Genomic DNA, 70,719 nt, shown 5'->3' with positions numbered 1-70,719 from the left:
CTACGTTGTTGCATGCTACGACTGTGTCAGCATGTACATGCATATATTTCGTATACGTAAAATTCTTTATATGTATATATATACATATACATATATCGTATTATACATATGCCGTTAACACATGCGTAACATGTGCGTAGCAGCTCATATGTGTGGTGTTGTAAATGTTATTTTGGATGTATGGGAAAGACAAGAAAGTAAACAGTAAATTTGAAAAATAGAATTTATTCATTCGTGTAATCGTATAAATACATCAAAGACATTACAAACAAATTCAGTGTCGTGTTTTATTGAAGAATATATCAGATGCTTTACGTTGGTATGCAGATTCGGCGCACGCTTCGTTAAGAGCAATAAATTACGGACAACGTTCGAATGTTGTGATTTCAGCAATTTGCACGGTAATTCTCGCTAATGGTCGATAAAAACGACAGGAAGGGAAATGACAGTTTCGCGCACCCGTGTAGTTTTCTATTGCGTTTCCGATGATAAAAAATACAGTACCGTACGTGTCCATCCATCACGGTGTTGCTTATATTCTCTTTTGTTTTGTTTCCGTTGTCGCGCGCATAACGACAAGAGAGAGAGAGAGAGAGAGAGAGAGAGAGAGAGAGAGAGAGAGAGAGAGAGAGTTCTTCGGTAAGAACAATCGGTAAAGTACATTTGATAAAACAGTTGATTAATTAGGTTGCCAATGTATTAACTAATTTTACACTCGACGAAAGAGGACCGATGAAAAAGGAAAGAAAGGGGGATGGTCGACCGTAGCCGTAAACAAACGATCCCGTCGCGTACGGTCATCATAGTTTTCGAATCAATAGAGAAGGAAAATAAAAGTAGAACTATCCTGTTTGCGTAGAGGTACGTGCGTTCAAAGAATTATCGGTGGTTTCGTGAATTTGTCGGTGTACATGATAGCCTGCAGACCGCTCTTCGTCGTTGCTGCGACACGTTCAACTTTTTTTCCGCTTACAGGTGTCTCTAAAACGGCCTGTTTTTTCTCCTATATTTGTTCCCAGCGTACACAAACTCGTCGAGATCAACGGATCGAAAAAAGCAATCCCCTATATTCGCAACTCGCTCGCTTTCTCTCTCTCTCTCTCTCTCTCTCTCTCTCTCTCTCTCTCTCCTTCTCTGTTAAACAGCACGAGATAACCGACGTATGATCGCGCATTTATTTCATACGCCAAATGTTGACCCATCGCGCTTCCACGAAGCCTCCGGTAACGTCAATCGGAATATATTAAAGTGATATTTGCACGGGAATAATTAATTCCGAAGCGAAATTTCAGCGTTGCGGATTTGAGAGTAGCGAACGAGTGAACGCTATGCTGTCTATGTCCCGTCGCAAACAGATATCAATCACGTAACGTTTTAAATATTTACTCAAGTATGATTAATAACGTTATGATTGCGAGTACGCGATTATAGGCAGAATATGGGAAAGGTCGGATGTCGGTTCGAAATCGTTCAGAAAATCGCACGTAAAAAAAGTTATCATTCCTAAGCGAGCCTGACTACCGGTCGATATAACGAGAGCGAATGGAAAAGTCATGCGCCATCGTGAAACGTGATCTCCCGCGCGTGATTTCATCGGGGTAGTCCGATCCTTCTCAGCGTGGAACTTTGAAGCCGTATCGAGTGTCACTTTCGAGTACGAACGGGAAAATATTTGACTCCGTTTTCCATCGACAATTAGAAGAGCCAAAAGTAAAAGGCGAAAGAGCTAGAGAAAAGAGAAATGCGTGGGCGCGCTCGTATGCCTATACCTGTGTGTGCATGTGTGCCTGTGTCTATATACATATATATATATATACATACTATATATGTATATGTATATATATATATATACTACATACGTACATATATATACATATATATATATATATATGTATGTATATATGTATAATATACAGACACATGTGTGTATGCAGTATGAGGCAGGTACAAAGCACCGAATGTATGGTATTTAAAGTTGGGAAATGGCGATACCGTTGAGAGACGAATATCCTTGTCCGTGGAAGCGGCATGATAAATGACGCACGAGGAACGTTCGTGAGACTCCTGTAGCGGAGATTCGCCACCATTCGTTTGCTTTTAAGTTGACAAGGTAAATGGACCGCGCCGTTGAACGCGATACGAACGACATCGCCTTCTTTTCTTTCCCTTCTCTTACTCTTCTTTTTCTTTCCTCCTCTATTTTCTTTTTCCTTACCTATTCGACAAAATAGATAATAAAAATCATTTTCCGAAAAATACCAATTTTCGAATCGAATCGAAAAGCACTAATTTTTGAAAATCGAATGAATATCAATCAGAACGGCATGAACATAGTGTCTCAATGTGAACAAATATGATGTAATTTGTTGGTTATCCGTTATTTGTTACTGTCGCAGCTTATCCCGCCGTCTACAGCCAATTTCCCCAAGCTATCCCTCAGCCGATGACCGCCGCTGTGGCACCTACGCAAAGGGAAGGTAAGTACAAACACGTTAAAGTCTTAATTGTTGATTGTAACACAAAATATCAGTAGTTATCCAAATTTGTAGTTGATACCAAGTCCTTAAAATACACTCTCACGCACACACGCACATGCACACGCACACGCACACGCACACGCACACGCACACAGACACAGAAACAGACATACCACAGGCGCGCGCAAAAAGAAACGCGGGCGATGTAGATGAGTCCAGGCACGAAAAATTCCACTTTGTCGATCGTCTGAAAGAAACGTAGAAAAAGTCGAGCGAGCAAGTGGAAAAGAAGAGAAATTATATTCTTTGCTGCGTGGGGAAGGTCGATTAAAAAGCGCTTCCTTTTTCTTTTTTTCTTCATCTTTCCAAAGTTTCTCCTCTCTTTTAATTCGACGCTCACCGTCCTACCTCGGAGATGCGAGAAACCTTTGATGAAATTTTTCGCGGCAGAATTCTACCTTACAGGTTTTCATCGGCACGTACGTTTCACGGGTTTCTTTCTCATTAAGCGCGCGGCCGTAAGTAAAACCGTATCTCCTTGCTTCTCGAAAGTTTCCCGAAATGTTTCCCATATCTCTCTTATATTAATTGTCTTGACCTGAAACAAAGTAAGTCGGTTAGGGTTGATAGAAGTGAAATCAGATCTCTCGACTATTTTTTCTTGAAGTTTTTAAGAAGAAGGAATCCTTAACGTTGTCGTGCACACAATATACATCCCCCCTTTCATCTCGTGTAACGAGCGGAAAGGTTCGTTGAAATCGTTGACTACAACCGAATACTGGTTTTCCAATTAAAAGTACAACGGAATCGATCGAGGTAGTGCTTAACGAGACGTCAGTCGAACGAAAAGGCCTGAAAAAGACGGTCCTTGTTCTTTGTGGAAAAACAGGGCCGAAAGGAAGTCGGGAAGCGATGTTGAAACAAGGACAGGGAGGGAGGGTTGAAGCAAGGAAGGAAGGAAGGAGGGAAGGAAGGAAAGAAAAAAAGAAAAGAGGAGGGAGAGAAGTAAAAGAAGGAGAGGTAGAAAAGAGGGTGGTAGTAGGTGGATGGAGAAGCCCCACGCCTAATTGCAATTAACAACTCGCCATTATTAGAATATACGATGCCTTACAATGAGATAATGCAAATAAAACGAAAGTTTTAATTACTTTGCCGCTACGCCCGTAGGCGATTCGTTGTTACATCGTAGGATAATGGAAAGTTTACTGCGACAGCCACCCCCGACTTTCGCCAGGCCACCCCTTTCCAGATTATCCTCCTGCCCTCGGCTTCTCTTTTTTGGCCTTTCTCTCCTTTTTTTCTTTTTTTTCTTCGGCCTCCATCCATCTTTTTCACACTCACGAGATCGTTCCACGTAAACGTTAATGCACTTTGACGTGTGGAATATGACGTTCGATCATCAAATTCAGGGCTGCCTTTCCGAAAGAGGAGTTTTCCCATTTCGGCAGGTATAAGTTCACACGATGAAAATTTGATGTGTCTTGGTAGAGGAAATAAAAAAAAGAAAGAAAAAAGAAAAATAGAAAAAAGAAAAAAAAAAAATTGGACGCGCGAGTCAAGAAGGTGTTTCGGTGTTTCAGGAAAATTGCAGCTGCACACCAGTTTGTCTCGGTTCGTTTTTTTTGCATGACACAGTCATCACTTCATCGGGTAATCTTTCCTTTTAATATCATTAAAAATTCTTAATAATTATTATTGTCAATGTTCCACGTCTCTCTTTATTTATCTATCTATATATCTATCTATCTATTTCGTTCACAATATTCTGTCACACAGGTACATTGCAATATATTCTAAACGTTGCATCGCGAAACTTTCTATGTATGTACATACATTCGTTCTATCCTTATTCAAGAATTTCAGTGTACTCTTCGTTGCACTGGACATGTCAGTGGTTGTTTTCGGTGTTGCTCTGCAAAACAGTGCTGGTTGCTTGCTTCCATCTCATGTTTCACATTAGCTATAGACGTGGATTCCAAAATTTCGGTTATCCTTGTTATTAATATAACAAATACTTTGTTTTAAGAAAGTACATATGTAGATGATTTTAGAAAGAAACAACTTTTTACTATTTCATCTATTCTATTTGTTTTATCAAGGCAAGAGGGGGTAAAAGAGAAGTTGTTGGGCCATTCTCATTAAATTTGTGGACAGATTCCGCGCTAAGACCAATTAGTGAGAATCGAGAAGCAATTTCAGGATCACCGATCAGGCACCACGGCGACAGAGCTGAATTTATGACTCGTTCTTCGTGATTCCATTTTCCTTTCTTTCCCTCCCTTCCTCCGTCCCCCCGCCTCTCTCACTCTCCCTCTCTCTCTCTCACTCTCTTCGTTGGCGGCGGCGGCGGCAGCAACTGGAAACCTGTCGACACCCACGCTAATTTGGGTTTCGCGTGACAACTTCGATCGAGTTATTGCCGGGACAAAGCTCCGACGCAAAGGGGAAGCATTTGTCACTCTTTATGTAAACCGCGAGACGCGTTAAGGTTATTCCTCGGATAACGCAAACTTTCCTTTTTGACGCGAAATTAATTTCGAAGCCTTTAACGCCACCTCGATCATTCTTCTCATCTCGCTTCCCCACTTATTTTATATTTCGTCGTCGTGGACAAAGGAAGAGTAAAGTATCGCCTCTGGATCTTTCATAATTCCATTTGTAAATCTTCGCTTTCTCGATTCCTTTGTCTGTAAGATAAACGTCGGAAAAAAATTATTCAAGAACTCGACGACTAATTCATTTGATTACAAGTATGCAATTATATCAGGCAACACCTGGGAAATGTCTGCACTTTAACATAGGCTAATCCGTTTAATTAGATGGAATTTAATGAGAAAGACTGTTTTGCGAACAAAGAAAGGGGGGGGAGGGGAGCGGGAGCGGGAGAGAGAGAGAAAGAGAGAGAGAGGAAAATAGGTAAATGAAGGGAAGTATTGAAACTCTTTAAATGACAAAAAGTATAGCATTGTATTTGCATTTCGATCTTTAAAGAGAGGGTTATCATAAAAAAGATAGAGGTGTCAGGATTGTTCCTGGAACTGCTACCAGTGGACAATTATACTTGCTCGTGATTCGACATAGCTTTGGATTATTCCCAAAGTCTCGAAAGGAGAATAAAGGAAAAGGAGAGAAAGAGAGGAAGATCTCAAAGGTGGTGGATCCTGCCAAAGTAACAAGCGGCTCGCGATGAGTAGCGCCCTAAAAGTTGAGTGGCAGCCATCTCATTACTTAAATGCGTCCGTTAGTCGGGTAGCTCTCTGGGCAAGAGAGCAGAAGTTTCTACGGTCATAATCGCCGCTAATTGACGTCGGAGTTATAAAGTTCAGTGAAATTAGCTAAATCCTTATTTGGACTTCCTCCCGACCCTTCTCTCTCTCTCCCCCCCCCCCCTTGGCACTCGTTGGAAAGCGTTCTTCGTCGAGCATGCGCACGTATTAATCCTTCTGTCGATGTCTTCTTTGTCGCTTTTCAACGTGATGTTAACTCAAAGAAAAGTCTGACTTCTGGACATAGAGAAAATGCATTAGATTAAAATGGTAGAAATTCATTAAACGGAACAATATGATTCTGTAAATTGCAAGGGCGATGATTAGGGAAGCAAGGGCTGCGTAATATCGATTTCTCCATGCAGCGTTTGCGCGATCACGCTTTAAAAATAACGACGATAGATCATCGTGTCTGGCAATAATGAAGAAAAAAAGAGAAAACAAAAAACGAAGGAAAAGGCAGAAATGAGGAAAAGAAGAAAACAAAGAAAATACGTATATATATACATTTATATATATATATGTATACATATATGTATATATATATGTATATATATATATATATATATATATATATGTGTATATATATACGTACGTATGTATGTACGTATGTACGTATGTATGTATGTATGTATGTATGTATGTATGTATGTATATATATAAAAGCATCATTCGTAATCACTGTCAGGATCACCGTCGTACAAACATACTCCTTCATCATAATAACGTTCACGTTCATACATCGTATCTCACCTCCAATATTCACCAGTCCAATTCCCTTGTTTCGTCCGTCATTGTGTTGTGTGAATTCCCTGTGTTGTGTGTTTGTATAATTGAAAGTATAAATACTCAACGTTACTTTGAAAGTGCGCGCGAGAGAAAGAGAAAAAATCATCAGGATCGTAAGGAACGGCACTTGCGAGAAACCTCTCGCGTCTCTTTCTCTTTTATTTCATTATTATATATGCATATCACTTTGTTTCGACTTTGTCTCTCTCATTACATTTCAAAATCTTATTTGTCTCTCACCGATCGATTGTTCCATATAATGATCTATGTATTTGCTCATAAAATAGTTTGACACGATGTGAGAGACTTTAAATCCGATTATCACGAAACTTCATCTTCATTTTCATTGAAACTCGCACTCGCAAGTTCTCGCTTTTCACTATCGCCGAATCATAACAACTTTTCTACCGAAGAAGGAAACTCATCCAAAGACTAACATTCTAACTTGAGTATTATACTTCAAGTTTAGATGTTTAGATGTGCTCTGATTTATATGGTAGGATGCTCTATCTCAGGACCCGAGGGCTGCAACCTGTTCATCTACCACCTGCCACAGGAGTTCGGTGACACCGAGCTCATGCAGATGTTCATGCCCTTCGGCAACGTCATCTCCTCGAAGGTCTTCATCGACCGGGCCACTAACCAGAGCAAATGCTTCGGTAAGTGCGTCATTTCCACGAAAGACAGTGAAAACGTGGCCTTGTTGACTGAAAGGAAGAGACAGAAAGAAGACCGTAAGTAAAAATGGGTTCTACTACGTCAAGGTAGGACTAATTTTGTCGACGCGCTTGTTAAAGAATTTTCGGCCGTCTACATACGTAGAGAAAGAAAAGCCGTCGTTGCTTTCGGATTTTGGCTAAAATCGAACTAAAATAGAGAACTCGTTACGCACGCGTGAACACACACGTGTAGCGCATACACACGGAGGGAGGGACCATCAATTATGAAAGCAGTACCAATAGCCGTTCGGCTGAATAAAATCGGTCTCGAAGCCTTTTGCGACAGCAGAGAAGACCGAATCAAAAAAAAAAAAAAAAAAAAAAAGAGAAAAAAAAAGAGAAAAAAAAAGGGACTGAAAAACGCCACCAGTGGCGTTCCTTTGATGATGAATCGTATCCGATACGGATTCGCAGGTGTACATAGACGCGGATAATTGGACGATCTCGTTCGATCGTATCATCTTCGGTCCATTCAGTCGCACGCAGAGAGACAGGAAAAAGCGATTCAGACTTTTGCGCTCGTGTTAGTGTTTCCCCCCCCCCCCATCCCCTTTTTTACAAATTTCAAAATTACAGAGACTCGTTAGAAAGAACTTGGATGAATTTCGTAGCGAAGCTACGAAAAAGGCCACGTCCCGCATCGCTTCCAAGTTCTTTCTTTTTTTTCTTTTCTTCTTTCTTCTAAAATATTTTTCGGCTCTAATTATCACTCGCGCACGTGTCTCTTCTATAATAAAGGAGAGAAACGTAGATATATATTTAATCGAATCAAATCTTTTCAAATCGATGTTGATTGTCGTCCCGATTAAATAATACTTGAAATTCGCGCGTCTACGCGATACAAACGAAATGAATCATAATAAAACGAAGCGCGATCTAAATTCATTTAACGAATTCAGTTAACGGATTCGTTAACGAACATTCATCGTATCGTCAATTAATCGATCGATTCTTTTCAGGTTTCGTGTCGTTCGACAATCAAGCGAGCGCGCAAGCAGCGATCCACGCGATGAACGGATTTCAGATAGGAATGAAACGGTTAAAGGTACAACTTAAGAGGCCCAAGGATTCTAGCAAGCCATACTAACCCACGTCCTAGCGTAGAAAAACTGGACGGATTGCGCCCTACGTCATAACTTACAGAGTAAGCCTTCTTTCCTCATTTATTTCTCTATGTTATAATTTCCAATGGCCTTAGATACGAACTTCACTGTTTCTAATCGTCAAAAAGAGAGACACAGATATTCCTCCGTTCGTTTACAGATGTCGTACGAGAACGCGAGCCCTTTGGAAGCTCGACGATCAGGAGTGACGAGTTTGAATCACCGCTACAGCGCTCCTCTCCATCGTAATAACCTAGTATACTAGCTAGTTAATTTCATAGAGGATAGTATCTAGAGATCGAGATAGAGACGCAGCTTCGTCGCTCGCTAAAAAGTTAAGCCTCGACGAAGACGAAGGAGATCCAATGGAGATCGACTCGGATGTTTTCTTTTTTCTTTTTGTTTTCTTTTCTTCTTTTTTTTTTCTTCTTTTTCTCTTTTTGTTCTTTTCTCTGCGCTAAATCCAAATTCGAGAGAAGACTAAAGGGGCAAAAAAATATTATACCCTTCGACAAATGCAACGACGCCGTGGCGCGAGGAAGTTGGAGCGCATCTCTCCTCGCTGACGTTTGACGTTTGACGTTTGACGTTTGACGTTTGACGTTTGACGTTTGGAAGAAAGGATCTTTGGTCGAACACGATCATTCTACTCGTCATCCCGTTTCTTCCTAGCATTTCTGTCGGATATTTTTTTCAATCCCATCATTATACCCTCCCCCCCCCCCCCCGTCCATTCGATCTAAACTCTCCCAACCCTTTTCTATCGTTTCGCAAAAGATTCAACAGTTCCAATATCCGCCGTTGTCGAAACTCTTCAGGGCATTTTAAAGAATGAGAAAATAATTTTCAAAAGACGAGAGAAGAAGGAGGAAGAAGAAGAAAGAAGAAAACGAAAAAACAAGAAAAAACCAAAGAAGCTCGACGAACTTGGGCTCAGCGTCAAGATCCGAATCCCTGCGAGCTCATCCGAGTGTCTCTCTCTTATATATAATATTAATATATGTATATATATATACACATATATACATATATATATATATATATATATATATATGTATGTATATATACACACGTCTATAAGAATTTTAACGCGTATCGTCGCGCGCTGTAGGTTTTATATACACTGCAACTAGAGAGAGAACGTCAGTGCCGTGCGTCAAGAGAAGAAATAGGCAACTTTCTAGGCTTCCTAGACTCACGGTCCTTCGTTGTCCCTGTATAGCACGTATTGATTACGATTGTCCTTATTAACTTATTATCATTATCGCGTTGTCATTATTCTTATCAAGTCGCGAGCGAGTTTCCGGCCGAAAGTATATACATATATATATACATATTATTATTATTTTTACTTTTATTTTTATAACTATTATTATTATTATTACTATTATTCTTATTATTACTACTACTACTACTACTACTACTACTACTATTATTATTATTATTATCATTATATATATATATATATATACACATACACAATCCACACACGTACACAAAAACACACACAGAAAAGTTTCTACAGATTTTCACAGGCGTTTATCTCAAGGGTTGTTCCTTTTACAGCGTCGAGATAAGGAAAAAGTAAAATCATTTTTCGTTCGACCGACCGCATACTGCATCGCCCGAGAAATGTCAACTAGGCTGTGATTATACCGAACATACAAAAAAAAAAAAGAAACCAAAGAAAAAGAAAAACACGGAAGGGAAAAAACGAGCAACGGAATCGGCGTTTTCTTTGTACAGAGGAAAATTTTCACAAGATCGTATCGTACTCGAGAGAAGGGCATGGACTATCATCATCCTTTGTTGATTCAAAAACTAATCCTTTCTTTTTAATTTTCCTGGCTCACGCTACTACTATTATTATTACTATGACTACTAATGCTACTACTATTACTATTGGTATTACTGCTAGTACTACTACTACTACTACTACTACTACTACTACTACTACTACTACTACTACTACTACTACTACTACTACTACTACTACTACTACTACTACTACACTACTACTACTATTATTATACTAGTCAACACTTCTAGTCGCTCGCACCTACGAGTGGAGAAACGATCACGAGTTGAGATTTTGAAGTATTATGGATTACCAGCACGCTTTGCCATTCTTCTTCGTCGTTATATCTATCGATGATGACACATAGTACAATCACAAAAAGAGATGGGAAGGAAGAGAGAATGGTGGAGCGTACAAAACTTTTATCCTGCCAGAATCCGAGCTACTCCTCGGTCCTTCGAAGACACGTCAATTCACGCGCTGGGAACACGAGAAAAACGTATATCTATCGTAGCTCGTTATATTGTCTGTTGCGATCTTTAGAATTGAAGAGCTTCATATATATAGCAAAGCTAAGCTAGCCCATTTTTTCTTCTATCGTCGTTCTAAAAGAAGTAAAAGACCAAAGATAAGAGAGCGATGTGTAAAAAGATTAGGACATTTTGCGAGCGATGCCCGGTCGGATCCTGCGATCGATCGATTAGCGGGAAATAGAAAAAGGTGCGGGAGTTAAACCAAATACTTAGGCTAATTTTTTAGACGATAGGATGCATAAGATGATCAAGCGGAGCGATAAAATGGAGAGGAGACGTTTGATCTAGCGGAAATAATCAACCAAAGTACCAACTATTACTTATATCTATATATCTATATATACATATATACGTATATGGATATAGATATATAAATATTCATTATTTGAGAAGAGGAAGTATATAAATATATAATTATAAATAATATAAATATATGAGAGAAAGATATAATATATATATACTATATATATATATATATATATATATATATATATATATTGATTGAAAGAAAACTAGAGACTTAGTAAATTATTATTATTATTATAGTTTTAGCCAATGAGAACGTAACAGATCCGCATTGTAAGGCAGATAAGAGCGAGCGACCGAGAGAGAGAGAGAGAGAGAGAGAGAGTGAAAGTGAAAAAATACAACAAATTATTAGCTTCGCGGATTATGAAAGGGTGACGGTACGTTTAGTGCGACATAAAAATAAAATGAACTAGTCACGTGCGCCGTTTAGAGCGCTGCTATGTAATATATATAATATAAATTATACGCACATATAACGTATATTATATATATTATAGTAATATTATATACATATATACATACATAAATACATACACATATGCATACATACATATATGTATATATATATATATATATATATATATATATATATATAGATGTATATATATAGTATTTATCTTTCAATTTGTATTTTACTTTTTAGAGGGGTTTGGACGGACGACCCTTCTCCTCGCTTTTACAGTCCGTTCACGAATTCATTGCTCACACTATATTCGTGGCACACGTACAGAGCATAAAATGGAAGATAAAGGATAGAGTGATTAAAACGTAGCTACATATATACATACAAGGCTCATACATAACAGACACGAAGTGAAATACAACGTGATGAGACGCGTGTGTACGATTTTAAAGAGCGCGTTATGAATTTCCCTTCTTCAACGAGAGTTCGGGGGCTACATATATAGTTATCGACGGATAACGGTATAAAACGACATAAAAATAGTAAGAATAATAATAATAGTAATAATTATGACGATGATAATATAATATATATATTAATACTAATAATATATAATAATAATAAAAAGAATAATAATAATAATAATAATAATAATAATAATAATAATAATAATAATAATAATAATAATAATAATAATAATAATAATAATAATAATAATAATAATAATAATAATAATAATAATAATAATAATAATAATAATAATAATAATAATAATAATAATAATAAACAACTAATAATAATAATAATAATAATAATAATAATAATAATAATAATAATAAACTAATAATTTATAATACATATACACATAAACTTATATACTATGCAGCAGCGTAAACATTCACAACATATATTCTTGTCATTTTTAGAAAATTACCTTTATAAAAAAATATATTTCCGATCTCAATGGGGCGTGGTCGATCGGGGATCGCGTTCGTAAGAAGGACGATGGTTTGGAAGAGGTAGAGCAGAACAGCAAAGACTGTTATTATATAAAGGACCTCGATTTGAATTCTCAGTCATACTTTGTACGTCGAATCGATAGGTCTCGTGTACATCACCGGCTTCGTTCGCCAATGGACATTTAAGATTTCTCGTTTGTCTTTCATTACTAGTCAAGCCCACTTATCATTTTTCAAATATGACGTTTCATTTTGAAATGAAATTTGATTAACACGCAATATATCGAGTTCCAACGTAGTTTAACCCACGTTTGCAGTTTCAATAATTACATACCGTGAACGGAATAGCGAATCAATGCGAGCGTGAGAGACAGAGGGCTCGGTAATAAGGGCTTCGATATATGTAACACTAACACTGGCAAACAGGTACCACCGAGTAAAGATGTAATCGGGAAGCGTGTACGGGCGTATCGCGCACGTGCCTAACTATCTTTACACTGATGATGCATTACGCGCAGCCGGTGCTCGGCACATTCAACGAACGTTTCATTTCTCACGGATGTTATTTGCTTCTCTGGCTGCATGCACTTTCTATGTTTAATGCATATAGCATTTATACGTATCTATATAAAGTAAATGCACACGCGCGTATTACGTATGTGAGCCTCTTTAATTCGTTGCGTACAATGGATGTACGAAGTCGATAAACACGATACGATAATATAAGATAGAGATAAGCGGATTGAGAATCCGATAGGACAGATTTTCCACATGATTTGCGTTTTCAACAAGCAAAAGGAAAAACTCTGGAAGAGCATCCTTTATAAGAGGGAGTTAAAGGCATCGGTGAACGAATACGCGAGTTTCCTTTATTTCCACTCCCCCTCCCTCCATCTTTTTCTTTATATTCCCTTTATTCTTTTCTTATTAGGATCATTCTTTATTCGTTTGCAGAGGCTAGTCTCTTTTCGCGCGATATCATAAAATAATATTTAAGGGAGAGAGTAGCTTGGGATTTTCACTTTCCTCTCGAATATTTATCATTACGAGCTTGCGAGGAAGATTATTTATGATGAATCAGCCATTTGATAGAGCGTAGGCAACTCGGAGGATAAACAAATTTCTTCGAAGATGCACCTTTGCTCACACGCGTACATATACAGATCCGAGAGCGATCAGGAGATAAAGAGGAGAGATCCAAAGAAGCACCTATCGCGGGGAACAGAAGAAGAGACACGTATACCAAATAATAAAAAAAAAAAAAAGAAATGCTTCTATGCAAGCACCAAATGATAATATCACTACGATCTAAGCTTTTTAAAGAACTTTAACAAGTACTAAAAATAGCATATATCAAGGAAACACAACCTACTCTTATAAATAACATGATGAACACAAAATATAAATACACGCATATACAAAACTTACACGTATATTATACGTACATACATATAAATATATAAATACCATATAAATATATAAATATAAATATAAATTATAAATATGAATATATATATATATAAATATAAATAAATAAATATAAATATAAATACATATATATATATATATATATAAATATATAAATACGAAGGTCAAACGACGATTGTAAACAAACCAGAAAAAAATTTAAACTATTTTATCCAACAAAGTTTTTGCTACAACCGACGTAGTGTGCATCTTGCTAAATGTCATAATCGAGACTTATTAAGGGGGAGAAGAAAGAGAGAGAGAGAGAGAGAGAGAGAGAGAGAGAGAGAGAGAGAGAGAGAGAGAGAGTGAGAGAGATTCTTAGCTCTAAGAACGAGATTAGAGAGATAAAAAAAAAGAAAAGAAAAAATATAATGAACATAATAGTGCGATATTCCCTGAGGAGATCAGCTTTGAATTTATTTTTACATGACGTGATGTAATAACCGAGACGAATTCGCTGCTCGCTAATCAATGTTCCGAATTTCTGGGAAAGCGATGTATTCGCGAAAAATCCAAAGCGTCGTATATACGGCGTGCCCGCGTATAGAATTTACGAATCGATCGCAAAGGGAAGAAACAAAAAATGATTTTCAGAAGAAAGCTTCGTACTCTCAATACGCTTTGGCATGACGTCGTACCGAATCGTCCATCGACTTCGTCCTGCATGAAAATTAACTCGAAGAAGTTAGCAGCGTCGACGGAAGCGCCCATCTTTTTGTAAACTTTTATTTATTTTTTCTTTTAAAACGGAAGAATAATCGTGAGCGCTTCACTCGACGCCTGATTTATCTCAAATCGGGATCTCCGACTACTTTGCCCATTGCATTGCTCTAAACTGAATGTCTATGATGGACGATGCGCTATAAAATGCGATTTCCAAGTAAAAAAGGATCCGTGCTGATGACAGAGAGAGAGAGAGAGAGAGAGAGAGAGAGAGAGAGAGAGAGAGGCGAAAGGGAGAGAAGAAGGGAAAGAAGGAGGACGATATATATCTGTACTTATATATCACGCTGCTCTCGAAAGATCAATTTGACACGATCGATCCAGCGCAATTGCATTTGCGAGCAAGCCGAAGGTATGAACAAGGAAAACCCATCGACCCTCTCGACACTGCTGCACCGCGTTAACAATCCCCCCATTTGAAGTGGAATTAAGAGAAAACAGAGAAAAAAAAAAGTATAAAAAGATATAAAAGAAAATTGGAATCAAGTTCGCTAACATTGCGAAGAGTCGTAATGTCAGTGATATAATATATAGGAAACAGGGTATGTTTTTGCAATTATTTGCGTAACTTGTAAAGAAAACTTAAACGAACACACGTACAATACATATACGCGCGCGTACATACATATTTACATATACAAAAAGATACATTATATGCACTACTCGAATCGATGACTCAGCGATGAGAAGAAGAAGCAGCGCGCACACGCGAACAACAACAACAAGAACAACAACAAAGGCACACGACAACATCAATTACACATGCACACGCAATTACACGTGAAAAAGAGCGAAGAAGTATCAAAGACGCGTGACTTTTTAACTAGGCTCTCGCCAATCTAACTATATCTCTTAAAGCTACCTACGACGTAAGGAGATATCGAAGATATTGTGTAAGTCTCACAATGTCTACGTAGGCTACAATAAGCGAATGTAGAAACGGATTCATGAATCGAGAGTGAATTTTCATCCTCGTGATCTCTCTTTTTCCTCGCTCTTCGACCATTCCCAAACGGATTTGTAATTTGTTGGTGAACGTGCGCGATCGTCGCACCTGTTGGATTCTTAAAACAGAGAAGAAAAATTTTTTAACTCGAAGAAATGTCAAAAATACTTCTTCTTCCTTCCCAAAATTTCTCTATCTGTTTATCTTCCTTTACCTCGCATCGTCTACATTTTCTTTCTTCTTTTCTTACTTCGATATAGCCTTTGATGGAACTTGATTCGCTAACGATATTCTTTGATTTTATTTTCCTCATCCAAGGTGTTACAATCAACATCAGCGAACGTTTCCTCGATCGATTATAATCTTTCGAATCGTTACGGATAGTTGGCCATAGTCGTTCGTTCGATACGCTGTAGGATCATCATTCTTTCTTTTAAAGCCAAGGCTGATCGTCACCGGGCTTAGTAAGACATCTTTCTCGAAAAAGATGAAATAAAATCAAATGATGAAAATTTAGATCGCCATAATCCCCGGCCATATTTCGATCGACTATCCGGGACCAATCATTATTCCTTCTGGCTAAAAGTGAAAAACAATTAAAAAGAAGCGCGTTTAATATTGTAGTTCAATCATCTGCTACTGTGAGAGAATGACAGAATGATCGAACGAGAGGAATAGAATGAAAGGGAAAGAGAGTTAGAAAGCAGTTGAAAGTAAAAAAGATGTTCTTCGACCGTATGGTTCGTCCCAATTCGACATTTTTTTTTTATCGATCTTTTTCCCCTTCGAGAAGAAAGACGCGACCCCTTCTTGGACCAACGACGCTTCAGAGGGAAAACTATACACGAGACTTAGACTTTTTACAGAGTTACACTTGTCAATTTCCGTGCACGGAACTTCAAACTTCTTGTCGTTACGAATAGCGGTTCGATTCGTAGAAATAGATCTCCGAAGAAAGTTGTGTGTGTGTGTGTGTGTGTGTGTGAGCGCGCGTGCGTGTGTGTGTGTGTGTGTGTATGTGTGTGTGTGTGAGAGAGAGAGAGAGAGAGAGAGAGAGAGAGAGAGAGAGGATCTCGCGTTGTCGTTAATAGAAAGGTGGGGTCGATGACGCTCTACATTCGTACCAATTTCTTTTACATGGTAAACTTCTTCGAGATTATTGTCTCGCTTGCTTGATAAAAGTTTGCGATTTAGAATATTTTTATAGCTTATTAAATTCACTTGATCGGATTAGAAATGGTTTTGATTGAATGTCTCGTAAATTTTTTCATCAAATTTTTATTTTATTCTCTCTAAAGATCGTGCAATTTCGAAGATCGTCGCGGCTCGAACCCCGTAGATCATATAGTGCTTGAAACGCTAATGGGCCCTCCTCCGTCGACTGGAAAATGTGCAATGTTTAGACAAACGAGCGATGCTTTTAAAAGAAGCCTGTACACGTCCTAGTTAATTTCGTGTTAATTAAACGAGGAGGGCATGAAACACACGCGCGCGCGCGCACACGTACACAGTCAAGATGCAAAGCGGCGCAGAAAGATATATCGTGTGTGGTCCGTATTAACGAAAAAAAGAAAAAGGAAAAAGAAAAAAAAAGAAAAAAAGAAAAAAGAAAAAAAGAAAAGAAAAAACAAAAGATTTGACGACTTTATAAACAATATACGTAGTACTTCTCGAGCAGTTTGCGTGTGACAAAAACCGAGAGTCTGTTTACAAGTATGAAAGAAGAAGAGAGAGAGAGAGAGAGAGAACGCATTTTCGTTCGAAAGAGAACGCATATGACACTGATTGTGAGACGTTTAATTAAACCAAACAGAACATATTTTAAATAATTAACAGCCAAACGACAAATTTTTAACTATAAAACTCGTAGCCTCTAAGGTCGATATATATATATATATATATACATATATATATATATATATATGTGTATTTATATATATATATATATATATATATATACGTATACATATTATATACACGCATATATGCATATATGTGTACACATATATATATATATATATATATATATGTATATATATATATACACATATGTACACACATGTATACGTATATTCGTATGTAGACATATATGAATTAACCGTATTATTATAACATATACATATAATATTACAAATAATACATAAAAAATGGTAATTGATTGAAAGTCGTCTCTCTAAAATTACATATAAAATCGAGAAATGCGGGTAAGGCGAGTAACTCGACTTTTCTTTAATTCGATGTGTCTTCTCGATGGGATGATAGGTGATCGATGATCGATGAACGATGATCGACGAAGGGATCGAGAAAATATAGAGACGAAAATTTTCTCGATCCCATTGCCGTATCTCCGCGGCTATCTTTTTCTATCGATAAGTGGCCGGCGCGTATTTCTTCTCGTTCGTAGTAATCCCCATCGTTCGATACGAATTTTTTTTTCTCCGAAAAGGAACGTGTATTATTAGCTCCTCAGTGCAATATGCATACGACTTAGGTCGAGCTTCGTTGATTCTCGCTGGCGCATATCGCAGGCAAGTTCGATTGTGGAAATCATAATGCGGTTGCCCCGGCGCCTGCTCGGAGTGCAACAGTTGGTTAACAAGTGGTTCCTTCGCTGCGAAACGCCATACCACGACCGCGACGCGTTAAAATTACCAAGAACGGTCGTTAAAATTACTCGAGAGAAAGCCTGGAGAGAAATTGCCTTAAAATTTATTTGCTACTCGCACTTTGTGCTCGTTACTTTGCTCTCTGTTTTATTTGTCTTTTATTGTTATAATTCGTTTGTTTCGTCGATCGTTGTGCTTAATTATTTCAAGCCGGTGAACATTTTTGAAGGGAGACGTTGCCTGAGCAATAAGACAAATTTTTACTGCTCGGGCGTATACCGTCCAGGATAAAAATCGGTTTAATTTTAAGATTGTTTTAAGATACAATACTTGATTCTACGCTTGTAAGCTTTTTTGCACGAATCTAGTCGAACGATAGATGATTCTAGTCACGTCACATCATTCCCGCAATGACTAATCCACGGTCAATGGATCGAGGATTCCCGTCTTTCAAAAACTACGTTCTCATATTTGTGTCCATTTACCATTAGTTTGCAACCGCGGCCGCCGCCAATTAGTCCGTCGAGTCCGCCGCGTACTGGTATCCCGTTACTCGAGAGGCTAGGGATATAGAAATTTTAGCTCTAGGTACACATACGCGAACATACAAACCACACACATACATACATATAGGTATATTTATACCTACGTGCGACTATAACCGAACCTGTATATTTTTACATACTGAATGTGCAGAAGCGAGAATGGTGGGGTGAGTCGTTGCAGGAGGCGCGAAAAAGGGGTACGGAAATATGTACATATTTTGTTGATACGTACACTCGTATATATGCAGAAATACACACGCGCGCACACACACACACACACACACACACGCACGGACACACGAACACAAACACGCACACGCACACGCACGCACACGCGCACACACACACACATACATACATACACGCACACGCGCGCGCGCGCACACACAAAGGTCAATGAAATAAAAGTATATTCACACACCTCCTATACAAAGGAATTCATCCTGCAGCCTTTTGGTGCATCGGAGAAAGAGAGAATAAAAGTAAAGATGTTGTGCACCGAGAGTATCGTGAAAGCAGTTTTATCGTTGATTTTGGGCGTGGCATACAATAACTAAAAAAGAAAAAAAAAGAAAAAAAGAAAAAAAAGAAAAAAATAGAATAAAGTCAAGTTTTGTAATCAACGCACCCCGATTTTCGCTGCTTCGTGTACTAACGGGAGCCGGAAAGCGTTGCGTAGTATAATCAAACATATACATTTGCGAGAGTTTTAATCACGATCTAGTAACGACGATCGTATCTACCGATTGATCTGGTCTTGTGCGATGAAAAACTAATCGCTTTATATCAGTATCCTCCAACTTGTAGATATCGGTGGAACGATCCTCGTAATTGGAACGACGATTTGTACATAATGATACTATAATATTAAAGAAAGAAAATAACTGCAAAGATCTGCACAGGGTGTACGTATACATACCGGTGCACACGTAATGTCCTACTTAAAGAAAAAATACTAACATATTATTAGCGCGTGGGATAGAAGGGATAAGAAAATAAATAAATAGAAAACGGAACGGAAGAAGAAGAAAAATAGGATGGAAAAGAGGAAGAGGAGGAACGTTCACGATACGAATGTGACGTTTGCGATGAGATCTCGCCCTCGCCCCTTTTTTCTCGGGGAAGATCTTGCGGGCCGATTTAACGATTAAATCATTTTTGTGCGAAATAATAACGATTAACGAATAACGATTCGATTATGGGTGTTTGAGAGAGCGCGGTCTTCGAACCAAATAGCAAAAAGAACGAGAAAGAGTGAGAGTGAGTGTGTAAGTAAGAGAGAGAGAGAGAGAGAGAGAGAGAGAGAGAAATGTTATGTAACTATTTATTATAAACAAAATACAACAGTATTAAAATCCTTAAATATGATAAAGAAAAAAAGAAGAAAAACGCAGGGCGATATTTCATTGATCGGTCGCAATTGTTTGACTGATTATTTTTGTTATTAGCATTATTACGCTTCGTTGTATAACTAAGCATACATATTGTCGCTATCCATTATTATTTTTCTAACTCGTTGACATCCTTGTGCAAAAATGGAAGAAAAGAAAAAAGGCCCTGTGCGCGCGACTACGCAATCTAGCGAGACACGAGAATATCTCCGATGGTCGCCATTTATACGCGTTCATGATTGAGATAAAATTAAGAGCGAGAGAGAGGAAGAAGTGGATGTGCGTGTGAGAGCATGAGCTAGAGAGGGGAAGGAGGCGACCGAAACGCGCGAACGCAGATCAAAAGTAAACTTAAAATATGGTAGTAGTATCGTTAAAGAAAATAAAAAAAAGAAAAAAAAAATGAAAAAAAACAATTAAGCGAGGGGAAGAGGTTTTAGCATATCAGCGTGTCGAGCTTTTAGGGTGGCACGATAGCGTGAAACGACGATCGCGCACGCGACACGACACACGCATTAGAAGAAAGAAAAAGAAAGAAAGAAAGAAAGAAAGAAAAAAAAAAAAAAGAGAAATAATAAAATTTGCGGACTTAATAAATGATGTAGTGCGTAAATTGTGTTTAGAGAAAGAAATAAGACGTTTGATGTCGATGAGATTCGAAGAGAAGAAGGAGGACGGGGAGGAGAAAGAGAGGGTGAGAGGGTGTAGAGGTTTGGAGGAGGAGGTGGAGGAGGAGGAGAAAAGATGAAGAGGCATGGGATGGGGGAAGCATGCGCGTTTCGTTAAAACTTTTCGGCCTTCCTTTCTTTCTTCCTATCTTCCTTCTTAACCTCCCACTTCTACCGTTCCACCTTCCCTCGCTCCCTCCTACCCTCCACGAGAGGATGTGCAATTTTTTCGCGGAGAAAGAGAAAATCGTCGTTGTTCCTCGACGAGAAGATAAAGTTTCCGCGATCCGTGCCGTGAACGACCGGTGGAATTTCAAAGCCGATTTTCCGAACTCGAACTACGCTCCTTCGGTATGTTTCTTTAAGAAGTGGTGCGACGTGCACGAAAACAGTTTGTTATTACAATAATAATGAGAACTTACCTTTTTTCCTTTCTTGCCTTTGGACTCGGGGATGCTACGAGGATGCTATGATTAAAGAGAATGTCAGGATATCAGAAAGTTCGTCTCGTGCATCGAACGGAAAAGAGGACAAATTCTACCGGTTCACGTGCACGTTAGGTACAAGGAATAATAAATAATGAAGATTTGTTATAACGTAATTGTCGGCGGATTTTTTTTTTCTTTTTCTTCTTTTTTTTCTTTTTTTTTTTTTTTTTTTTAAAGAGCGACAACAAAGCGGAAGAGCGAGGGAAAGAGGCGAGAGAGGCGGGACCGATTTGCACGACGGACCGGAATTTTGGGAACGATGAAAGCGCGAACGCGTGACATGCCATTTTTGAATTATTATTTTCATAAGGAACATGTAATATAATATTAATAATGTATATCGATATGACGAATTAACAGCATCATCGCGAGCTATGATCTCACACGATACTCACAGCGCGCGCACACGCACACAATCACAAACACACGCACACATACTGACAGACAGACAGCAGAGACAGACAAAGGCACACGCATCATGTACACGTGCGCGACGATGATGATGATTAATATTATTATTATTACAATTATTATGGTTATCGATTATAATTATTATTATAAACAAGAAAAAAAAGATACTAAAATACATTATATAAAATAAAGATAATTAATCCTTACGTTAGGAGGCTAAACGCATACTACAACGTGTTTGAAGTATAAATAAAGCAAAAAAAAGCGAAGAAAAGGAATTTACATTAAGAGACACACTTTGGAATTAACATGCATACACACACACACACACACACACACACACACACACACACACACACGTCCACGTCCACGTCCACATCCACGTACACGTGACACGCGCACCAAGAAGAAGTCCTGGGTGACATAAATCAACGTCGTACATTTATACTATATCAAGACTAGGACACGGTGAAATATATAAAATGTAGAGAATTTTTGAACGTACCTCGTGGGAACCTGAATTTCGTCGAGGATCGTGTGACGATATCATGACGAAACTTTGAAGCTAATTTCTGTCGTCTCGTTCCAAGCGCAAGTTTATGCGAGAGTCGAAAGGATGGAGGAAGTCAGTGGATTCGCGAACGTGGATTCAAAAAAAAAACTCATTATACTCCTAGGACTTTCTGTCTCTGTACACTTGGATAAAGAAGCAAAAAAAAAGGACGAATCGTTGGATGTGATATAGGAACGATAACTCTAATGAAATCGTTGTCACGTATCGATAAACGAAGGAAGGTTCCCCGACGTTCGTATTTTCGCGCCACAGACGTGTTCCCGTATTCGGACATTGTTTGGGTTCGTCTTTTTCGTTTTCGTTCTTTCTTATGTATAATATACGCCGAGCCGAAAAAAAGTTCTCTGTACGACGTATCTTATCCCACTTGGAGCTCGCATACAGACTACATAAAAAGAAAAAAAAAAAAAAACAAAAAAAAAAGAAAAAAAAATCTAGCTATTACGGACATGGCCACTAGCAGAGAAAAAAAATGTACCATTCAGATAGTTTATTATTAAAGAAACGGTAATCATTATAGGTATATTAACGACATTATTTATATTATTACGCATATTATATAAATAATTAATAAACGAGATACTAACCTTAGGGTGAAGTATTCGCAAATGGAAGAATTTTGGAAAAGGCCGCGTTCAAAAGGAAGAATTTTGTGGCGCGGCGGGGCGACGTGCCATTCTATTGGAAATGGCATTATCGACGAGAATAAAAAAAAAAAAGAAAAAAAAAATAAATTAAAAGAAAAGAAAAGAAAAGAAAAGAAAAAAAAAAAATAAATCGCCAATTACTTTAACTTTGACAGTACTATTATTTATTTGTATATGCCGAACGATTATGCCGTTTTCAGCGCGACATATTTTGGCGATTCTCTTTGCTGGTATAAAGATTCATATGGTGGTCGCGTTCCAGGGTTTAAAAACGGACAACTATAATAACGGGAGAAAGAGAGAATGAGAGATAGAGACAATTAAAAAGAAAAAAAAAAAAGAAAAAAAAAAGAATAAATGAACAAAATAAAAACCAGAAGTTTCTATACTTTTTACGGAGATTGTTATAGTCTAAGCGCACACTGATCAAGGCATTCGTCGCTCGGCAAAACATAATACAATTATTAATATAAAATTTATAACAGAAATAAAATAAATGAAGTTAATAAATATGTACACTGTATAATAAACATTATTTCCTATTAATAATCATTGGCTTTTTATTGGCCACCTTATTTTTAAACTTACAAATTAATTACTTTCTTACACGACGTCTTCAACGTTATCATAATATTTTTATCAATGGTACCTTTTGATTTCGTTCGCGTTATAATAAGTGCATAAATATATAAGAGACAATGTAAAAAGAATACTTTTTATACGACATAAGAGATAAGTATTTTTTCGAGTGAAATTAACCGACCGTCGAAAACGTCACAATCGCAAATATTACCGACGTTAAGATATTATAAAAATATCTTTACTCGTGCTCGTTGAATAACTTGCTAACATAAATTATCTTGTTGTAAATTAACCGTGTAAATTCGCTACATGAACATAGAATTATGTAAAGTCTCGAGATCTTTTTCCCTTTGTACGGATCTCTTTTTTTCCTTTCTATACATTTCATAGTCTTCGTCATCGGTCGGTAGCTCGTATCTACAGAGCGGACACGAATTCGTCTGAAAGTAGAGGTTACAAATTATTCCGATAGTCATCGAAATCATCGTTTGACCAAGCGCAAACGTCGTTGCGTACCTTTTCCAACCACGGAATAATGCAATCCTTGTGAAAAGTGTGACGGCAAGGTAAAGTTTTTACCAAATTACCCATTTCGAATTCTTTTATACAAACGGGACACTGTTTTGATTCGCTCGAAGAAATTTCAATGTCTTCTAGAGTATTCAGTGCTTCTTTCGATGCAGGTGGCGGCAATCTTGCATCTTGATCGAGCAATCCCCAGATACCTGAATCTCTCAGCAATCGGGCCATGTGTATTAGATGATTCGGTGCTTCGCCATCACCCAACGGCGTCCAGCCCATTTCTTCGAAGTAGTCCGACATTTTATTCGAACGCCCTACCGCGATCACCGTGTAATTCTCTACTCCGATATCTTTCGTGACTGTGACACGGCAAAAATCTTCGCGATCTTACTGACCGTACGTCTAAACGTCGGTCCATAGATAATTATTATATAGACGCGAATAAATATAGATATAACACAAGAAGGAACGGTGATCGTTTTTCGAACTAAATCTATCGTTAACATAAACCTGTGCCAAGCTTGGTTGGTAAGGTACCAACAGTCAGCAAACTACTGACGGTCGGGAAGCTATCGATTAAAGGATCTTACATCTTTGATAATAAAATGTCAATTGGATAGTTCGATTAATAGTAGTATACGTCGGATGATGTCAAGGGAGGTGTATAAGATTTATGATCCAATATGTCCGGTGAATCACACAGTTTGCTCCAGAGAAAATCAGTAGTATATATTGAGCTCTTGTGGAAAGTGGCTGTCTCCCATTAGTAGTCAGCTCTTTTACGATGTCTTGTTAATATAGGATCATAAAAATAGGTAGGCAAATAAAACGCAGCGTTAGTTATCGGCTGCCTCTTTCTATCTCTATCTAATTGACTTCAATTTTTTTCTCTCCTTATATATACGCATATATATATATATATATATATATATATATATATATATGTGCGCGAGTATTTGCAGATAATTGAATTAATAACTTAACACTTGGGAGAGAAGGGCGGAACAGTTACGATGCGGATTATCGGGAAATGTTTTATTGCTCTTTGTATATTGCTCCTATCGCAAAGAATCGGAAAGGCAGAGACGAAAGATAACGAAGTAGACGAATGCAGTAGTTTGCCGAGTGATTTAAAAAACGAGATTAAAGCGTATGAACCGTTGGTACATAATATTGTAAACGAAGCTCTCAACGGTACTTTTAAGGGACGAACGTGGCAAGAGTTGGCTGATTTTGTAGATAACTTTGGCCCAAGATTATCCGGCACACAAATTTTAGAAGATTCGATCGATTATGTTTTAAATAAATCGCAGTCATATAAATTGGAAAATGTTCACGGTGAAATTGTCAAAGTACCTCATTGGGTTAGGTATGTAAAGTAGACAAAGTTAAGAGAAGAATACAAAGATAAATTCGTTTCATTTCGTTAATTTCTTCCGAGAGAACGTTTCAGAGGTTTCGAAGCTGCGACACTTTTACGGCCAAGAAATAAGAGCATTTCCATCCTAGGACTAGGATATAGCGTTGGTACTCCGGACGAAGGGATAACAGCTAGTGCTATTGTCGTAAATAGTTTTGCCGAACTCAAAAGTAGAGCAAAAGAGGTATTAAATAAAAGAGTTTTCTAAAGGTCGTCCCGACTATAATGACAAATACTTAGCCATTTTCATGGCTCTCTATCAGGTACCCGGCAAAATAGTCGTATTTAACGAAAAATATGTTTCGTACGGTGAAACTGTGAAATATCGTTCGTCTGGTGCAACGAAAGCTGCTGAATTCGGCGCAGTAGCAGCTCTTATTAGATCGGTGACACCGTTATCGCTGTACACACCTCATACTGGCATGCAGACGTATGCCAAGAACGTCACCAAGATTCCAGTGGCTTGTATTACGATCGAGGATGCCATGCTTTTGAGAAGGATGTCGAATAGAGGTAAACAAAGTTACAAGAGTATTAATATGTGTGTATTGTGACGCACGTTCCTCGATTCAAGCCCTTCTTCGTAATCTCCGTTCCCTTTTACAGGTGAAAACATAGTAATACGTTTGAAAATGGAAGCAAAAAATCTGCCTGATAAAGAATCGAGAAATGTCGTGGCTGAATTAACTGGTACTGATAAGCCAGAAGGTGTTGTCGTAGTGTCAGGACATATAGACAGCTGGGACGTTGGCGATGGCGCGATGGACGATGGAGGTGGTGCTTTTATTTCCTGGAATGCTTTACAATTATTGAAACAGCTCAATTATCGACCTCGCAGGACTATCAGGTAATTAATAATAAATACATTTAATTAAGCAACAATGTTGTTAAAATAATTCGATACGTTAGGATGATTATGTGGACTGCCGAAGAATTGGGAATAATCGGAGCGCAACATTACATAAAAGAGCACAAAGCTGAAGAAAGAAACTTGCAATTTGTGATGGAATCGGACATTGGAACATTTATTCCTTTGGGTATAGAATATACTGGAACGCCATACGTGGGATGTGTTTTACGAGAGATTTTGGGGTAAATTATTATCATTATATTATCTTATTCCACGAATATTGATACGTTTATCAGAAATTTATCTGTCCATTGAAGACTTATGTCCCCTTTGGGAGAGATGAAAGTGCGAACACCAAATGCTGGACCCGATATAGAGTATTGGATAAAGGCTGGCGTCCCTGGTGGATCTCTTTGGAACAAAAACGATAAATACTTTTACTATCATCACAGTAACGCGGACACTATGCTGGTGGAAGATCCAGATTCTCTTGACATGGGAACAGCTTTATTTGCAGCTGTATCTTACGTCTTAGCAGATCTTAGTATCGATCTACCTCGGCACAATTCACTCGGAGAAAATTAAATTTTTATTTGCTAGAGTATAAAATACTCTAACAAGGGAGAAAGATAGAAACAAGTTATTATATGGGAATATTTATCAGCAGGTACATACATTCTATCTTTATTCTGAAATGTAACGTCTCCCATATGTATGCTGTAATACAGCAACAACACGTACAAACATATATTAGGCCATTCCAGCCTAATCGTCATTTCAGAATTCACCGTATGTGTGCGTATATTTTATGAGTATAACAAATACTTGGACGAGACGTACTTGGGCTATTATCGCTCGTATAATTTAAATTGGTCTTTCCGCACAACGGAGAATACATGAAACGTATACGATCTTCTAAATCCTTGTAATATTTATCTCCTTCTGTCGGAGAAATATATAATTTAATCAATTAACTCAGGTTTTAACCTAAGATTATTTCATTCCGAGTATATCCTAGATATTTTCCTACCCGTTCCTGTATTTATTTGTTAACTTGTTGATACATTTTCGTTTACTTTTTAAGTTAGGACACCTAAAGAACACCGTCCACTTGAAATATAACATTTGTATTGTACGCTCATATTATGATCTCGGATAACTTAACTGATAATAACTTGTCTATTAATGCGCTTATCTTCTTCTTTTGCACATCGTCGTTAGGGGCAAGAGATAAAGTGTTAGGACTAGAACGTCTAAGAAAACTGATATTTATCATTTATATTAACGTATCCTCGTCCTGATTCGGGAAAACCATAAGAAGAGAATGTTGGGACATAGTTTTTTCTCCGTTACTGCCGTTAATTGAACAATCGGGCGAACTACCGTCAAAGGCCATGTAATTAGTGGTGGTACTACTGGTCGAAGGAATGTCGTTTAAATCTGGCGATGCCAGCGGTGGTTGGGCATGAGTATTGTTGACGCTCTCCAGGTGCATGCTATAGGATTCGCGATAACCGGATGTGCTTGAAGTGTCCTCATCCCAAGAAACGTCCGACATTTTGGGATGAAGGTGATGATGGTGATAATGGTGGTGGTACTGAAGTTGTAACCCGTGGAATTGTTGTTGATCCATATTGTTACCCCTATCAGCGTCCAATTGTCGAATAGACAAGCTACGCCTTGAGCGAATCGAGGAAGAGTCAGAAGGTATGCTAAAGACAGAGGGCTCCATTGCTGAAGACAATGGTGCCTGAACTGTATTATGGTTGCTTGGCACATCCTTTTGTTCTTGCTTCATCTGTTATAAAATAATTTATAGAGATAATTTATCGTGTATTATTTCTTTAGCTTTACATAATTATCGATAAAGGATCGCTTAATTAATCTTTAATTTTAAATGAATAACGTTATAATATAGTACCTCAACGTGAGATTTTCGACTCTTTCTCAGGCGGAACGTTCTCTTGCTTTGTCCCATGGAGCGTTGCAATCGAGGCCTGTCTGGACGGGACTCGCCTGAGCTGTCTTCGTTCGGACTGCTCGGACTCAATTGATTCGTTACAGTCTCCCCTAACAAGACACACCAGTTACACCTCTTACATTCGTATCCTCGTACAAATCTATTCTACGCTCTATCTACTCATGCTGATGTTGGAATAGATTTTTAAAATATATTTGAACGTAACAATCGAGATTATGTCAGAATTTTTAATACATGGCACACTAGCTCTAGTTGAGTTATTTATCTCTTATTAACAGGCATGAATTTTATTAAATCATATTGATTATTTATCTCTATCTTATTTATATACGCGAGACTCTTTGTTTCTTCTTCGATTAAACTTTGTTCACGCAATTTTTCTCGTCAACTAAGAATCGACAGTAAGCGGAAGCACCATGTGCCGAATATATAACAAAGCCATCATATATATATATATAATATTTATATACATATATTTACACGCTCCCACACACACACACACACACATGTAGCAAAGAGAGTAAAGAAAAGATTGAGTCACGTTAAATATCTCCAACAATATTGATAATTATAATCAGTGGTATCAAATAATCCATACACGGGATAGTGATTCATGATATACATGCGTATGAATAAAGTTCACAGTTCACTCTATTAAATTAGGATTAGTGCGGCTCGTGTTATATTCTTACTACTTTAAAGTTTTATAAGCAATCATTGGAAGAATCACTTTGTTTCTTGAACTTTGGTACTTGAAAAAAGATCTTGTGTTTTTAATTCTTCGTGCTCTACTCTTAATTCTTCTTAGGTTCTATCGTCTTCATGCAAATACATTTTATGTATATATATATATATATATATATATATATATATATATATATATATATATATACGCACATATATGTATATATATATTTTTTCCCCTATCTAACACTCTCACGATTAGATTAGATATTTTACCAAGTATTAGAGCATGTAGATATGTATGTGCAAAGTATCGTTAAGTGCAAAGACATACCTTTTTCTTCGACTATCATCAAAATTGCTTTTGAAAAGATCTATTTATCTAACAGACAGACAATTAAAAGTTAGAGTACAAGTTACTTGCCTTTGCATAATCAAAATCTTCATGAGGACGTCGAATCGATCGAGAAGATTTAAGTTATCGACATACGTCTAAATACAGGATAACTGACGGTATGCAAAATTGGCACTAGTGTATAATTATAATTTGTGCCGTGTCATTATTCAAGGAAAACGGAATCATCATCTCCCGTACGAATCGCCGGTCTAAAATTTACGTATCAAAATAAAGCAGGGAGATGGGATTTACCTGATGAGTTTCTATACTCTACAGAAGATACAAAGCGCAGTTTTGGCGCCTTTTGATGAAGTAATATAGGATGAGGCTTAACATGGTTACGTTCATCGCTAGTAGAAGATGGTTGGGATCTATCTGAAACATGCCACATCGAACATCTAATATGAGGGGAGAGATGACAAACGAACGAATCAAGCGATCAACCGCGAATTGAGATATAAAGACTAGACCTTCTAAAGAATCCCAATTTATCGGTAGTCCTATCGATTATTAACCGTACCAACCGTATTTTAATGCTAATAAGCCGGGATACTTCATGTCGTTACATACGTAAAACAGAATTTGGGATTATACGACGAAGAAATGTTAGATGACAGACGTGTAAATGGATATTCCCATAAGTAATCCCTACGGTGTTGCTTCGATCGCAATTGATTTAAAAAGCATGTTTTCGTGTCGTGTGCTTTAAGTAAAGCAATAGGGTCGCTTCAAAGCAAGTAATATTGTATATACAAGTATAATTCTTGTCGTTAATAAGAATGATGATAAGCATTCGAGAGTAGGGGAGGGAGAGAGAGAGAGAGAGAGAGAGAGAGAGAAAGAGAAAACGAAGATGCATTAAGAATGTTTGTCACGAGTACAATGCAAAATATAATTGATAACATATGCATTTTGATAGAGACCCATGTCAGTGATTCGTTAGAAAGAAGAAAAAGAAAGCGCAATAAAGTCGAAGCAACTACGTAGTAGAGAACGGACTACGCAACGATAAATAGGAGGTACCAACTGTTGGACATTACCATTGTCTAAATACTGTTATGTAATAAGTTCGGTGAGGTCGAATTTACTATGTAAATTGTCTGATAGAGAAAAAGAGAGAGAGAGAGAGAGAGAGAGAGAGAGAGGGGGGGGGGGGAGCAAAAAACAGAGTGATATTTTATAAATTGACTGTGACCGTGAAATGACTTTGGCAACGATCATTATGAAAGCTATAGCGTCGTATAAATAATTATATACACATCGTTACAAGCCGTTTCACGGCAACATTTACCTGGATAGTATTGTATATGAGGTGAAAAGAAAAGAAAGGAAAAGAAGAAGAAATAAAAAGGGAAGCAAGGTATGACAAGATTGCGAAAAATGAAAAGCGTGAAAAGAGTTACACATTTTAGCGGGGTATAAATATATAGATCGTAGATCGTATCAGAATTTATTGACTTAGAATCGGTCTGCTTACCTTCGTTCCCTAGCTAGCAATGAAAGGCAACGCAATGATAAATGTGTCAATCATACGACCGAACAGAGAGGCCCAAACGAACGAATTAAATTCGAATGAACATTCGACGAGCCACTCGATATAAGAAAACACTCCTGACGCTTCTTTTCGGGTTGAACTCTTTCTTTTGTCTTTAATTTTGAAGATTCCGTTTTTTTTTTTTTTTTTCTTTCTAAAGAGAAAAAGCCTCGTTGCAAGCCTCGCTGTAACGGAGTGAACGTGAAACGATGCGGATTGCCATGAAAAGCTAAACGCTTAGAAATAAGACGAAACCGACTGTTCTTGAGAAAACGAAATTTAAACCGCAGTGTTCTATAGACAATGGCTCGATCCAACTGTGGTAAGTGTAATTATTATACTGGCCCGTTATGTTCACGACGTAATGGCTAAATATATTTGCTTGCAGAGGCTTGCGGCTGCATTGATAGAATTCAATACCCGATAATAATATATTAAGGTATCTCGCTCGAAAAGATATATGGAATACCTGTGGGGGCTTGTCGTTCGCCGTTTAATTCTCCGATGGCCATGTCATTTGCCTCGCGTAACGTCGAAGATCCTATGCTGACACTCGAAATAGATCCTAGTATTAATAATGGAACGTCAAGTAATAATAAAAAATTGAGTAATGGTAAACTGAGACTCGTTATCAGAAATAAATGGATACGTACCACGAGCAATCTGTGTACCATTCGACGGGGTATATATTTGCATAGGTGCTGATATCTTAACAGCGCTACTCGAGTGGCCCGTTTGTAGAGCGGAATGAGGTATCGATTGAGATACGGCCGAATGAGATATCGGAGTTTCCGCTGGGGTACGATTCATGTGAGTTCGAGATCCCAAATCGCCGGTTAATAGTTCAATCAGTAAAGATGGTCTCTGAGTACGAGGTTGACCCTCGGTCGCATGCATATCCGCGACACTTCGTTTTGGCTCCGGTTGTAGTTCATCTGAATAGATACGCATGTCGATAATACGATCGGTTATGATTTATGATTTATACAGCTTGTATCATTTAAACGATTGAAAATTACGATATGTTTACGATATGTGTTACGAACCGAATCGCCGATTTTCTATTTCCTCTTTCAAATCCTTCAGCTCGTGAATTAGGTCTGTCAGGAGAGTTCCACGAGATTTAGGCACGGTCGTAGCATTGCCGTTGATTTTCTCACGTATGATACTATGCATAGTTCTTTCGTGATCGGAAATAGGCGTTTGACCAACCTTGTGGACAATGAATGGCAACATTTGGATATATAGGGCCGTCCGGTGAGTAACGACAAATTCTATAAAGTTCCACAAATATATGGACGCCTCATTTCGTTTGTTTAACAAGCGCATGGTACGCAAGATCTTTGGCCATTCGATCTTTAATTCAGTTTCAAAGCATATCGTCATAATCTTAAGGGCTACGATAATGAAACATAATGATCAATGATGTACTGCCATCTGATATATAAATTTGTCAAGTTTTTAATCAAAGCCGCGATCGTTATTGTTTACCTCACCTAAGAAGGCAACCTGATACAAAGTTAATGACGTTTTAGTTAACGTTTTCGAATCTCTTGCTGCAAACGTTAAACTGCCGGGTCTTGCATCCGTAGTGGTTTTTAACGTTTGAACGGTTAATGGTATTGTCTTTGTAGTCGGAGGCCATAGGGTATTGAGTACCGCTGTTAACGCAAAACTTATATCCGTCTGTCTCAATTTTGGAACATCTGGGAAGAATCGTTAAAAACGAATGTTCCTTATATTTCGTTCCAATCCAAGAAAAAGGTTAAAACATTCGTGCAGACACACATATGTATATATATATATACATATATATATATGTATACACATATTATGTCGCTTTTACCTTTTCGCCCGGTTCCAACGCGTAAGAATAATGGTATCAATAGATTGAGTAGCATATTCTCCGTCTTTGTCTGATTGGAAAACATAGCTTGTCCGTTACAAACATTTTCCAAAGAGTAACCCTCGCCAAGAGAAATCACATGTAACGCTATTAGACGTAAGACAGTTGAGCAAAAATATTGCGGGGGTATTTTACTCATTAAAGCGGCCGATGATGCAGAGGTTACGTCTTCGGCAGGAGTATCGCCGATAATTAAAGACTGTAAATTTATAACCATAAATAAGTCGGCAATACTTTCGACGATCAATACTATTCTCATTAATCTCATTTAATACCACCTGACATGTACTCAGTAGAGTTTTCAAATACTGAAAGTGCGCTATATAGGGGCATCTTGCGAGGGTCTCATAAACGCCTTTCAAAAGATCGCTGGCCGCGGTCCAGTCGGTATTTCGTCTGATCGACGCCTTTTTATGTATCTTGCTGAAGGTCTTGTCAAGTCTACGTAAAATAATTGTCAATGCTGGTCTCATGTCGTCGTTTGACCATTCGGTGGATGGTAAAACGTCGTTCATGTATCTCCTTAAACCACGGCATCCCATCGTTCCAGAATCGTAAGGGGAAATTTTTAAAAGGCTGTGGGCAATATCAGCTAATCGCTATAAGACAAAGGTTTTGATTTAAGTTATTCGAACGGCCATTTTCACGCTTTAAATGACATCTCCTGTTAAATACGGGATAAGCTTTTACATACCACGTGACATTTTGAGTCGAGTAACTCGATCGTTTTACCATCTTGAGACTTTTTATTCAATTCGGTCAAGCGTACGGAAGAACGGGCAACGAATTCGCTCACCATATTGAGTAAAGTATCGCGCGGTCTCCTAAATTCATTTTTATGAGAACTCTCGGCATCGTCGTCGCGATCGTAGAAATTTCGCACTTTCGAATGTTCGATATGGGCTTGGCCCTTTGTGGGATGCGTTTCGTCCTCAAAATCTACGCAACCCGGCGAGTAAGGACCTTTACCATAATTTCTTTGACTGGATCCCTTGTGTTCGGGGCTTGACTTTTGTGGTCCGTTGTAATATCTGGGGAGGAGGGTGTTTTGCGTGATACGATATATATATATATATATATATATATATATATATATATACACATATACACACATATAAATGTATTGGACCGTGATACAGAATAGTTACTGCATAACCACTTGTAGTACTTACTTGGTTAGTGCCTCCGAATTATTAACCAACGTTTTAACCGCTATAGCCAATTGATTAATTATTTCTTTTTCGGTTTTTCCTTCCTTGTTGTAAGTAGGAGATTGAATTTGTTGGACGTAACACGGCAATATTGCTTCTAGTATTATCTACGAATAAAATGGCAGATCGATACGCTTCGATTTAATCAATTCCTTAAAATATTATCGATTCGATAATATTCCCTTACAAGCATTTGTTGTCCCCGAATGGAGTCCGCGGCATAAGCAATAACCATGACACAGAGTGATATGCAATCTAGTACAGTAACCATTTCATTCTCGTCGTGATAGCAAAAGTCAATAGCTTTTAAAGGCTTCTCTTCCTTGACAAGTTCTCCGATATTTAAAGGATCGGGCGATGGCGTTTCCAAACTCAGTAAAAGGTTGAACAGACACGTCGAGGGTACCTATGAAATTAACGATCATCTCCAATCCTTATAATTGTTATATGGAAAAGAGTTTACAACGTAACATTAATAAAAATTACTTTGTGAGCTTCTCCGTGGACACTTGTCTCGTCGGTATCCAATATCGTCGATACGCTTCCAAACATTTGAAGAATAAACGGTTTTCTGTTCATCAAGTAAAATTGCTTAACGGCGTATTCTACCGTAGTAGTTACCAATTTGTTAGCTTGATGAGTCGCGTACAATTGCAGCAACGTTGGCATTATCAAGAGATAGCCATTTGTTGAAAATATATTTTTAAAATTATGCGCGGCATTTATGTAGGTGGCGATAACGTATCGTAAAATGCACGAATCCTCGCTATGAAGGATAACGGCGCCGTTTAACACGTTGAGGAATAAATGGATGTCCCCGGAGTAAGCAAAATTCCCGGCCATTGCCTCGAACATCCTGGCTATCAGTCTAACCCACATGAATTTGTGCATCACGTCTAATCCAAGTAGCTCCTGTGAACGTAATTACGCTTATTAAAATTAAAGAAGAACGATAACTTTCATTGTTGATCATAAAAATAGATTTTACATACTCTGCCTATCTCACCACCCTTGTAAAGATCCAAATCTGCTTCCAAAGCTTTTCTAGGAAACGATGGTAATTTCATAAGTTCCTCATGCAGAAATACGACTCTTTGTACGACCATGTCAACGTTCTTCAATATTGCCCATGTCAATAGAACTTTACCAATTTCTACGAACTTGTGAACAAGCTCTTGTCGCTGAAGCGCATTAAATGCATCTTCTGGTTTCATATGAACCAATTCAATTTGTGGATACTGAGATCTTTTAAAAAAGTAATAATCCCGAACGTACGACGATGGATTGTGTATCTGATCTAAAAATATGTAAGACGATCAAAAATGCCGAAAATTATGGACGATTGTTATTTCAATACACATGTTATATTCAATAATAATATATCTTTACGTGTTTTATAATCTACAAGGAAGTATTCTTTGTGCTTTGGCTCTTCGATTCCAAAAAAATCCAACGATTCTCGGAGTATCTGACAAAACTGCGTATCTTCCTGTACTGGAAATTGGGACGGTATACCAGTAGCGTCAGGATCTTGGGGACCGTGAACAATAATCTTTTTTGCCGAAGGAACGTTTGCGGTTAGCAAAATTGAAGCATCGCATTGTTCTTTGCGAAGGATTTGTTTGAGATCTTTGAACATTATACCGTGTACACTGTGGACGACCTGGACACAGAGCGATATATATATATATATATATATATATATATACATATATATATATATATATATATATATATATATATATATATATACACACACACACACATATATATATATATATATATATATATATATATATGCACACGCACACGTACCATCCATAAAATAGATAGAGCAGTGCCGATCAATTTCTGGCCTTCTTCGTGAGGTGAACGAACGTAGAACATCACATAACCTATAATGTAATTGTACAAAGCAAACGCTGCTTGCTGCGGTAGCTTTGGAACAAATCTAATAAGGTGTCGTAGAATTTTAAACATCAATTCTTGCTTGTCCCTTGTAAGGCGTTCCAAAACGTAACGAAGGAAGAGCGCACTATCTTCTACAAGACATCCCCAGATCACCTAATAATTATAAACCTTATAATCGTTATATTTTCCTGGAATAATACGAACGAATGACCATTTCTAAGGATAATACCTGATACGCAACTTCATAAACAGCGTTCCCATCGTCGGACACGGCGGCGTTATCCAATAAATTTATTATTTGAACGATAGCGGAACACAAAGAGGATGGAAACAATGACAGAGCCGATTGACCATGATGCTGAGTATTTCTTGGCATCGCCTCAGCACCGTCCTCATCTCCAACGTTACCTAACAACGTTACCACATAACCCCTTACATACACGTAATTTACATGTAAGGAGAGGAAAATGGAGGGCAACATATCTATGTCTAATTAAAAATAATCATACAATATATATATATAGACCCATAAATATATGTACCTTCGTCATGATCATCCCCCACCGGACTAGGTTCGTAGGCTGCTTGAACGGTAATCGGTATCGTTGTTATCAGAAAATTTTCTCTTTCCTCTCTCTTCTTATCGTCTTGCGCCTGTAGAGCTTTCTTTATTAACTCGGTCTGTTGTTTCTTTCGTGTTTTAGTCGCCGTAACCAATGATCTCTGTTATATCGAAAGCACAAAGGCATTGAATATAAATGGGTCGAAATGATAAGCCGATTGAAATTTTGTAAAATATTTCATCGGACTGCCATTATATACAATGGACCTACGTGACGCTCCTGATTGATGGTGACCTCTTCGACCTTCGTTTTAACTTGAGGCATCCAAGGTGGATCGACAACTGGTAAAGACTCAATTCCAATTTTCGGAGATGGCAAGGTAAATTCTATCCCTGGCGGTGGAACTTTGAAAGTCATATGGGCCGCCTCTTCCATTCTAGGCCACACCTGATAACGCAATTTCCACAATACTTGAAATCTCAATATAGCATTTATTCGCACCGACGAATTACTGTGTTGAAGACCGTTGTTCATTATTTCGCTGGCCTGATTCGGCGCTCTTACAGCCGCTACTATAAAAAGGGACGCCGCGGAAGCCGCCACTTCTTGATTGGATTCCAAAAGGAGTTCCCACGCGACTGGTAGAACGTCGACAAACAGATCTTCGGTCATAACAACCGCACCTTTTACCAGTGTCGCTATAGGGGCGTGAAAGGCATTTTTTACTTGTGTCTTAATGTACTTTAGGATCGGTGGTGTCTCAGCTTCGGCATCTCCTTTTCCCTTGATAGTTTTCGACGACTCCTTCCCTTTATCCCCAGAGTCTTGATCCGCCAGGTCCTTCGACGAGTCCCTTTGATACAATCGACCCGACTGTGATCCCGACTCGAGATTCTTCTCGATTCTTAAAACGTAACGCATCCTTATTTAACTCGCCGAACACCATTGATTTTATTTTTTACAATGTCGAAATTGAAACTCACTTGTACTTTCGTCCTACGCTGTCTTTTCTTTTGACGGGCGACACTTGGGTGCTAGTCTGCTCGGATACCTTACGGCTTCGTTTCTCTTTCTTGCCGTCCTCTTTTTTCTCGATATCGATGTCAAACATACCCGTACCATTAAGTATCCCAAATTCCTCGCCGTAAATCTTCCTTACGGATTTGATCAGTCTGCTGCTGGCACGCATTTGACGGCGATGGCAAAATGGATGGCAAAAGTTTTGATGGGAGCAATAAAAATTAAAAGAATTCGAAACTTGCACGAGCACCTTCATCCAAGGAAAATTTTTATTGGTTTCGTCTGTTTCATTACTGTCGCTAGGACTTTCCGGGGGCTGATCGTCGCTTAAAATACCAGGTGACTCCTCCCCGCTGACCTCTCCACCTAAACCACCGGGCTCGGAGGTGTCGCTTCTGTCGGACAATGAACTCACTTTTCTCTTCGATTGTATCGAATCGGCTCGTTTAACCGTATCTACGTAAACGGAAACATCGGGTCAGCCATTTTTTTGCTCCTTTCTGTTCATCGAAAAAAAAAAAAAAAAAACTGCGATTGTTAAATTCACCCGAAAAAGTGAATTTCCTTACATGCTTCGCACTCGGTGTCCTTGCCCTCTTTGGTCCCACGGCGTAGTTTTAAGCTCCTCTTCTTAAATGAACCAGTAGTGGTACCGCCGGTACCACGGCGCAATAAAAATGGCTTACCCTGAGGCGCCTGAGACCGCTTGCCCTTATCCTTATCAACGTTCGGTCCTTCCTCACCCTGAATCGTCACTGTAGATTTGCTACTTCCTTCCGACTCGTTGTCAGGTTCATAAAGAACGAAGCTGATCTTGCGTTCGGCTGATAATATCGAAATAAGGTCGTATCGTTCGTCATAACTATACTTATAATTGTTGGGTTAATTCGACGTTGGAAAAAGGACGTTGGACTCACCGGTCACTTCGCGATCGCCAGCTATCGATTGAAGACTTTGGGCGGACGTTTGAGAGTGACCCATCGACGAGAGGGCTACGCTCCATCTTCGATTCGCCTCTTTGCTATGCATTCTCTCCCAAGGTGGCGGTCGTTCCTTCGTTAATAGCTTATTGGACTTTGGTAACGTCTGATAGGTTTCCCTAAGAAAGGCCGTTACCTCCAATAGAAGTATACAAGCGACAAGGCGCAATGCTACAGGACACTGTGATCCATAGCTATTTATGCTAGCTTCGTCAAGAAAATCCTCCTCTTCGTCTTCGATGATTAAATCACGTTGCTTGTTTTCATCGGAAACCATTGCTATTACCTGATCGACATTCTGCTTTTCCTCGATCAATAGTTCCTCCAGTCTCGCGCCTATTGCCTGTTAAAAATTATCCTATCAATATGTCACTATGCTTTTTTTAATTGGTTGGTAATACGACAATATTATAAATAGTGCCAAAATATTATATCGAATTAAACGTCCAATTATACAAATCGAGAGAGACCTCCGCCCACTGATAAAATAATTTTCCCGCTGTTCTCTGCAATACGTGGATTCGCCTAAGCGCTGACGATGCATTACGATTATTAATTGGCACCGACGGTCGGAACATGGGAAAGTTCAATTTCATCCACGTTGGCCAATGCCCTTTGTTACACTGATGAACGAGGTGAGCGCATTCCAATATCAAACAGGCACGTGCGACTACTGGCGCGTAAGGCTAGACCAAGAAATAAAGCGATAATAATTGTTCTGATACTTTCTTATTACTATTTCCTATATATAATCTTATTATTATGATTATCTTACTAGGTCTAATATAGCAGCCATTAAATGGTGATCGGGTACGGAGCCAGGTTGGCACGTTTCCAATAGGAAAGAAAACCTCAGCATTCCATCGTAGATGGCCGTGCGAGGTACTAATCTTCTTTCTTTCAAAACGACAAATTCTGATTCCCTCGAAGCTTCGCCCAATTCCATGGAATTTCTTCTGCTAAAATCTATTCGCGGGAATAGCCTTTCATTTAATTTCATATTTTAAGGAAGAATAAAAAGAGAAAGATTGAGGAATACTCACAGTTACCGGTTGGCTCTTCTAAACTTTCCTTTTTCTTGCTCTTACCAAAACCAATTTTATTCCATTGATCTTCCATTCGGCGCCTTGCCTTTTGTAGGGTATGTCCAACCCTACATATTAATGGTTCAGCTCATTTTTTTTCCAATGAAAAATTCTACTCACTTAGGTCTCTCTCCCTATCTCTTTCGTTGTAATATATTTTCAAGATGCTTACCCGCGACTAGTTCGGGACGTATTGCGGTGATGCCCGTAATAATGTAGACTCGGTTGTCTTACGAAACTACCGTCCGTGGGTGATTCGCTGCTTTCATGACTATCCGTGGAATCGGTCCTACCGTACTCCTTTCGAAACCAATTTACTGTTAACCAAATCAAATTCGTTGTTAACGAAAATAGAAAGATTTCTCCTCTGAGAAATAAGAAGAAAAAGAAAATCGGTGTAACTGACCAATACCACCGATTTGAAAACGAGTTGACTTTCGTATTTTTCCTGATCCTAAACAGGATTCTCCGATTCCTAAGTTGCGTTCGCTCTGTCTAGGCGTCAATACGTGCTGTTTCTTACGCAAATTTCCCAATGGGCTCTGGCTTATTTTCGTATTCTCCTCGTTCAATTCAGTTTCAAGTAGACTCTGCACAGAGATATACGGGGAAAAAATCTATATCGAATGAATTAGGAATTAAACACAGTGATGATAGAAACGAGAAACCTACTGCGCAAGTCGAGGAAGTACTTCTCTTCTTGAAAAGAAATTTTCTGGTGCCTCTGTCGTCTACCGTGTAACAGGTATCGCCACCAATATCCGCGTGCTCCTCCAAATCGGACTGGTGTATGTGCCTGATGACGCGTGTTGTTTGAACCTTGCTATTGCAACGTTTGTTGGGACGATCGGTGGAATCTAAAATGCCGCTCAAGGCCACACGGCGAAATATACCACCGTGAGCTTCCTTAACATAAGTCATAAATTGCCTCAGATCGCAATAAACCTCAATATTTTCTTGGGACTTTAATTCTTTCGTAGAATTTACGAAGCGAGTAACGAGAGTCTTGAAAACGCAATTCATTATTTGGCCCTCGATTCCGCGTACGCCGTGGCTACCTGTCCCGTAGGATGCGTTTACCGATGCGATATTTGTACTTCCTGTAGTTGTCGTCGTTCCTATTGTGTGAGACGCAGTAGTCGCAGTAGTACCAACGTTACTACAAACGGTGCCGCCCATCATACCGGCGCCAAAATTCGTCGCGTACCCACCTTGAGATGCCGCGTCCGGTGACTTGTTGGAGCCTCGTTTCTGATCTATTAGGCATTTTATAACTGATCAGCGATACTCGAAGGGGTATCCTTCTCTCTTCTGTTTGAATTTACTCACTCAGTGGTGATAGCAAGGAAGTTGGATCGACGCAGAAGCCGACGTAAGCATGAAAAAAGTCTAGGATTTCCGTGATCGATTGTTCGCGTATCATTGTCTTGAGGAACTTGGAGAATTGCTTGAAACTCGCTCGATGTAATTTTCCCAATATCGTTTGTCCCTGAGAACGACAAAAGTCCGCGTGTGGTCCGTGTATTCCCTCGGAGCATCCGTGCGGGCAACCCAAATGCTTCAGTACTCTGATAACGCAGTTCATTAATAGATTATGGGCCGTTGGTTTATGCTTCCCATCGGAATCGTGCCTACGATCTTGTTCGTTCGTTGTTAAGGGAGAGTCCTGCCTTCGTACGGATTCCGTTTTTTCCATTCCCGTGCCCGAGCCTAACGATACGATATTATCATTATTACCGACGACATTTGTTTTCTTCTTTCATATCTTTTCTACGGATACGGATGTATTATATCGTACCGGGATTACTACCCATGGACTCGTCTCTAAGACATTGCTTCATCACTCCCATGTCCATTAAGAGTTCAACGAGGTTTAAAATATTTTCGCAGACGCGAAGCGTGCAACAGGTATTGTCACGCAATGCGATCGAATTAACGGCCTGAAGAAGAAAAAGAAAATGAAAAATAAAAGGGAAAGGGTAATAGCTTTTTCTCCGAATATTATCAATCTTTATAATTGTATGCCGAAGGGTAGAAATTTTAATCTCGGCGCTTTTACCTTCAGGACCACTTGGTAATCGATGTCACCCTCTTTAGTGATATAACAACCTGAACCAAGAGCTTCTGGCACCTCGTCGCTCATATAAGTTATATTAGAATCCGTTTGAGATCTCGTTAGGCTTGGCTTTCTCTCAAAGTCCAATTTCCCACCTTGCATACCGATAGCATCCAATTGACTGTCGATCGATCCCTTTTCGAAATAATTAATATAAATGTGGATGTATCACAGAATCCATTATGTTATTGAAAATGTTATATAAAGTGTAGTAGATCTAACCTGACGTTTCATATAATCTGGTGACGGAGTAGGCGTGTGTTCCGTGACGGTGATGATAGGGTTTGGTGCGGTGTAAGATTGACTATAAAATCGACCTTGTTTCCTCTCGATACGCGTGTCACCAATGTACCTAGGTGATTTAGGATCGATCAGAAAGTTATCGCGATGAAAATATTTCGTATTACCCCATGCCACACTTGCCAAAAACGAGAGCCCTAATCAAGCACTACAACCTTAATCTACTATCGTGTGCCTCTTGTTCCGCGAAGCATGCTCGACATTCTTTTCACCTTTTTTTTTCTTTCTTTCCTTCCTTCCTCCTTTCTTATCCATTTATTCCTCTTTCTTTTCTTACTTTTCTTCCTTTTTTACATTTAATCTCATTATCTCATTATTGCTCCAAATTCGATAAACGTGATTTCAGACTACGCAAGTGCTATAAATTATCTATTTGTTCAATAAAACGTATATACACATATCGACAAACTTTCTGATCGAATTTGAAGCAACGTCGATTGAATCGTCTAATTGCATGCACTAGTATGTACAAATTGCCATTTATAGGTAAATTAAAATTAAATGGTAAAACTATTTCTTTTTTTTTTTTTTTTTTTTTCTTTTTTTTTCCCCCTCTATTTAAACGTATAACGTAGCGTATAACGTGGCGACAAATGCATGGTATGGCGGTAAATTTGCAAAAGCGCGATGATCAGTGATGCTTTCTGTTGGCTGTTGGGAAGCTATTTTTTCTTTTTTTCTTTTTCACAAAAAATGAACGTCGGCTTCGTTACACGCACTGTGCACTTGGAGAATGAGAATATCTATAATCAAAAATGCTTTATCGTTTCTGTTGTGTAAGCGTATAGTGTGGAACTAAAAATTGATAATTATGTAGGTGTGTTCAGTGTGCGACAGACAACCTCCCTCCCCGGCCCTCGGAATCAAGAGACCGAGAGACCAAAACTATGTACGAAAGGGCACACGATAGTGAGAGACAGGCAGACAGACAGTGAGAGAGAGAGAGAGAGAGAGAGAGAGAGAGAGAGAGAGAGAGAGAGAAAGAGAGAGAAAAGTAAAGGGACGTGATGCATTGTCTCGGATACCAGGTAAAAGTGCTGATGTGCGAGTTTGTTTCTTATTTTGTGTGACTATGTTTCAGGGATAACTGTGCGCCCTACCGGAAGCGAGAAGCTCGTAAAAGAAGCAGTGTGAACCGAACTGGCAGTACGTAACTTCCTCCGAGTGACGTTGATGACTTACCCTCCCGCGGTCAGCTCGTTAATCAAGCAGCTGAGCACGAGTTCGGGGGTGAAAGGGCGAACGAGAGAGAGAGAGAGAGAGAAAAGAGACACATACAGAGAAAGACATTACGCACAAATTCTTACGATAGGCTTATCAATATGTAAGCACTGATTTTATAGGACTCTTGACCGCTTGTCATTCGGTCGTACGAGCCCTTCAGCTTTAGGGTATAAGAATTGTTTCAATCATTAATTAAAACTAATCAGATTCAATTATTTTCTCATGTCAAGTTGTATCTTTTGATATTATCCCACTTTTATGGATAATCTTTCAAAAACAACAATTGAATACCCAATGCTGATCATAGTCTACATGAAATAATTACTGTCGCTCTAACGAAACGCTTATCTTTTTTGCAAACAGCCTAAGCGCAACGAAAAGTCCTTTCTTTCCGCTAGGACATTATTAACTCGAATCTTTTAATATTTTATCCTAGTCTACGCAGTACATACATACATACATACATACAATGCTATAATGGTACTATAATGTTTTGAGAAAATATACGTGTGAGAAAATTGTTAGATAGTGTTATTAGAAACAAATGCCTACCTATATATGCATGTATAATATATACCGTATATACGTATGGACCAACGAGTAAAGTCAAAAGTTAAAGAGAGAAAAATCGTATAAAATACAATAGAAGAAACGAAAATCTAGAGTCTTTAGAAGCACGCAAATAACTAAGCCTACCTCAAACTTGGCATGCTCTTTCCTTTAATTAAATTAGTTGGATGCTTTATATGATCTACGTCTTTTGCTTCGAAGATTTTCGAACTCGTTGATATTGGTCTCGTCAAGTGGTCGTCACCCGTATCAAGGCTCCTGTGACATTCCTGGTACATGAAAAAAGAGAATGAAAGTACATTGTGTGTGTGTGTGTGCGTACGACCCTCGAAAAAAGGGATTTAAGATTACCTGTTCGAATAGCATCTTGTGCTCTTCCTGACCAATCTTTTCAAGGGCTTTCTCCGATTTTGACAATATCTTTGTCTCGACGAAAGCTTTGAGATCGGCCATTTTCATACGTTTTTTCGTCTTTTCGCTAGCACGTCTCGTGTGACTTGACTCTCCGTCGTGACCTTTGCAAGTTAGGCACGGTAATTCTGAAAATGTCCCGAACTCTGTACGATAATGGATAAGCGTAGAGGGACGAACTGCCATGTGTATGTTAGCGTTTTATATATACCCGCCAGCAAAGAAACATCTCGTACTTCTGGAATCTCTATGAAATCTTTCGAAACGTCTTTCTTTTTGCTCTCGGGACTCTGATAAATAGAGACCTCGATCTTTGGTATTGGCAAGGAGTTACTACGTCGACGAGGCATCTGTTGCACCGAACTCTCCTCATTTATTCTACGCAATCTGCGGTGCAAATAGTTTTTAAGTCATTAATAAATTTTCTCATTAGCTAGCAAATCGTCAATGATATATTATAACAGACCGATGGTATAAAAACTGCAAGGCCCAATATACTCCTTCTTCTTGCCACTGTGATACGAAGAGACATCTAAGAACAGCTACGTCGAGAAACGTTGCTGCCCGAATATCAACCTCGAGAATATGATCAGCCGTCTGACCTGACGTATCGGACGGCGAGCTTTGATGTTGACCCGACGTTTTTGAATTACTTTTCTCTTTTTCCGCCTCTTTCTCCGTCTTAGATGCCTTTTCTTCTTTTTCCTTTTCCGTACTGCAAATGTTATATCACCCTCTTATTTCATCCCCAAAATTAACCGAGAACATTAGTTTTAATATTTATCGAATAATTAATACAATATTATTATCGAAAAGGATAAACCTCGCTCTTTGAGAGGGTTTCCTGTAATATTGCCTGCAACTATCCAATCCGGAAATTGCTGTTACTTTCTCTATCGTAAGGGTAGATTTCGATGAACCGGTACTTCTACCCATGGCAACGTGAAATATGCTGGTTTCATCCTGCGTCGTTAACAGACATATTTTATCTCGCAAAACTTTAATTGCGATTAATTAACTCACGGCGAATATAGTTGACACTTCTTTTATCCCGTCGATTCCTCTATCGGACTCGCCCAGTGACGACAATCTGAATATAACCTAGGGATGTAGAGAAACGAGAAAAAAAAAACAAAAAAGAAAAGAAAAGGAGTGAGAGTTTGATACGCTTCAGAAAAAAGAAACATCTGTGGATGTATCAGAGAAAGAATGATATGTTTCATTTACCACGTGTTCATCTTCGGCACCTGAATTCTCTTCGGGTATTGTTTCCGGAAATGCAGTATCCTTTGGCGAAGATACCCAAGGACTCTATCGAAAAGCAAACATTCTTGTTTTCGTTCCTTAATAATATTACAAGTATGATAACGATCGCGAATCTGTTTATAGGCCAAAACTTACTTCCTCGTCCTGCTTTTTCTCCACACTCTGAGAAACATTCTGAGAAATATTATTCTGATCGGTCAACGTATTAACCACCGATTGACTAAGTGGGCTCTCGCTGTCTGCAATTAGAACAGGTTACTACATATCGGTTAAGTAGGGGAAGGAATTTTTTTCGGTGTCGTTGATCGTTACTCACTTCCACCGACGAAAACATCGTCCGGCATTTGATGATGTTGAACGAATTTAAAAGAACGATTCCACAATACGCGAGGCTTTACCCGGCAATGGGCCGTGAAACAGGCTGTATCGGGATGCCGACATTCGTACATCGCAGTCCATATCTTTAATCCGTTTTCCAGTCGCAAATTTGTCTTGAAATCGATGTCCTTTAAATAATTGCAGAGCGGAGCGAAGAGATAGACGAACAGCTGGAAGAAAATTGTAAACAAATCGTGTCCATCGTTCCATTATGGTATTAATGGCATGAAACGAAAGTAACGATTTTGAGTAAGCGCTTGATTGTGCCTCACCGTCATCGTCGGTATCGAGAATAAATAATGGAAAGGATTTCCTGAATCGACATCGGGTTCGGCACATTCCTCGGCGGCATCAAGTAAGATCCAATGAAGGATATAAAGAAGTGTCGTTTCCATTGCACCGAGACTTTGAAGATCCTTCCTTAAAGAGCAACGATAAGAAGGAAGCGTTTGCGTGAAAAGTGGTGCCAAGTGTAATGCCAGTGTGACCGTTAAAAAGAGGGGGAGAGAGAAAAGGAAAAATGTACGAGGACAAAAGTGCTCACCTATTGTGCAAAAGATTAGCTGTCGCGTGGAGAACGTATGGTAGGGCTGCCTGAATCAAACGCCAACGTGGCATCGCGCCCAATATTATGCTCAACGACGGCGTCAGATCATTGTGGAGATTTTGGACCAACACTTTCTCTAGAGACTACGCGAGTAGAAATAAGCGCCGTACGAGATAAACTTTTATTCTTGTCGGAAGAACTCACAAATTTTCATTTCAACATACTGACCGTGCAGGCTTCCTTCATCTCCTGATTATATATATACATATATATATATATACATATATATATATATACACGTATATATAAAAAAAGAGGCAAGGAAGAGCAATTAATATTGATTGATTGATTGATTGATCGATCTATCGATTGATTCAACATTTATTATATTAATTTGAATGGATCTCTTAGTGAACTTACGTGATGGCCTGGCACGTGTTGACAGAACTGAAGTTAGAGATGGCCACGAGCAGTGGTGGCCGCGTGAAAAGAATTAGGAAAGAAAGAAGAAAAGAGATCAAACCGGGGAAGTTATTTTTAACTTATCTAAGGTAATTGTTCCATGACTCGTTCAATATCTAAAATAAGATCTATCTAATTTTTTGATAAGCTTTCGATCGAAAAATATTACCGTGCAGGATGCTTCATGTAATTTTCCAAGTTTCATTCGTATGAAAGGCCTGGAACGTTGCATCTATTTAAGGAATTTCTCCTCGAGCAAGATCCATTTTCTTTTTCATCTCGGGATAAGAAAGTTAAAGCGTTATCGTACCTTAACTGTTGCCAGAGGAACGTCTGCACTGGAATAGGTAAAGTATGCTCATTGAGGCTCCCATTGATGGATCTACGTCTTTCCATATTATTCTTGGAGTAACCTGTAAAACGTGTTTACGTTTTGCGTAACGGAGTACGTCTACGACACACGTACTGCTAATAGAAAATCGATCAATCCCGTCGGCATGACTTTCACACCATCGTCACGTGTGTATATATGTACCATTCGACGATATCTCTTTCAATCGTTTTCCAATTTACAACGTAAATATTCGAATGACTTAGCGCGTATTGCTTATTCGATCGCAATCCTTTCTATGGGTTTATGCCCTATATTACGGAATATACGCCTAGTAGAGAAGTTACGTACCTAAATTATTGGGAAATATGGAGAATATACGTTGATGACCGATCACTTAAATATACTTTTTCTCGCTTGGAAAATCCACGCTCAATGGATATATTAACGGAGCTTTTACGCATTGGCCAAAGGATTAGCACGGATAACGGAGAAGGCACTATCGTAAGGTAAATGTTGATAGGCAGGATGATGACAGGCGCGATAAGCCAGGAGCAAAGTTATCAGAGGGATATCACGTGCCAGTCTTTTAGCCTACTTTGCATGACACACTTGGGTGATTTTCATTTAGACAGATAACACAGAAGACCGGAGGGTGATGCACCACGACGCCAGGATCGTGACTAACTGAGAGGCGTGGAGGGACGTTACGTACGCCGTGGAAACGATGGGAATGTGTGCGCGCGCGACTCTCGGAAAATCCAATGCGCCGGTCGTTTCATCGATCAGCCCAGGAATCTGCTCGCTGGACCACCCCTACTCTCTTAAGAGGATGGGTCGGGGTAGGTCGACACCACTCTTTACCAACTCTAGACGCAACCCATTTTACCCACCTAGCGTACGCTTTATTACCATCTTAAATATTCCTTCGTTTTCATTTATACGAGCGACCTTTTTCCAACTTTAACATTATCTTTCAACAATCCTATCAATAATACGGATTTAAACGGAACTTAACGAATCGAATGTTATCGATCACATTATATATCCTATAGTTAATAATCGCCTTATTAGATGGCCATTTCTTTTATTACATATTTTATATACTGTTATCAAATCGTACACGTGATTAATCTAATCAAGATCGAGAAGAGCCTCATTATATATATTTCGTATTAACTGATAATAATTTGATTACGTAGATATAGAATTAACGGATTTACGAATATAAAAATGGTTCCCATTGCCATATTCAATCGTTACATACGCATTTACTTGTGGATTAATTTTTCGATATTCGACCATTTCGAGCTCGCGACATCTGAATATAGCCGATTGACAGGATATGTGCAAGACGACGATCATCGACGGACGTCTCACGATTTCTCATAACGCATAACTTTCATATTAATTTGCCAATCGAGCTAGAATGCTCCAAGACCATACGGTGGAGACGTTCGCACGAGGCCTGATAGATCGGATAGTATTTGAAGCTTCTGATAAAATTAAAATACGATTTAATAAAGGTCCTAAGGAGATCATTACGCGATCGTTGGAGACATTGGCATGTACTTATATATCGGTTTATTTTTATTTAGAAACGTCGCACAGTCATACGCGACGCAATGAAACGTATATGAGCTACAACGAGGAAGAAGGAAAGGAAGTGACAGAGAGTTTGGTCCATGGCCTACGAGGTGTGCAAATTGGTGACTCGTCTTATATATTGTCGTGCCCCATGTCACTTTTGGAATGCCAGGTAATAAGTGAAGAGATTGAAAAGAGAAAAGGAAAGAAGAAATTGAAAAAAGAGAATAATAAAAAGCAATCCATTAACGTTATTTCCATATACCATCGAAAAATTGACCGGTCGATCGAAATATAAAAAATTTACCAATATATATATATAATTACTATAATAAAAATATATATATAATTTACCAATATATATATATATATATATATATATATATATATATATATATAAATATCGAGCACAATATCATATTCATTGACTTTGCTTTCGAATTAGATGAGAAGAAATGCATGGCCCAACGTCGATGGCACAACGAACGATAATACGTTCGTCGAGATGTCCGACATCCAAGGTCAGGGTGACGTCGAGCCGATCGCTTACGATGCCGCCGAGTCGTCGAAGAAGAAACGTACAAAGCCAACGACATATGTCAAAGAAATAGAGCAACCTGGTACTAACGATGCCGCCACCAAAGTATCTGTCAATTTATTGCACCGAATGATCGAAGAGTTGGAGACCGTGACCACCGAGGAGACGATCCTAAATCGCAACGATCCTGATAAAGGGGTCAAAGAAGAAATTACGATTTGGGAGGAAAAGGAGGAAAAATTGATTCGGATAATCGAAAATAACGAAGGATCGCATGAGAGCATCATCGAGGAAACTCGATCGATCAGGCAATTCGTGGACGAGGACAGGGACGAAGTTAAGTCGTCAATGATGATGTCGGGTGCCTCTTCTATGAGAAATCTTTCGTTCGATGAGGTTTATCTCGAGGAAAATGCAACGGAGTATCCGCCAAAGCAAACGTCCATTGACGAAATCGAAGAAACTTGTGATATCTTTCCGGAAACGAAAGAAACCGACAAGACAATCAAGTCGAAGAAGAAGAAGAAGAAGAAGAAGAAGAAGAAAAGGGAGAGCTTGGGTCGAAGGCTCAAGAGGTTCTTCCTAAAGAGATTCAAGCGTGGAAAAAATTGATAGGATGTTTTCGTTCGAGGACTGAGACGCAACTTTGGAAGCATTTTTTTTTTTCTATTTGTTTATACATATCCGCTCCGATAGAGTACTTTCTTTTATAGCAACGCGACGCTCCACGGTGAACGTAGCGTCGATCGGTTGTCGACGGTGTGCCGAGCAAGTAAAAATAGTTCGGACAGTGTCTGATCATCGCATGGTCCACCGACGGAATTACGTCTGAGGGGGAGAGGAAAGAAAAAAGACGTAGCGTTAAGAAAAGAAAAGAAATTGAAAAGTGTCTTGCCAATTTCTAGAAATTCTTTATTATACTTTTATAAAGATACGCCTCTCTCGCTTGCGCGTGAACATCATTGTATCGTCAGTTTCTATGATAGTTTACCAAGCACGCAACTTCGCCATGATTATGTGCATATACTCGTATAACAATCGTAGAATTGGTCTAGCAGATAATACCTGAAATAAAAATTGCGTCCAAATATATATGCATATATATATATATGTATACATATATATATATATGTATGTGTGTGTACAAAATCGCTGAAAAATCGCCGTACATCAAGGGTCCGTAGCAGGAATCGAAGGACAAGTTGGAATCTATATACATATGTATTTTGTGTCGGTTTTTTAATGCCACTGCAGATCTGGCAACCCTGATATACCGCTGTTGAAAACCATTTATCGTAGTAGGAAGCACACTTTAAGCACAGAGCTCCTTCTTCTCGAACTGTTTTTGGACCGCAACGTTGCCAATGCTCTCTTCTTAGTCGAGATGACTTTGTTTCAGCATGATCTTTCTCGTCTATCTCGATCGTCGCGCCATCTGTAGAAATAAAATGAATAAATTTGGTAACACCCGGTACCACTTCTGTTTCTACCTCCGTGAGATCAGCATCCCATAGAAGCACCAGACAATCAACAATGGTGAGTCCGCACTTTCTCGGATCGTCGAGCTTTCATTTAATTTAATCGTTCCTTATGTTAATTAAACACGAACGTTTGGATCATGATCATGATCAAAATCGCAGATTGATTGATTTTTGATGAAATATTTTTTTCTCAAAATCCCGAACTATACTCGAATAAGAATTAGGATGACACAGTCGGATTTAGGGGAGATCCGTTGAAAAAAGTATGTGTTTTATTTTACAGGCAGACCTCAGCCCCAAGGACGTTGAGAGTGAGTAATAAATAGAGAGAGGATTTAAATAATTAGGTGAAGATAAAGTTCCGTAAACGGAACCCCTTCTCGTGTGACATTAGCGATGCATAAATTAATTCGTTCTTATATCTTATGTCGGTGTCTCGTAAAATAAAGTTAAAAGACATACGAATTAACTCGAACTTGAGTTCGATTCGTGTTCGATCCTCTTTTCTTCTCTTTAAGACTTTGGAAAAGACCAATTGCTTTTGGCAAATCATCGATCAATAATATTAATTAAACTGCTGATTGTCATAATATCATTATAGGTTGAGAAATCATCGGTATAATTTTAGTGATTGATAGAACTTCCGAAATATTGAGCAATATGTCGGTCAACTAAAATACCGTTACGTAACGAGCGTGTTTCAGGAAAGAAACGAAGAAAGCTCTACGCTAATGTCGGAGCAAGATGTCAAAAATAGTCAGGACGCTGTTCTTATATGGTTCGCCGGGGGTAATCTGACCCACTACTTCTACCAGCGAGTTCTTGAATCGGTTCCCAGAGTGGGGATATATGCTCGGACTTAAAATAGATTCAGACTTTTGAACCTGATACCCGCGCAGTACCTATTACAGGATGATATTAACCCAAATTTCGTATATCCCGTTTTAAGTTAAAGCTACGCGAATATTCGGCCGATCGGGAAGAATTTATTGCTTTACGTTTGCAATATCATATTATAGCAAATAAATGTACACGTATCTCGTTACAAAATAGAAGCAGAATTTGCTTTCTCTATCTACGATGCCGATGGTACCAACGTCGTCGACTGCGTCGACCTTGGAAACGTTCTACGAGCCTTGAACCTCAACCCAACAAATGCAACAATTGAAAAACTGGGCGGTACCAAGAAGAAAGGCGAGAAGAAGATGAAGTTGGACGAGTTCCTGCCAATCTTCAGCCAGTGCAAAAAGGACAAGGAGCAAGGTTGTTTCGAGGACTTTGTTGAGTGTCTCAAGCTTTACGACAAGCAAGAAAATGGTACCATGTTAGCCGCCGAATTGTCTCATACGTTACTTTCGCTCGGTACGATTCACGAATTGATAATTCGACGTTTAATAATTGAATATTATTCATTTAAAAGTAAATACAAGTAATTTATTATCGTCGGATCGTAAATCGTTCATTGTAATTTTTTTATTTGCGATAGGCGAGCGCCTTGCCGATGCCGAAGTCGAGACGGTGTTAAAGGATTGCATGGATCCGGAAGACGACGACGGATTCATCCCTTATACTCGTAAGCATCTAAACATCTCCTAATTACTTTTATGATATTTGAATGCACCATCCCGATTAGAGAAACAAAGAGGTAAAGAAAATTAGAAGACCTGCATCGCGTTAGTGTGAAGCACGAACGAAGCACGAACGAAGAATCCAATAGAAAGAGATTGTACAAAAACCAATAGTTTGTTTTTTAATGTCCAGTTTATTATGCCCCGTTGACATGTCGAATCGATATACATTAACAGGCGATTAACTAGCCTATCCGACGCTCCTACAGGAATGATGATCACCTTAGTATAGTAGAGATTTAGACGCACGACTAGTTTTATATTTAGAGGAGGAAAGAAAATCATTTATAGAGGCAGCCAAAACGTTCGGACAACATGGAAGTAACGTGATAAAAAGACAAAAACGGGCCCATCGTAATTGTCCATTTTATTTGAAACGTCCATCTTTTATTTGTATTTCACAGCATTCTTGAAGAAGATGATGGTGCTTTTGTAAGCTGTCCGGATGCCATTGGTACGCTGTGAGGTCATCGATCGTAAGTGTCCCCGTCTAGTAGACGCGTCCTCGTTTTCACGCTACTTTAGCTTCTACTTCTTCTTCTTCTTCTTCTTCTTCTTCTTCTTCTTCTCCCTCCTCCTCCTCCTCCTCCTTTTCCCTGTCTTCTTCCTCATGTGCTTCTTCGTCTCATTCTGTCGTCTCTTTCTATCTCTTGATTTTTCTACTTTCTCATCAGAAAATGTCATCGCTTTATTTCGCCTTGTCTGGTCACGTACGTACGACAATTTATAGGACGTAGGTTTGCGGCGCCACAGGGATGCTGAAATCGATAACTTTGCTTCTTACACAAAAGCACGTACGAGAACTTGAGGTTTGTAAGTTAAGATCCGTGAATCGGCTGGAGCCAAGTCCCACTTGAAACAATACGATCGTTTCTGGGACAAGAAAAAAAAAAAAACAAAAAGTTACTTCCCTTAGTGCACGATTTGCAATTTTTCAAAACATTTTAGGATTCGTTTAATCGACCATTCTTAGATGATTCACGGTTCTTTCAAAATACAATTGTCCCGCTTCAACGCGTTTGTGCCTGTCTTTTAACTCCAAATCAGTCTCTTCCATTTCTTCTTATTCTTCTTAAATAATATGTATGTGTAATATGTGCCTATTCTTGTTATTGCTTTACGAATAATTTTTCCAAATTCTATCTATGCTTTTTGTAAATCGAACACGTATACGTACGTGAAATTGTTGCAATGTAATATTTGTTCAATGCTTACGCAGAAACAAGTCGTACCATTAACGACACGTTGTTTCCAATTGACACGACGAATCGAACGTCAAAATATCGATTGAATTATATCAAAAAACAGTAGATATTGTACCTTTCGTACAATCGTACGATCAGTACGACTTGTCAATTAAAAATCCGTCTTGTCAATTTAAAGACGTCCTGTCGCATTTACAAACAACGACAAAATATGAAATAATTTAACACATAACTCTTCTTTTCAGCGTTCCTACGCAGATTGTGCGATAGAACGCAAGAGGAATCATAGATACAAAGAAATTTCTCCGACTCTTCGGCAATTACCTTTCTAAGCTACGCATCGGCGAAGGATACGTTTGTCATATTCATCATGCTCTCTTCATCCCTTGTTAATTCATCGCGCGATCACCTTGCTGATCGCATCTCTTCACATTTCCGTATAAAATTCATTAAAAAAAAAAAAAGTAATAAAAAGAACAAAAAAGAAAAAAACGAAGGAAAAGTAACATCCATAAAAATCCTCAGGATTATCCAAACAAGAAGCAAAAAGATCATCGAAAATACGAACGAAGAAATAAAAGAAAGAAAAATGACACGTAAAAGAGACGCACGATTAATAAACGCACGATCTCGCGTCTAGGGTCTCATATTTTAAACAAGATTTGTACAAAGTTTAACTAAACGATCGGTTTTCAGTTACACACTTCGTATTGTTACTTTAATAAATGACACGTCCTCGTGATTCGGGGACTGCCAAAAATAAATGTTCACATGTTATCCCTGTCAACAAAAAAAAAAAAAAAAAATTCACACGAAAGAAGAAGTATATCGTCAATGATCCGATATAAAAATATTATACTAATAATTTTATACTTTTAATTATCACCTGGAACAAAGTTATTAAAATAATTCAACTTTTTTTCCTCTGGTCTCATAGGGGAATCTATTATTAATAATAATTACATTTACTCGATCGAGAATTTGAAACGCGCATGGAAATACATAAAAAATAATAAGTGCAATCGAACTATCGGGAGAGTTTAGAGAAGTAATGCCGATGCCCGAGCGATAATAAAAACGTAGCGGAGGGAAATCGACGTAAGATAAGGGAGGGAAAAAGAGAAAAGAAAGAAAAATCACGGTCAATTATTACCGAATGAGATACGTTTATCGATAATATGACTGTTATCTCGGGTAAGACACGGGTAGAAAAAATATCGAAAAAAATATAATACAATACCTCTCTCTCTCTCACACACACACACACACACACACACACACACACACACACACATACACCTTTCCTTTCTCCCGCCAAAAGATCATTCGCGGCACATCGGTAAATCTCGTGCGTCGAACGCTAACTTCGCGTGCGCGTTGCACCAGTTCGGTTGACTTCGGATATTTCCGAGATGGAGTTATGTCTTTGCCCGGCAAGTCGGCGCTCAGGACAGTCAGTTCAAACGCGTCGCAAGTGTCGCGCGTTTCCTCCTCTTTTAATCTCGGATGACAGATCACTGCTTCGTATTTTCGCCTCTTTCAGCGATCCGATCGCTGAATTTTTCATTAACGAGTGCATTAGACGCAAGCCCTGAAGAAGAAAGAAAGTGTAACATCAAACTCTAAGCTAAGATAACGAAAAAAAAGATAAAAAATAATAAAGAGCGAAATATGACGGACGTTCAAACTAATCCCATCAAGGAGGACGCAGCATCGAAGAGGCTACAGCAGGACGATTCGGCATTTAGAACAGGTAGAGGAGATCTCTTTTGTGCTAAACACATTTGATTTTTACCGAGTTTGACGCATTTCCTCGTTCCTCGCGGCTCTTGCGTACCTCGGTAGAAAAGTCTGATTGGTCGGACGCCACGGCCCCGCCATCTTGGCTCTTGAGCCGTGTCCGATATCATGGAAAAATCTTGAAAAATAGATTTTGCAATGTTGCTACCTCGATCGACGATTTATCGTGCCGAATGGACTAGCCGATAATCGAGATAATGAGAAAAATATTAGAAAGAGCCGTTAAAAGGTACCATTTACTTTCGTAGCAATTCATACGTATGTGACATAATATATTTATGTATGCACCTGTTCCATTAGTTTCGAAAAGACGCCGTAAAGTACAAAGCACTAAATGGATTTACATAAAACTGCGTCTTCCAATTTACATCTATCGAGAGGAATCGATCCGCTACTAGCTACTATATACTTATCGCTCAAACGATATGTACATTTTACGTAAATTACTCGAAAAGTATTTACTTGGCTTTATCTTTCGACGTTACAAAACGTTTTTGCTCTTACGTTGAATTAGATTTTAGCATCGTCGCTTATGTCTCCCCGATATCTAAATCTTGAATGTCGGTATCGCAGAATCTGTAAGCGTGCAAACACTAGAGGTATTATTCTATATACGTACATGTAGATAAACGCATACACATCGATATAGATAAACTCTATAGATATATCCAAAGACAAGACGTTGACGTTAAGCGAAAGTGCGCTCAAAGTTTCTATATCAGCTTAAAATAAGAAAAGCTTGGCGATAACACATTTTTTTTTTATGGAAATCCTTCGTCTAGATTTATCTCGTACTCTTGCTTTGCAATTTGATAAACAACAGTCATAACTCCGAGACCACTTTGAATAATAGTGCTCGCGTGTGACAAGGATGGCTCGAAAAGAAGAAAAAGTCAACGAACCGCTTGGCGCCGTAATTTACGACACTCGTCGTACATTCTTCGACGAACTATTCTTTCCCGATATTAGTCGATTTTTATACAAGACTTTACATAGATTTCATATATTTATTACATAATTTTTGTCATTCGATTAGATCGTGTCGCGGATAATGCGATGGCAAATGGTTCGGAGTTAAAAGTTAGCATCCGATTAGACGTGGTCGATTGATACGATCGATTTGTTGACTCTAACGAAAACCAAATGGAAAAGTGTGGAAACTCCTTAGCTGTTTGTTGGATTAATAATGCATGCCGAGCGAACAGTTTTTCTCTGGTTTTTATTTGATTAGGAGCCATTTGATAGGAGCCATTGGATTCTCTCCGAGACGCTGAAAGAATTTATCGTGGTTGATATGAAATCAAAACAAGCGAGCCGTACAAGCGCGTAGAAAAACTAGGAAGCCATCTTAGAATTAGCCGATTATCTCGTCGTTCCAAGCGAGACTCTCTCTCTCTCTCTCTCTCTCTTTAATTCGGGCGCCTAATTTACTTTGCATAATTCTTTCGTCGAAGCTCATTGTGGTCGCGAACGTGAGATGGGAAATGCGTGTCGTATTCTCTTCCTAGATTATAACAATTCATTTCAAGGCGACATTAAACGCTCGACCTGTCCCAACGAAAGCTCGTATCTTTTCCCGTACCAGGTACTAAAAATTGTCCGACTATCGTGCACCACGGCAATCGCGATTATAATAACGTGAAAATAGTATATACGTGTAGGAAAATAACTACACCGAACGATGTGATCGTTATCTCGGCTATTAATTTCGCGAGTTTACTATTGAGAAAAGGGTAAGAGAGAAGAAATATGATCGCATCGTCAAAAATTTAACGAATCGTTGCTTCGATATACTCGATGTTCTCTTTTTAAATCACATTGGTAAGACAAATTGCCTCTCGCAGCATGCCATAGAACTTATTTCACGCCTTTTCTTTCATACACATATTTTTTCGTACATTAAGCCATGGTCTTGGCCATGAAATCAGATAAAAGAACGAGTGTCCCTCGAACGAGCTGTCAAGGTCTCACAAGGATAGATTACGATCGCATTTTTTTTCCCGAGAGACTGCGCTCGCACGGACTCGCACGATTTTCACGATGCATCGCGCTTTCTCGGTACATCGTCGATTCGTACTTTCTGACTTATATATCAGTCTATACCAGAGAAAAAGTCATGCAACGAAAAAAAAAATTAACGGGAATACAAAAATGTATATTGTCAAATGGTGTCCATTAAGAAATTAAGGAGCGTCAACGAGCTAACGATGTTTGTGGGTGTGTAATTGCAGAATTGCCGTGACTGAACGTCGATGGTGGGTACCGCGACCTTAATCGGAAGACCCTCTGAAACCATAAATGGAACGGCGCGACTCTGCTCGGTTTGCCATCCGCAATTTGATAGACGCTTCCGCTTGGCTTCTCCGTTTAAGTGAACCTATTGCCGTTTTCAACGATTTCGGCGGTACTTACTCACTCGTCTCGATCGACATTCAATTTAATCCGTCATATCCTGGTTAATCGCGGCTAAAAGAACGCGGCCGAGCGGTCGAGCTTACGGATAAAAAAGAAGAAAAAAAATTGGCAAAAGAACGACGACTCTTCCCTCGCATCTCCAGCTCTACGATCACTTAATGACTCATCATGATGCGTGACGTCGAATAATACGCAGGCGCTCGTCGTTTTATGAAAGCTCGTCGTTCTTCGTGGGTCCAAGGTTCTCTCTCCCTCTCTCTCTCCCTCTCTCTCTCTCTCTCTCTCTCTCTCTCTCTTTCTCTCTCTCTCTCTCTCTCTCTATCTATCTATCTATCTTTCTCGTTAGAGCCCCACGTTCAATACCTGGTCTTCCCCCAAAACGTTTTTCATCGCTATTAAAAATATCGTTTCTTGCGTGTGCAACGTGTGCTTGCTAACCGTTGTACTCTTTTATGTACGTACCTATATTCAAGCAATTTCACGAATTGCACTTCTAAACGCTATGCGAGAAGGATCTGTGAATTATCAAGATTCGATGTTAGATTAAATGAGCGCAATTAAATTTCACCAACGTACCCATTTAAACGAGCAGTCAAACGAGCAGAAAAAATTTGGCAAACCTAAGTATAACGTCTTTTCCGTAGTGAAAATCTCACGACTATTAGTTTCAGTGAAAGCAACGATCTCCAGGAGGAGTGGAAGCTTTGTTGAAATTCCACAACGTGCCGGCACGTGATCAATCGCGTTTGGCCTATTAACGAGTACCTCTCCTACGCTACCAGCTCGTCCAACTATAATAGAGTGGACAGCGCGACGATGAGCAAGAACAGACAGAAGAGCAAGTTCAGTGACCGTTAAAGCTTCTCGAATTGAACGACGGAAGGAACGTGCGGAAAAAGAGGAGAAAAAACTACTCGATCCCGTCTACACCCTAAGACGCACCCACACACGATATCCCACAATGTGTATATCCAGTGCTTGTACGGAATCGCTGAGGAAGCTTTTATCTCTTTCTATCTGTTTCTAGAGAAGCGCCGTATGGACGATAGCGTACGAGGTCGACTCATACGATATAACCGGTTGTTCGTCCATAAAATAATTACAATATTTTAATTACGAATAAGATCCGACATTGGATAGTTATTTCGATAAGTTCCACGTTTGTTCCAATAAACTCCGAAACCATGGAGTCAATTAGTTTTTATTTTCGTTGATAAAATTCACAGGTCAAGTATTTTCTACTGTTTGCCACCATATAGATACAATCGCCAACTAATATAATGACGAAAATGAATAGGCGGTGCGGATTAGAGGAAGAGAATAGTACTCTCAGCTACAGCTATTTTCGAAAGGAGTAGCAATGCCAGCGCGTGATTATGCAATATCGCGGTGAATAATCCAGTCCGGATTGACGGTGTTTAAGAGACCTTGAGACTGCGTTTCTCTCTCTCTCTCTCTCTCTCTCTCTCTCTCTCTCTCTCTCTCTCTCTCTCTCTCTCTCTGCTGAACAACAAGATTCCGCACACGTACGAGAATCACTCCTCATCTTCTATAGGCCATCAGCGAGATGAATAGAGCACCTAGCTACAATTACTTCGACCAAACGCATTAATCTCGTATTCGAAGGAATATCGATTTAAGAAAAATGGTTTAACAGATAATTAAGTTCTAATTTCATTAGAACATAAGAGAAAGGAACGTGACATAACATGACGTCGCTTCTAATTCTCTAAATCGTACCTTTGGATCTATCTACACATTAATCACATTACCTTTTCCTTAAACGACATCAAAGTGAGTCGTTTGCATCGCATTTGGACCATGGTCCAATAGCTGTCCTGTGTCGCTTTGCTTTCTATAGCAGGTTCACTCGAGTCTAACTCAAATGAAAAAAGCTCTCCTTCGGGTTTCTGCTTGGACGATGAAACAACCTGCCGTCGGGAGCTCGAAAACATGCTGCACCGGAGGATGGATTAAAGATAATCTCTCACTTGGAATGTTCTCTTTAACCGTTTAACAACCGCACGTCGATAAAGATCCGATCGCATGGCGATTACATCAGCGTTAAATCCGTATCGTTGTCTATCCCGCTAGGCGGAAAACGTTCGTGCGGTTTATGTCATTATCATGCCAGTAGACGCAATCTAAGAAGTAATTCCGATTATTTTGTTATTTTTATCCCGCGATAACGATAGATTCGCGATTTATCGAATTTCAACCGGTTTAAATACTCTATTGTAAAATACATTATTTTTTTAAGAGAAATGAACAATCTGACCGTTCAGGAGATCTAGCATAATTATCATATTAATTATAAAATCGAAATCGAATATGCATTTACTTTTGTATCATTGATTATACTTGCATATATATATATATACACACACACACACGTATACATATATGTTGTATGCATATATATGCGAACTTTCGCCAATTCACGACCCAGAACAATGCAAGCTTTAGTCTATTCGACGCCGTACAAGAAGAACGCACAGAAGCTGCTGGTATTTTAATGAACTTCGTAGAGACGTCTAATGTCGGTGACTTGAAGTTTTCATTAAAAAATAGCTGCGGTGGTAAACGTTTTAAGTATCTTTGCCTCTTTATTTACGATTTAAAAGCTAAACGGCGTTATACCACGACTTCCGGTCGCATTAACCAGCGATTTCTTACGATGCAAGAATCTCGTATCTAAGTCGATATACGTGGTAATTAACATTTTATTGTAGGCACACGCTGCTGGTTGAACGTGAAAGAGAAATGTAATAACGGTCGAGTGTCGGTAATGGTAATTACCGTTCAATGGAGGACGACATTTGCATGAAATTTGCACATACACGATCATAAAAGTTGTAGATTCATATGCCATTGCGAAGCATCCCAGTCGAAAGTATAATATCGGTGAGACATTTGTGAAATATCTTTGTAAATTGTAAAGAAAAATTACAAATATTTACAATTTTTTCGTAGATTTCCATCTTCTTAATAGGTATTAAGTAATTTCGTTTCTCACTGTGTTAATATCTTGTGGGCTAAGTGTAAAATTCTTGAATAGAATTGCCCTTGATGACATCACGTATGACAAATTGATGAAGTGTGACCCATTTTCTCTTCCTGCACCCTTTACATTACCAACTATGCCCAATGTCGTCGGTCCCAATGAGATGACGTCGCCTCGATATTAACTTACGGCATGACAATCGATGACATCATTTATTGAGAATTACGACGAACGTACGTTCGGATTTGAGCAACAACGTGAAGTAGAATCATTCATCTGTCATTTAAATATGCGCAAATCGCCGGTATCGCTAGCATTGTTTCATGAATGAGTCAGCGACCGATTTGTGTTATCTCTCGCTCTCTCCCTTATCTTCCTCGTTCGGTGATCGTAATCGCCGATCGTTTCCATTAGATAATTTTATTGCACGAAGAGTAAAATTGTTCTTTTCTTTTTTTACTTTTTTCTTTCAAAGAGAACATTTTCTTTACAATTTGGACGAATACAATTTGAATTTGATCGCAAAGATTAAAAGAAAATTGAAGCGTTTGGCTTTAAAACGTTGCCGTGCAGTATCGGATGCAGTAAAGCATACGAATCCAGCGTAAAGTACGAAGTCTATGCACGTGGGCGTAGAAAGGAGGGTGCGTACAAAGGCTGAGTAAAAGGCGAGGGGTCGAAGTTAGAATGGGAGAGGGAGTGCGGAAAAGGGAGAACTGGCAGGAACGGCAGACATTGGAATCGATAATAAAACGGCGCGTCGTCGCGCAGCATCCCTTGGTGCCTGCTCGCGGTTGGAGGCACTTCTCTTGGATGTTAACGATTTGAAATATTCGCAGCTTTGTTAATATTTTTACGTATTAGGTCGAAGAAAGAGGAAAAAAGAAAAATACAACGCGTCCAGACACATTTCGTTAGTAGATAATATGGTGCTCGAACGCGGTACTTTCGATGAGAAGCGAAAAGTAGTAACAAAGAGAGATAGGAAGAAGGATAGGTTTCTAGAGTAGCGCGCCTAATGAGAAGTGCAAAGCTATTAAAAAGACAGGCTCCGTTTGTTAAAGCGTGATCAAAATGAAGTTAATTTGCGTAGACGTAAGTCGAGGGTGTCTGCCTGCAGACACCCTTAGAAAAATTTCAAGTCTTGCCAGCAGTACAAGTAGCCACGTACGCGTGTCGTGTAAAAGGGTGTGTTCAATTTAATGTTCGAGATGGGTACGCTCGCTCGCGACTCACGAAACGACTCACCGAATTCATTGATATAAGAAACAATAGGTATTTTTCAAGTTTATAAATAATTCGAGTGACTTTGAAATGGTCACTTTTATTGGTTACGGATATTTTGTGTGCATATAATTAGATGTTGTGCGTAAGTGCATAAGTCGTCTTTAATTCGTTGAAAATGATCGAGGGCACACCTAAATCGTACCGTCAACTTGGATATTTATTTCGAGGCGTAACTGATCGGTGGTGTAGAATTATCTGTGCGCTGTATCGACTTACCGATAATACCACGCTACCGGTTTAATCGACCGAATCGTCGTCTCAGTTTCGACGCTTGAGTTGCCACAAAAAGAGATGATACTTTGTGCGTCTCGTCAAAGCGTAGAAATTTTAACACGTATTCCTAGTATTTTCCCATTTACTGTCATTATATATATATATATATATATATATATATATATATATATATATGATTAGTCTCAACGCCACGTTATACGTATCCAATTATCTATTGAAACGAATGGAATACCAACGAATTTGCTCCAAACGCGTTGAAGTTTAATAATATTTAGATTGGCTACGCAATCAGAAAAGATAAGTTTTAAGTATCGTCGCCAACTAAATGAAATTAAAGGGGATAAGTGAAACAATAAAAAATGGCTAAAGAAGAAAATGGAAGAAGACGGAACGAGAGAAGAGAATTAGCATCCTTGACGAGTGAGTTTGCGCGCGATATACGAGTAGCATGCGTGTATAATGAAAACTAGCCACTTCAAACAGGTATCGGCCCGGCACGTTCTGTCTCTCCAAAAATAGCAACGTGTCACCTTTTCCTTTGCCTTCGACCAATTCCCCACGATCCGATATAAAAATACCTTGTCTTATTTTTTTTCCCGCATCTAAAGCGATTTCGCGATCGTACATATGCGCGTACATATGTACACACATACATATATATATATATATATATATATATATATATATATGTATGTATGTACGAATGCTTGTTCCTAATAATAAAGTGTTGTAACCGAAATATTGGAGAAGCAAACATAGTTTTAGTTTTAGTCGCGTAGAAATGTCGAAATTGACGCGGAGAATCGTAAACGATCATTATAATTGATATCATTTAAGAGGATGATGCCTGAACAGTGTTACAGCAACGAGGTCGCAATACCGGTACAATTAAACGACAACTGGATTAGCACTGTAAGGCTTTCACCTCTGTTTTCTTCTATTGAAGTAAGCGAGCGTGGCTTTCTTGCAGCAAATAAAACCTGATCGATCTACGAATCGTTTCTCTCAAAGATCTTTCGCATGGGGCTAACACTCGCGCCTTTCCTTTTTCTTTGGATTCTTTACATATGTATTATGGATACATATTAGAGAGAAATACCGTAACGAAATTCTAATAGATAACAGACATTCAGGGATTTTCGTTTCATTAACTTATTCTTAGATATCTTTGATTTGTTACTTTAAGATGATTATTATATCCGGATCATCCGGAAAGGAGTTACTATCGTCGTTGATGAAACGATCGATTTTGTTTTTGGAAGGCGTCTCTCTCTCTCTCTCTCTCTCTCTCTCTCTCTCTCTGTCACTCTGCCTCATCCTCGTTGCACTCCGCTATGAATTACGTAAACGGAATGACGTCATCTGTCGCGTGCGTACTCACGATGCTCGAATATATACATATATAATCCCAAGAAGAACGAGCAACGCCCAGACACGAATCCGTCAGAAACAACTTTAAACTGCAATAGAAAATTCCTTCGATAGTAATCAATGAATATGATGATTCCTCGTTTAGTTCATCGACGTCTTCATTGTTTTTTTTTTCTTTCATCTAATCAGTAAGTCCTATATTTTTACAACGTCTCAACGAAAAAAAGAAAGATCTATGTATTTTCGAGAAGCTAATCTAAAGATAACTTTCGCTTTATAAGATCGAATCATGTCTTTTGATAATCCTAAAGCTGAAATTTCATAAAATTTAAAGATGCCGGATGTGACGACTCGTCTTCTGGTTTATCGTTCATCCCTGAATGAAGGTAGTCTAGGTTTGTCATGTTGCACGAAGAAAAACTATCGATTTCCATCGATAGAAGAGACAGTAGTAAGCAGTTCGATACCAGAGGGGACTTTGTGAGGCTTCCATCGCATCGTGGATTAGAAGGAGTCTTCGAACGAAGCGCACGGCTGCCAAAACGAATTCATCTGGCATTCATGGGAGGATAGAACAAAATTCCCTCTTTCTCTCTCTCTCTCTCTCTCTCTTCCTATCCGTTATTTTCTTTGGCACTTTCGACAGCGTCTCTCTTTTCCTAGCCAAAGCTATTAATCGTTAATTATGAACTCTGATTATTCGCGACAAGGGGAGACTTTAATCTTTTATAGAGGAGCTTCCGACGATTAGAACTCATTAGAGTATTTTTGTCGAGTGAAACGAGTTGTAAAAAGAGTGATCGCAACGAGTTCTTCCGTAAAAAATTATCTTGTGTACCAGAGAGGTCATGGATAAAATTTTTCTTCTTTTCTTCTTCGGTCGGTACCTACTAAACCGAGCAACTTTGGACTCTGTCGGTACGATAGCAATACTCGTGGCGGTTGTATAGTGTCAGCAAACAGATCTCTTACTGCTAGAATATACTTGGATAGTTTCTTATTGATTTTAATTCCTGGCTAACTGCGGACGATACCCCAACTGTGTGGTGAATCGGATATAGATATACGGTAAGGTGGAAAATGTTAATCTCGAAGCGTAAGTCTCATTAATGATATTTGAAAAAATGACAGGTTGTTTCATTGGTTTGCCTCGGCAACGCTTAATTGCCACTTTGTAATCTAATCGATATAACTAACGCTCGTATCGGTCGCTGCTAAAGTAGTATCCTGCTTTGTGTAATATTGATCGATTGTTCAAACAACTTAAACATCTGAGCAGACGCTGAAAGAACAATGGAAACGATTATCGCGCAGGAAAACGGAACTGAACAACTAAAAAGAGATTATTTAAAATATTATTTACTACACACACATTTTTAGATAATCAAGATACTAATGTATAGAGGTGGTAATCGGCCGAATAATTCCGAATACCCGAGTATATGCGATAGTACAGTACCTTGTTGTACTACGAATAAGGTACCTATTCTTATATAACAATTCGTTAAAAAGGAAGGTCCTAGGAAGAAAATTGTACAATGTGTCTCAGTGGTTCGATATAGACGATTATACCGCGACGATTCGTTGAGTAATTTTCTTCGTACTCGTAACATCGAGCAGTCATCCTTCTACGATGTTTCTCGCACGTCACTTTTGTAATATCGATTTTCCGCTTGAATGTTGCTACCATTTCTCTTTCTCACCTCCCAACAATAAGATACGCCGGTAACTAATGCTAACGAACAAATATTATTCTGTTTCAGGTAAGAGAAAGAGGTGAAGTTAGACCATGAAGATATCCGAAGCAAAAGCTCCATCGAATTCGATATAGATAACGGGTTAGACATTGAGCCACTTTAATGGCTCAACTTAATGACATAAAGTGAGCAAAGACGATAGTTTTCAGAGATTTTCAAAAGGTCTAATTGATATTTAAATATTAGTCATTAAATTCGCAAGGAATATCACAACTCCACAATGGGACAGTACACTCATAAGTCTTTCCGTATCGATAGCATCGCCACAAGAATACGTACTAGCAAAGAAACGTGGTAGTCGAATGAATGGCTCGACTGTTTCCTCACAAACTCTGACGTTTCATGCACAAAATGCCGACATGTTGCGCGATAATGAAACGTAAATTAATAAGTCGACGATGAATAAGAAAGTGGGAAACCGGCGTCAAAGCGATTTATTATGAACGCTTAAACATTTGCCCTATCGAATTAAAAACTCAATGTGGGCCCTGCAATGATATTTTATTCGTTCGTAATATATATGTATATATATATATATATATATATATATATATATATATATATCATAAGCGTATTAAAGAAGAAAAATCTCTGTTATTGCTTTATTCCGTAGAGAAACATGGAAGAAATATTTTAATTCGTTTCTTGAATCTTTTCACGAGAAGAGAATATCAATTGGCAATGTAATTGCTCGCAGCGTGTGGATGTTGTGTGTGCGTGCGCGCATGTCTGCGTAAAGGATTGTTGTTAACGAGATGGGAAGAAGAATTAAGGAGAAGGAATTATCGCTTGGCGTATTCGTTGTATGTATGTTGTTCGTAAAAAGCCGTAACCGGGCTTTCTGATCCAGTACGAAGAGAAGAGTTTCGAAGATACAACGATACAACGTCGAATAACGGGGAAATTAAAGCGGTTACTTCGAAAAGAGGTGGATGAAAGCAGGGAGAAGGGTACGTTCGTCGTAGCCTTCTTCATTCGGCACATCGCGTTCAAACGCATGCACGAGAAAACGATTTGCAACGTATGTGTACGTGTTCGTGTTATTTAACGAGGTCATCCACTTTCTTTTTTCCTTTTTCTTTTTACCAACGACAGCCAGGGTAAAGTACTAGCGCCTGTTAACGTTCAGATTCTACTATTCACGTGTTGCTCTTTTGAGGTATCTAAAACTCTCAACAAACTCAAGAAACCATTTTTTGCCTTTGATAGCAGGAAAGATTATAACTGATGCAACCAATGTAGGATGTTCCACTTTTCATACTGAGAAAATCAGGTGGTCGGATCGATCGTCGAATTGGTCCTCCCTGCGTGTTAGTTGCGTTCACGCTGTCACCTTCTCGATAGAGCTAGACGCTGAGCAGGAGCTCGAAGGAAAACCGGGTCAGAAGCGGATATAGGTATCGATAGTCCGACACCACCGCCCATTTAGAGGGTAGTATTCTTCTATCTCTCTCTCCCTCCCTCTGTCTCTCTGTCTCTCGCTCGCTCTCTCTCTCTCTCTCTCCCTCTCTCTCTCTCTCTCTCTCTCTATTTCCCTCCGTTAAAAAAGAGATGCCTCTTTTCGTCGATGAGAAATTGCATTCGTTCGTGGACTTGTTTTCAAGTCGCTTTAAATCTCTCTGAACTCTCAGTTCGTCGAGCAAGAAGCTTTAAGACGACATTGAAGTCGAACTTGAAAGAACGACAAGTCTCGACGAATAGCATCCTCATCGAAAGAATCGAAATTCTGAAATAAAAAGCAAATTTTTTTCTTTTTTCCTTTTATGACATTGCGTGCAACGTAGAAACTCGGTTAGGACGAGACGTAAATAATTTATAATATAGTAGTTTCTCTCGCTAAGCTTCGACGTGGTCTCTCTTTCTCTCTCTCTCTCTCTCTCTCTCTCTCTCTCTCTCCCTCCCTCCTTCCCTCCCTCTTTCTCTCTCGTCTAGCTCTCGCGAGCGAGCGAGCGACCGCGCGCGCACGTTGGTTGTATATCGAGTGAGCTCTGGGTCTAGTTGTGTCTGACTGGGAGTGTCGAGCGCAGGAGCAGAGGCACGGCAGGACAAACCGACGGGGCGCACGTTCGTAGGGAATGAACGTCGGACGGACCGACGGATAGAACGACGACGTACCTCTTGCCGAAGAAGGACTTCCAGATCTCATACAGTTCTAGTAACCCACGAGACGGCACTCGATTGACAGCATTCTAGAAGCTATTGCGTTTATTACAAAAGAAAGAGAGACCTAGATATCATCCTGAGTTTTCCAGGTAAGCTTGTACAACGCTTTTATCGGTGCTCACGATTCTTTTCGAGTAATCGTCCTTTTTCCGGTTCGTGAAAACGAGATCGATGTGAAAATGGAAGAGGAATAGAGCATCTACCGGGTGGATACTCGTGACGTGTCAATGAGTACGATCGTTCTAACACATTACGATATTTTTGAAAATTTCTTTTCCAACAGCAGCGATTCCAAGAGAAATTCTCTGTATTTTATTGTCCTGCGTTATTACGTATTCTTTCTGCTCGTCTGAACATAGAAAATTTGTTCGTGCCCTTAAAATCATACTTTGTACGGTAGCGTGCACCGGAGTGAAATGAGGTCGTAGGTCAGAGCCCTACTTAAGCGTACGTCGTAGATAGTCAGAAAGATTGAGTCTTATTTAACGTCGTGAAAGTGAATATCGAATCTTTTGTCGAATCGAGAATCGAACAAATCCCGAAATATATACGTATCGTTGTTCGCGACCGAGCAAAAATGTCGTCCCGAAGAAAATATCGTGATCGTTAACGAGATGATCGTTCGCGGACCGTTAGATCTTTAGTCATTGTAAAATTGCTGCTCGATTTAGTACCTGTCATGGCTGAATAAGATATAACGCCACTTATGCAACTCCTTACTACTTGCTACGTAGGCATCTCCTCTCCAGGCATCCCTAAAATAAAATCCCTGGTCGTGTTTTCTAACCAACCAACTAGACCAATAGTCAAATTAATTCTTCTTCTCCTCCTTCCTCGTCGGCAATCGTTGGTGCATTATTACTCGAACGAGCACTCGCACGAATTCGACTTGCACATAGGTATTTAGCGCTTCGGCACTCATCACGCGCAGTAGCAGCCGTTAATTATTGTAGATAGTTAGATCGTTTGATCAGAAAGCGATCGATTCGATTCCAATTAAAATGAAAATCATTATTAATTCGTCATCGACTCCACCTCCGGTCACTCGTTGAAATTCTTGAAGTAAGCTGGCATTAGATACTATCCTACATAACATGCCCAACCTGACCTATTTCTTTGATCGTATTCATTTTCATTCGTCGCAAAATGTTTACTATTCCAACGATTAATATAACAAGTCGAAGGCGAAAGTTCGCGAAAGGTAAGACCTATTGTACGAGCCATTTCCATCGATGACACTAGATATCAGACGAGTAGATGATAAAAGAATAAGTCAGAGCGAAGAAAGTAGGATAGAGGAGAAAACAGCGGACGTCAGTGAGGACGTCCATGACCGGAGACGGTGTGCCGAGGGTATGACGCTTTGAAGAAAGAAAAAGGAAGAAAAAAGATTTTACCGATAGTTAATAAATAAAGATGGATGGCGCGCGATGTGTTAATACAGTTAGTTCGCGCGCCCTCGTGATTACTATCTCGATACTCTCGAGATCGTTAGAGTTATAGAAATTTATTTTTTCTTCCTATTCGCTCCTAGGAGACAACGTAAACAATACATTTCAGTCTCTTTACATTTCAAGATTTCACGTTATTTACGTGTCATTTCAAGAGGCGCAGGCTCTAAAATCGAACTAATGGATTAACCTAGAGGAAATAAACCAACGATGCGGTATCGGATAAACATAGCCACGTGACAATAGGACATCGCCATTGCAGAGCGTCGCCGCAGGTGACTCGAAGATGTTGCTCCTCGATAAAACGACATTGCCTGCCCGCACACGGGTGCTTTGCCCTTATCTGTCGTTACCCTCGATCTGCTCGTACATTTTGCTCGCTCGATACAAGTTATGAATTCTGAGAGAGAATTCATCAGACCTGGACTCTCTTCGTCAATATGAAAATTATTCTTCTTGGATTTCTTTTGGTTCCTCAAGTAATGACAGAATAATACATACTCGCAATGCATGACCATTGTGACTCTACGTGTCACAACATATAGCCCTTTTATCTTCCTTCATTTTTCTTTCCTTTTACATTTGAAGTATCGATTGTGTCGCGTTATTAGTTGCCCGCATTCGACGATATACGAGTCAGCGACGAGCCAACCACTTTCGTTCGATATAATTCCTCCTGTTTCGACGATTTCTTATGGACGTTAACAATGATCCCTCTAGTCGTTCGTATTTCTAATGATTCTGAAAATAGAAACAATTATCGAGAGAGAGAGAGAGAGAGAGAGAGAGAGAGAGAGAGAGAAAGAAAGAGAGGAAGATAAAATAGGTTGGAAGGAGCGAGCGCAAAAAATCGCTAATCCACGCTATCGTAAATTCTCTAACCTATATATCGACACCTATATATCGTAACTCAACGTGTCGTCACAAACGTTATCGATTCAGTTCGTTCGAAATAAACCACAAAAGTGCAAGACTCCTCTCCTCTAGTGAAATTAATCCCGTAGAAAGTCCCGTAGTCGATTATCTTCGACGGTAATCCAATCGGATTTTTTGCCATTTCTCTTATAAATTCCTTTTCGCTTTATCGTCCGTTGGATACGAATACGCAGAAATCTAAGAAGCTGAGAAATAATACTGCCTCTCGATCCCAACTTAACTAGCCGGTAAATCGGCTTGTTTCCATAACGTGCAAACAAAATCGATAAAAACTTTACTCGTCGTTCCTTTCACAATCGTTTCCTTGTTTCTTTTTTTGTTTTTTTTTTTTTTTCCCTTATAAAACAATCTCTTTAATAAAGGATCTTCTGGGTAGTCCTCAATCTATCTAGATTAATTTCGATCGGATCTAATCCGTTATTGGCAAAAGCTTTCGGTTGTCGTTCTTTCTTTGTTGTCCTTTTCTTTCTTTTCCCGGAAGCTTCGCAAAGCGTGAACGCGTTAATTTCCCATATTAGATACGAGAACATGAGCCGTAGTATATATCAATGTATGCATATAAACGACGGAATTGAATACACTCTCATCGAGGTCGGATCAATAACTCCAGGAATGGGCAGTTGCCCACTGTACTCGTACAATGCCGACGGAGCGTGCACGGCCCGTTTCTGCTTTTCCGACGGAAATAAGAGCGGAAGTTTAGGACGTGCCGAAGGCTAGCACGTCTTATGACATGAAGAGATATATTCCTTTGAAAGTAAACGCGTCGTATGAGAATATATGGTA

General features: G+C 39.0%; 6 protein-coding genes and 1 long non-coding RNA gene across 17 annotated transcripts in view; 5 read left to right on the top strand and 2 right to left on the bottom strand.

Moving 5' to 3' along the window:
- The window catches only part of bru3 (CUGBP Elav-like family member bruno 3), a 412,883-nt gene extending 403,580 nt beyond the window's left edge, over nucleotides 1–9,303 (top strand). For all 5 annotated transcript variants that reach the window (XM_085661018.1, XM_085661019.1, XM_085661020.1 and 2 more), the window contains 4 exons: nucleotides 2,397–2,477; nucleotides 7,033–7,191; nucleotides 8,211–8,395; nucleotides 8,515–9,303. In XM_085661018.1, the coding sequence (XP_085517144.1) occupies nucleotides 2,397–2,477; nucleotides 7,033–7,191; nucleotides 8,211–8,338 (368 nt within the window). In that variant the 3' untranslated portion in view covers nucleotides 8,339–8,395; nucleotides 8,515–9,303. The remainder of the gene's footprint in view (nucleotides 1–2,396; nucleotides 2,478–7,032; nucleotides 7,192–8,210; nucleotides 8,396–8,514) is intronic.
- Nucleotides 9,304–17,555: 8,252 nt separating this feature from the next.
- Nucleotides 17,556–22,912, top strand: LOC146872557 (uncharacterized). The gene is made up of 2 exons (XR_014982884.1): nucleotides 17,556–21,265; nucleotides 21,371–22,912. It is a non-coding gene; the product is annotated as an uncharacterized LOC146872557 (long non-coding RNA).
- Nucleotides 22,913–22,983: 71 nt separating this feature from the next.
- On the bottom strand, nucleotides 22,984–24,229 carry LOC118444116 (E3 ubiquitin-protein ligase RNF181-like). Its single transcript, XM_035872070.2, has 2 exons — nucleotides 23,924–24,229; nucleotides 22,984–23,847 (listed from the first exon to the last, which is right to left on the bottom strand). Exons 1-2 carry the CDS (start codon nucleotides 24,227–24,229, stop codon nucleotides 23,713–23,715), a joined length of 441 nt encoding a protein of 146 aa, XP_035727963.1. The 3' UTR covers nucleotides 22,984–23,712.
- Nucleotides 24,091–27,173, top strand: LOC118444108 (carboxypeptidase Q-like). 3 transcript variants are annotated; one of them, XR_004838887.2, is made up of 8 exons: nucleotides 24,605–24,744; nucleotides 24,892–25,298; nucleotides 25,383–25,533; nucleotides 25,613–25,862; nucleotides 25,956–26,196; nucleotides 26,259–26,441; nucleotides 26,517–26,866; nucleotides 26,981–27,173. XR_004838887.2 is itself a non-coding variant. In XM_085661015.1 (7 exons), exons 2-7 carry the CDS (start codon nucleotides 25,259–25,261, stop codon nucleotides 26,782–26,784), a joined length of 1,143 nt encoding a protein of 380 aa, XP_085517141.1. In that variant the 5' UTR covers nucleotides 24,091–24,217; nucleotides 25,135–25,258; the 3' UTR covers nucleotides 26,785–27,173. The 3 variants fall into 3 exon arrangements, 2 of the variants coding, with proteins under 2 accessions (XP_085517141.1, XP_035727941.1); XM_085661015.1 differs by lacking the exon at nucleotides 24,605–24,744 and adding an exon at nucleotides 24,091–24,217 and having other exon boundaries at nucleotides 25,135–25,298; nucleotides 25,373–25,533; nucleotides 26,517–27,173; XM_035872048.2 differs by having other exon boundaries at nucleotides 26,517–27,173.
- unc80 (unc80, NALCN channel complex subunit) lies at nucleotides 26,518–47,750 on the bottom strand. Its single transcript, XM_085661013.1, has 50 exons — nucleotides 47,428–47,750; nucleotides 47,056–47,158; nucleotides 46,915–46,963; nucleotides 46,704–46,730; nucleotides 46,512–46,532; nucleotides 46,281–46,426; nucleotides 46,009–46,156; nucleotides 45,675–45,906; nucleotides 45,494–45,597; nucleotides 45,320–45,403; nucleotides 45,116–45,193; nucleotides 44,916–45,055; nucleotides 44,559–44,807; nucleotides 44,304–44,479; nucleotides 44,033–44,220; nucleotides 43,808–43,950; nucleotides 43,070–43,099; nucleotides 41,810–41,939; nucleotides 41,531–41,722; nucleotides 41,270–41,411; nucleotides 40,801–41,181; nucleotides 40,144–40,727; nucleotides 39,878–40,061; nucleotides 39,644–39,788; nucleotides 39,430–39,539; nucleotides 39,162–39,352; nucleotides 38,857–39,072; nucleotides 38,324–38,729; nucleotides 37,976–38,230; nucleotides 37,370–37,862; nucleotides 36,657–37,290; nucleotides 36,366–36,546; nucleotides 36,053–36,231; nucleotides 35,728–35,976; nucleotides 35,302–35,575; nucleotides 34,905–35,209; nucleotides 34,399–34,824; nucleotides 34,100–34,318; nucleotides 33,874–34,019; nucleotides 33,396–33,732; nucleotides 32,980–33,300; nucleotides 32,642–32,900; nucleotides 32,292–32,501; nucleotides 31,842–32,192; nucleotides 31,449–31,730; nucleotides 31,265–31,360; nucleotides 30,739–30,751; nucleotides 29,514–29,632; nucleotides 28,121–28,269; nucleotides 26,518–27,997 (listed from the first exon to the last, which is right to left on the bottom strand). Exons 2-50 carry the CDS (start codon nucleotides 47,139–47,141, stop codon nucleotides 27,476–27,478), a joined length of 10,602 nt encoding a protein of 3,533 aa, XP_085517139.1. The 5' UTR covers nucleotides 47,142–47,158; nucleotides 47,428–47,750; the 3' UTR covers nucleotides 26,518–27,475.
- Nucleotides 46,781–50,113, top strand: LOC118444113 (uncharacterized). 4 transcript variants are annotated; one of them, XM_085661022.1, is made up of 4 exons: nucleotides 46,781–46,834; nucleotides 47,708–47,918; nucleotides 48,675–48,835; nucleotides 49,109–50,113. In XM_085661022.1, the coding sequence occupies exons 2-4, from the start codon at nucleotides 47,804–47,806 to the stop codon at nucleotides 49,811–49,813; spliced, it is 981 nt and encodes a 326-aa protein (XP_085517148.1). In that variant the 5' UTR covers nucleotides 46,781–46,834; nucleotides 47,708–47,803; the 3' UTR covers nucleotides 49,814–50,113. The 4 variants fall into 4 exon arrangements, with proteins under 4 accessions (XP_085517148.1, XP_035727955.2, XP_035727956.2 ...); XM_035872062.2 differs by lacking the exon at nucleotides 46,781–46,834 and adding an exon at nucleotides 47,342–47,585; XM_035872063.2 differs by lacking the exons at nucleotides 46,781–46,834; nucleotides 47,708–47,918 and adding an exon at nucleotides 48,506–48,602.
- Nucleotides 50,114–50,604: 491 nt separating this feature from the next.
- Mlc1 (Myosin light chain alkali) lies at nucleotides 50,605–54,279 on the top strand. Of its 2 annotated transcripts, XM_035872069.2 has the most exons (6): nucleotides 50,605–50,737; nucleotides 50,966–50,993; nucleotides 51,736–52,044; nucleotides 52,169–52,255; nucleotides 52,715–52,786; nucleotides 53,761–54,279. In XM_035872069.2, exons 1-5 carry the CDS (start codon nucleotides 50,735–50,737, stop codon nucleotides 52,744–52,746), a joined length of 459 nt encoding a protein of 152 aa, XP_035727962.1. In that variant the 5' UTR covers nucleotides 50,605–50,734; the 3' UTR covers nucleotides 52,747–52,786; nucleotides 53,761–54,279. The 2 variants fall into 2 exon arrangements, with proteins under 2 accessions (XP_035727962.1, XP_035727960.1); XM_035872067.2 differs by lacking the exon at nucleotides 52,715–52,786.
- The last annotated feature ends 16,440 nt before the right edge of the window (nucleotides 54,280–70,719 follow it).

The sequence above is a fragment of the Vespa mandarinia genome, chromosome 13 (genome assembly GCF_050613455.1).
Source record: "Vespa mandarinia isolate Hongniang chromosome 13, ASM5061345v1, whole genome shotgun sequence".
NCBI lineage: Eukaryota > Metazoa > Arthropoda > Insecta > Hymenoptera > Vespidae > Vespa > Vespa mandarinia.
The sequence above is the reverse complement of the archived record's forward strand: the minus strand, read 5'-3'. Positions and strand labels throughout refer to the sequence as shown.

Coding starts and splice junctions, on each gene's coding strand:
- LOC118444116 (XM_035872070.2), bottom strand. CDS start 24,229: ATGTCGGACTACTTCGAAGAAATGGGCTGGACGCCGTTGGGTGATGGC. Junction 23,848..23,923: donor TTATTCCGTGGTTGGAAAAG/GTACGCAACGAC, acceptor CTCTACTTTCAG/ACGAATTCGTGTCCGCTCTG.
- LOC118444108 (XM_035872048.2), top strand. CDS start 24,943: ATGCGGATTATCGGGAAATGTTTTATTGCTCTTTGTATATTGCTCCTA. Junction 25,863..25,955: donor GAGAAGGATGTCGAATAGAG/GTAAACAAAGTT, acceptor TCCCTTTTACAG/GTGAAAACATAGTAATACGT. Junction 26,197..26,258: donor CGACCTCGCAGGACTATCAG/GTAATTAATAAT, acceptor TCGATACGTTAG/GATGATTATGTGGACTGCCG.
- unc80 (XM_085661013.1), bottom strand. CDS start 47,141: ATGGAAAGACGTAGATCCATCAATGGGAGCCTCAATGAGCATACTTTA. Junction 43,100..43,807: donor AAGAGCATGCCAAGTTTGAG/GTAGGCTTAGTT, acceptor ACTCGTGCTCAG/CTGCTTGATTAACGAGCTGA. Junction 28,270..29,513: donor AGAGTATAGAAACTCATCAG/GTAAATCCCATC, acceptor GTGTCTTGTTAG/GGGAGACTGTAACGAATCAA.
- LOC118444113 (XM_085661021.1), top strand. CDS start 48,506: ATGCTCCAAGACCATACGGTGGAGACGTTCGCACGAGGCCTGATAGAT. Junction 48,836..49,108: donor TGTCACTTTTGGAATGCCAG/GTAATAAGTGAA, acceptor CTTTCGAATTAG/ATGAGAAGAAATGCATGGCC.
- Mlc1 (XM_035872067.2), top strand. Junction 52,045..52,168: donor TCATACGTTACTTTCGCTCG/GTACGATTCACG, acceptor TATTTGCGATAG/GCGAGCGCCTTGCCGATGCC. Junction 52,256..53,760: donor CGGATTCATCCCTTATACTC/GTAAGCATCTAA, acceptor TCTTCTTTTCAG/CGTTCCTACGCAGATTGTGC.